This window comes from Dryobates pubescens, chromosome Z (assembly GCF_014839835.1).
Source record: "Dryobates pubescens isolate bDryPub1 chromosome Z, bDryPub1.pri, whole genome shotgun sequence".
NCBI lineage: Eukaryota > Metazoa > Chordata > Aves > Piciformes > Picidae > Dryobates > Dryobates pubescens.
Window position 1 is genome coordinate 98,135,732 of NC_071657.1, and position 72,089 is coordinate 98,207,820.

Sequence of the window (72,089 nt, forward strand, 5' to 3'; positions counted from 1 at the left end):
GTCTCTGAAAAAATGTATTAACTGTGCTAAATCATCACCTCTATGTGGCATATAACATTAGACCAGGCAAATTACATTGATGTTGACTGCTGCAGCATCAGCACCAAGTGGACAACGCTTGCCTGATGATCTGTATGTGCAAATATGCACACATTTCTGAACTGGTCACCCTTCATTCCTTTTGTCATCAGCAGAGGAAAACAAGTACTTGGAGGGTATGGTGACTCCCCAGGGCTGACATCAGCGACAGGGCATTTTTCTTTTCACTTGCTGTAAAAGCAGTCAAGCATGACTGGTGTGTTAAGTGTCTAAAGTATGGCAAGGTGTGAATCCCATTCTGCATGTCCCTATTATCCTATATAATTATGCTTGGAATGCTGGGCTATTTCCATAGTCTACAGTTCTCTTAAATACTTTTGCAGTTTGGTATCAAGAGTGTTGCTATTGGTCCACACAGAGACAGTCTTTTCATAGCTAAGCTTACAGCAAAAATGTGATTCACTTGATATTCATTCCTGCTTGAGTCAGATCACTGTATATTGTGTGTACTCTGAGTGGGACCTGACTCTAGATATAGGTGAAGCAGGGGGTTACAGGCAGCAGTGCTGTATGCATCTCTGCACCATTGTCATGAGCCTTGATTTGTGCAAACCACAGAGAATGTAGAGGAGGGGGCAGGGTTCTTCAGATGGGTGTGGTAGTTTTAGGCTGTGCCTAGAAAATTTTCCACAGATCTTGATAATAAAATAGGAAGAGGAATTACTATCCATGTAACATTAACATGTGTAAGCGTACATAAGAACTCAGCCTACTTAAGCAGATGTCAATATTCACAGCACTACCTCTACCCAAATAAATCTCCAGTGGTTTCTCATCATGTCTGGCAATATTTCTTGCGCTGCCAATGTTTTTAGGTGTTAGTAATGTCATTCCGTAAAGTAGCTTTGGGGCTGTGGAAAGGAGGACTTGTGCTCAGATACATGCCATAACCAGTTTCTGGGTGATATTTTTGATGTGCCTGAGCTTTTTACTAGAGAATTTCAGAGAATGGTTTTTAAAAATGCCTGAATAAGAGGCTTGTGAAGATGAACACTACAGAGAAAGAAATAAAGAAGGGATGGATCAGAGGAAAATAGCCAAAAAAGAAATAGAGAAGATTTGGAAGAGGGTTGGGGAGAGGAATAAAATTAATTTTCAAACAGTACCATGATAAAAAACCTTTCAGACATTAAAGAGTTTGACTTCAGTGGACTGACACATGCTTGTGGGAGCAGCAGAGACAAGATCTTGTCAGACACCAGAAACATCATCAGAGCAGATGCCCAGGTACAAGCCCTATTGACATGAAGCTGTGTCCACCTGCCTTATTCAGTGAGTGTGGACATCTGGGGACTGATGCCTCATGTTGGGGTGTCAGGGAGCAGTGACTCTACACTATCTTCAGAATGCTTCTGTGAAAGCCCTTCTGGGTCTTTTTTGCCCTTTCTGTGAGTGTATTGCAGTATTGATGCCCTGTGCCACAAATACAGCTCAATGATGCAACTAGGAGGAGGCTTGTAGAAAAGCCCTGTTGAGGGGGAGGTTTTCAGAAGCAATAGTTATTTAACCAGATTTTCAAAATGTTTCAGCATACATACTGCTTTTTTGTCATTTGAAATTTGAAAGGTCTCAGCTGAACATGCTGAGCCTGACTCTGAAAAGGAGTCACTGGGGTCCTCTGTTCACAGATCATAGAATCACAAAATCACTATGGATAGAAAAGTTCTTTATGACCATCAAGTCCAACCATTATCTAACTCTACCAGGGCCACTACTGGACCACATCTTTGAACACCATATTTAGATGGCTTTTAAATACATCCAGGAATGAAGATTCAACCATTTTCCTGGGCAGCCTGTTCCAGTCTTTGTTAACCTTTTTGGTACAGAAATTTTTCCTAATGTGTAACCTAAACCTCCCTGCTGTAAGTTGATACCATTTCCTCTGGTCCTGTTGTCTCCCTCTCTGGAGATATTAAAAATCTGCCTGGATGCATTCCTGTGTGATCCACTCTGGGTGATCCTGCTCTGACAGCGGGGTTAGACTAGTTGCTCTTTCGAGGTCCCTTCCAGCCCCTAATGTTCTGTGTGATTCTGTGTGTGATCAATTGCCACTTGTGAGAAGAGACCAGCAACCCACCTCTCCACAACCTCTTTTCAGTTAGTTGTAGAGAGGAAGAAGGTGTTCTTTGCCCTGCCTCCTTCTCTCAGACTAAATGACCCCATTTCCTTCAGCAGCGCCTCATAAATCTTATTCTCAAGACCCTTCATGAGCTTAATTTCCCTTCTCTGGACATGCTTCAGCACCTCAATGTCTTTCTTACATTGCAGTGCCCCAAACTGAACATAGCACTCAAGGTGCAGCCTCACCAGTGCTGATTACAGGGGCATGATAACCTCTCTAGTCCAGCTGGCCAGGCTATTCCTGAGGTAGCCCAGGATGCTCTTGACCCAGGCACACTACTGGCTCATGTTCTGCCAACTGTTAATCAACATCCCCAGGTCATTTTCTGCTGAGCAGCTTTCCAACCACTCTGACCCAAGCCTGTAGTGTTGCATGGGGTTGTTTCAGGACCTGGCACCTGGCCGTGTTGAAACCCATATGAATGACCTCAACCCACTAATCCAGCCTGTCCAGGTCCCTCTGAAGAGCCTTCCTACTTTGCATCAGACCAGCACTACACTCCCATGGGGTTGTCTGCAAACATACTGAATGTGCTCTCAATCTCCTCATCCAGATCCTTGATAAAGATACTAAACAGGAGTGGCCCTAGCACTGAGCTCTGGGAAACACCACTTGTGACTGTCAACTCAGCTCCATTCATCACTGCTCTCTGGGCCTGGCCATCCATCAGGTGTTTGATCTAGCAGACTGTATGCCTGACCAGGCCTAGAGCAGATGGCTTTATCATGAGGATTCTGTGGGTAACAGTATCAAAGGCTTTACTAAAGTCCAGGTAAACAACTTCTCTGTTTCACCTTTGCAAGCCACTGCTTCTGGGCTGACATCTCACTGTCTGTGTTCTTAGCAGTTTTCACCTCCTCCTCAGTAGATCTGCCTATGACTAAAAAAGAGACTTTCTTGAATTTTGCCCTTTTTCTTCATGCACAGGTAGGAAGGGAGAACTTGAGAACTTTGTGTTCATTTAATTACTTGCTCTTGGGCTTGTTCTTTTTTTTTTTTTTAGAGAAGAATTTTATTGGATCATGCAAGTATCTGCAAGGTCATGCAAATGTCTGCTGTCATCTGGTTTTGTATTTGAATTTTTTTTTCCTATGAGTAGGACTCCACCTAAATTTTATTTATGCAGTGGTTAATAATGGCTACTGAATTCACCAAGGTCTTGTTTAAAATGGCAAAGCTCATCCTTCCAAGTTGTATGGATGTACATAGAATACATAGAATACATAGAATAAACCAGGTTGGAAGAGACCTTCAAGATCATCGCGTCCAACCCATCAACCAATCCAACACCGCCCAAACAACTAACCCATGGCACCAAGCACCCCATCAAGTCTTCTCCTAAAAACCTCCAGTGATGGCGACTCCACCACCTCCCCAGGCAGCCCATTCCAATGTGCAATCACTCTTTCTGTATAGAACTTTTTTCTAACATCCAGCCTGAACCTCCCCTGGTGCAGCCTGAGACTGTGTCCCCTTGTTCTGGTACTGGCTGCCTGGGAGAAGAGACCAACCTCTGCCTCACTACAACCCCTCTTCAGGTAGTTGTAGAGAGTAATAAGGTCACCCCTGAGTCTCCTCTTCTCCAGGCTAAGCAACCCCAGCTCCCTCAGCCTCTCCTCGTAGGGCTTATGTTCCAAACCCCTCACCAACTTTGTTGCTCTTCTCTGGACTCGTTCCAGCAAGTCAACCTCCTTCCTAAACTGAGGGGCCCAGAACTGGACACAGGACTCAAGGTGCGGCCTAACCAGTGCAGTGTACAGGGGCAGAATGACCTCCCTGCTCCTGCTGGCCACACTGTTCCTGATGCAGGCCAGGATGCCATTGGCCCTCTTGGCTGCCTGGGCACACTGCAGGCTCATGTTCAGTCTACCGTCGACCAGCACCCCCAGGTCCCTCTCAGCCTGACTGCTCTCCAGCCACTCTGACCCCAGCCTGTAGCTCTGCATGGGGTTGTTGTGGCCAATGTGCAGAACCCGGCACTTGGATGTGTTCAGTCTCATGCTGTTGGACTCTACCCAACTGCCCAGCCTGTCGAGGTCCCTCTGCAGAGCCTCTCTACCCTCCAGCAGATCAGCTCCTGCCCCCAGCTTGGTGTCGTCAGCAAATTTACTGATGATGGACTCGATGTCCTCGTCCAGATCATCAATAAAGATGTTAAAGAGCATGGGGCCCAGTACTGATCCCTGGGGCACACCACTGGTGACTGGCTGCCAGCTGGATGTGGCACCATTCACCACCACTCTCTGGGCTCGGCCCTCCAGCCAGTTCCTAACCCATCGCAGTGTGCTCCCATCCAAGCCATGGGCTGACAGCTTGGCCAGGAGTTTGCTATGGGGAACGGTGTCAAAGGCCTTGCTGAGGTCCAGGTAGACTACATCCACAGCCTGCCCACATCCACCAGGCAGTCACCTGATCATAGAAGGAGATCAGGTTGGTCAGGCAGGACCTGCCCTTTCTAAACCCATGCTGGCTGGGCCTGATCCCTTGGCCATCCTCTAAGTGCTGTGTGACTGCACTCAAGATGCCCTGTTCCATAATCTTTCCTGGCACTGAGGTCAGGCTGACAGGTCTATAATTCACTGGCTCATCCAACCGGCCCTTCTTGTGGATGGGCACCACATTGGCCAGCTTCCAGTCATCTGGGATTTCTCCAGTGAGCCAGACTCATATGAGAATGTGATACAGCAGAACCAGGCTCAGTGTCCTGACCTTTGGATGCTTTGGTAAAGCCCAAAGCCCATGGCTTTTTATTTTTTTGGCAGCTTTGTGGTTTGGTGGGTGTGAAGGCCCATGATGATGGCTGAGGAAACTGCAGCAATGTGGTGGGTGAGTGCAGTCTGTCAAAAACACTGCTGGAGAGCCAATTCAGAAGGCAACATTTAGAGGGGCTTTCTGTATAAATTAATCTGTGATAGTTAACCTTTCCATTTTCTTGGCACCTTCTTCAATCTCACATGCCTTTTGCAGCACCTCAGGAATTACTTTCTGTACTTATGCTTTTTTCTTTGGTATCATAGCACATTTCACTGATAACCCCATGCAGAGCTACAGGCTGGGGTCAGAGTGGCTGGAGAACAGCCAGGCAGAGAGGGACCTGGGGGTGCTGGTCGACGGTAGAATGAACATGAGCCTGCAGTGTGCCCAGGCAGCCAAGAGGGCCAATGGCATCCTGGCCTGCATCAGGAACAGTGTGTCCAGCAGGAGCAGGGAGGTCATTCTGCCCCTGTACACTGCACTGGTTAGGCCACACCTCGAGTCCTGTGTCCAGTTCTGGGCCCCTCAGTTTAGGAAGGAGGTTGACTTGCTGGAACGAGTCCAGAGAAGAGCAACAAAGTTGGTGAGGGGTTTGGAACATAAGCCCTATGAGGAGAGGCTGAGGGAGCTGGGGTTGCTTAGCCTGGAGAAGAGGAGACTCAGGGGTGACCTTATTGCACTCTACAACTACCTGAGGGGAGGTTGTAGACAGATGGATGTTGGTCTCTTCTCCCAGGCAGCCAGTACCAGAACAAGAGGACACAGTCTCAGGCTGCACCAGGGGAGGTTCAGGCTGGATGTTAGGAAAAAGTTCTATACAGAAAGAGTGATTGCCCATTGGAATGGGCTGCCTGGGGAGGTGGTGGAGTCGCCATCATTGGAGGTTTTCAGGAGGAGACTTGATGGGGTGCTTGGTGCCGTGGGTTAGTTGTTTGGGTGGTGTTGGATTGGTTGATGGGTTGGACGCGATGATCTTGAAGGTCTCTTCCAACCTGGTTTATTCTATGTACTCTATGTATTCTATGTATTCTGCTCCCAGATGTTTTTCTGACCTCAATAACTGAGAATATTAGGCAGCTGCATGACCTAACAGACACTAGTTCACATTAATCTGTATATAGTTATTCCTTGTTATGTGCTGGTTAGTGGCCTTATACATATGTGCAATAAAATGTATAATTTTATATGTTTTACTGTTTAATATTCTGGGTGGTGGTGTTTTCAAACACCACTGTAACTTATTTACAAAGTATATTCACAGGTTCTATTATTTGGTTGTTGGTATTACGTTCCACATAAAAAGACAGTTAAGTGATTTAAGCACAGATCTAAGAATTTACAATACAGTGATTCAAATTGGAAATAAAGGTTCTGCAATCTGCAGTTTCCCACAAATGGGATTCTGTGGCAGATTGTCTGGGTACTCATGACTAGCTCCTCTGTCTGGTATCTTCCTGGATGATGTGGCTAAGATTGGAGTTGCCCTTGGCTCAGAGAGGGCCGGGGGCCTCTCTTGTGCCAAATTCATGGTCTAGAGTGTGGCCTTTGCTCGGAGTAGGCAAGCGGGGGGCCTCTGTCTCTTCCGTGCTCCATCACCAGGATGTAGCATTTCTGTGGCTCTTCTGGGAATCAGTTCTCTTGGAGCTTTCCCCTTTCTCCCTTGGTCCAGGTGCGAGGTGTAGTTGTTGCCTGTTAGTGCAGGCTCTTCAGCTTCTACTCCAGTAGCATTTGGCTCTTCCTGCTTGCTGGGTGAGAACAAGGCAAGTTGCCTGACTTCTCAGATGGTTTAAATACTGTCCCAAGACAATTAATGCCCTTTGGTAACAGAAACCTGACAACTGGACCTATGGGATGGGGCATATCCAAACATAGCCAGGGGCACGGACAGTTCACAGCTGTATTACAGAGTTAATCACACGCAGTACATGTATATCTGGACCCCAGGAAGTGTCCAGGTTAGCACTTTTGCAGGTGCTTAGTCCACTGTCTGGGCTAGGGCATGTTTTGGGGATTGACCCTTCAGGATGATACATAGTACCTGAATTTGCAAAGACATTCTCTTTGGTTCTGACACTGCTCCTTTACAACTCCTAGATGCTGGTTGAAGAATGCTGAAGAAGACCTGAGTATCTGAGTGAGAGGTGGCATCATGATTCCTTCAGGAGAGACCTCAAGATAATGTTGAATTTCCTAATTGATTTTTAGATTAGTTTTTTACTTTCCTCATCTACTGTGCATGCAATCTTACATTTCCTGGACATAACTTGGTGGCAGCTCAGCCTACAGATCATAATGTGAAGCTTTAGTACTCCTTCCCTTAATGTGACACAAGCAGATTTGGTGTTACGGGAATGTTGAGACAAGTCCAGAGAGTTCAGGATCAGAAGCTGGAAAATGAGTGTCATTGGAGCGTATGTCTCATTTCTGGGCACTGATAGCAGCATGATCATCTTGTTTCTTTATCCCCCACAAAATGACACTTTTCCCCATGCTAAAATACTGCAGATGAAACATATTTTTTTGTCCTTTTTTACTTTCCTTTTTTTTTTTTTCCTCTTGGATAATGTTACAGCTATAAGAAGAACTAAGGGAGGTGCCCAATCCCTTCACAGATACCTAGATTTGCTTGCTAACAACTGCCCACTAATGTGCTAAAAATGCTTTTGGATGTAAATGGCAAATGACACAGAAACTTCCTAAAATAAGCTTTGGCCTCAGTGATGCAACTTTTCACTCCAAGTTCCTGAACATTTCTGCATATAAAATATGGACTGTACCAATTTTCTTTAGAGATTTATGGCTGCTGATAGATATTTCAATAACAATTTATTATTTCTATTAATTCTATTCACTTGTAAAGCATCAGTGATACCTGTGACAGTCAAATAACACATACATGTAAGTACAGGGCTGTTTTTAATCCTGCCAGGTACAATATGGTTTTATTTTAATGAAAGAGTAAAGACTTTACAGCAACTCACCTGGGTGGCATGAATTTGAGTGTTTCAAAAGGTAAAAAGAAGTCAGTCCAAGATCAAATGAGAAGCTAATACTGGGGGTTATGATCTTGTCCTCAGCTGTCAGCAGCACTCCCACAAACTGTGTTGGTGTGGGCTGGTGCCATAGGGGTCCCTCGTCATAACTGAAACTGCTTGCTGAGCTGTGTATCTTCTGGGTCTGTGTGTCTCCAAAAGGCCAGGTCAACCAGACTGGGCAGCTGCTGAGGGGTTTTCCTAGAAATGAGCTCACTTTCAGTGGAAGGTGGCAGAGCTGGAGGAGAGGAAGAGGGACTTGTTTAAAATACTGTAGACTTTCAGAAGTACATTGAGTTGTTAAATAGTCTTACTTAACTTTTTCTTTCACTCTTAAATGGAAGATTAAGTATGGATGCATAGCCTCAACAGATATGAAAACCAGAGTATCTTGGCCAAATTTGGAGTCTTCTAATTTTTCTATTGACTCTAAAATATTTAATGCAGTAAACCATAGTGTATGTGTGCCTCATGTCTCATCTGTGCTTTACCTTCCAGCCTAAAGAATTTCCATTTGATAACAAAAACCACATGTGAAAGCAGCTTTTTTTACATCCCCATAGCCTAAAAATGAGCTCTCTATGTATAGCAGTCCTTTCAAATTTTTCTGGAAATGCATTACTTATGTCTTGACATTTCTTATACCAAAGCTTTGAGTCTGAGACATTTTTTCACCATTTTTTCTTTTAGAATTGGAAACACTGAGCAAACCTGAAAGCAAAAGATACTACAGTGCTGTGTTATATTAGAAATTGTTGAAAAGAGTTGTGGGTGGTTTTTGTTGTTGGTGGTGGTGTTTTTCTTCCCTTCTTGCATCGGAATTGGATGTGAAATTCTTTATAAGAATTTAGCCTTTTTATTTAAATAGAAAAAATTATTCAGGGCAAAATTCTGCTATGCTGCACTTGCAAGTCTGAAATTAATGACATTGTTCTGGAATTGCTCCCTTTGTATGACTGTTTGGCAGCCATGTGAGTATAATGTTTACACTCTGTGCATTCTAGGCAATGTTTCCTAAAAGTTACCTAAAAATATTGATAATAACAGCATTTCTGAGAATAATATAGGGACTGTAAAAGAGACACTTTTGCTTAGGAATCCATGCAAAATATGTATGTATATGTTCATGTGAAACTTGTAGCACACTGCACTGTTATCTATTCATGCATAATCTTCTGAACTGCAGTTTGTTCAGAAGCCTAAATAAGCACTTTCTCTTAAAAAATAATTCTGAAATGAGTGCTTTCAACAAAGCCCTTATAGCTTAGAGGTCACTTCAGAACAATTCTTGAAGCTGAAGGACTTTTCAGATGAGCTGTGTTTGGAGACATCCAGGTGTGTTTACAGACTAATGGTACACACAGACAATTCAGTAGTCAGTATCACTAAGGTTGGAAGAGACCTCAAAGATCATCAAGTCCAACCTGTCACCACAGACCTCATGACTAGAGTAGGGAGGACACTACTGCCCACTGCAGGCTTGAACTCATGATCTTCCCATTGAGGGTCTTATGCGCTACCAACTGAGCCACTTAAAGGTAATTTGACTTCTAGTTGCTTCAACAGACATAGAAATGGACACTGCTGGAAATAAAAGTGTTCAGTCCTGGGTGACTGAACTGGGCAGTGTTGTAGAATTTCACTAGCATGCCCTCAAAAGCTCTGATAAATGTACAGCTGCTCGATGTTTTTCTCAGTCTAATCTGTCTTCTTATTACAGTCCTTTATAAAGTCCTTTACCTTGTGCATTTCAGTTGTATTTACTGATACTGTGGTTTTGGCCTCTATGGTAGTAATCATTTTAAGCTCTTGGAGTGTTTTTTTATGAATACTGAGTTATGACAATATATTCTGAGAAAAAATAACATTTAAAAATCTAACAAAAAACATGTGACTCTCTAATCCTAAATAAAATTAACTTAAAAAGTCCTGCAAATTAGGCAGCAGACTATCCTTACAACATTTCAGTTTGAATTTCTGAGATGTGATATAAAAACCACAAGGCCGGCACAAATATATGGTGAGGTAGGCACAAATGTATGTAAGAAAAGTATAAATTTAGGGTGAAAGTGGAGCAATGGAAGTGTGGTGTTGGGCAGAAGTCCTGGAAGATTGAGAGATGATTTAATTGAAGAATAAATGCTAGCTGGTGTTAGAGGAGATAGCTACCTGAGCAAGGGCACAAGTTTATGTGAAATAGGTGACAAAATTGGGGTGCAGAGAGTAGTTATTTCAGCCTGTGATAGAGATTTCCTATCTCATCCATGTGTGACAGTATGAGGGGTGAGTGTGGAGGATGTGTGACTTGTGAGATGTGTGGGGAGATGGTGCTTATCAGGAAGACATGATCACAGTGGAGCTGAGCTCCAGCCAGAACTACATGTTAAGCTGAAGAAGTTTTGGAGCTGCACAATTGCAGTCCTGTGAGTTTCAAGGGCCTGAGGGACAGACAGGATTAGCATGTTTGCTGCAATGCCTTATGCAGACCTCATCACCATGATGGGTTGGTAGGGCAGCAGTGAGAGAGGTGTTTTCAGCTATCACTTAATAAAGTAGAATAGTCTTCTAACTACAGGTAGAGGGAAAGGAAGTAGGGAAAAGCGAGAGGACAGGAGATGTAGCAGGATAGTTACCATACAAGTAGGGAGGACAAGGCCAATGAATAAAAAAAAAAGTTGCTAGGGACTGATGTTGAAAAGCAGATACAACTGTGCAAAAAACTGTGGGACAAGCATTTCACTCTTGGGTTCACCTGTATTAACCTCCTCTTTTTCACTCCTGGGTTTGCTTCTATTAATCTCCTCTTTTAGTTGTGTTGAACATAAGCACCATGCTAGTGTCCAGGTACTGCTCCAAATATGTGCTGGTTTCTTTTAAAAGCTCATTGCAGTGAACAAAGATGAATACATAGAATACATAGAATACATAGAATAGAATACATAGAATAAACCAGGTTGGAAGAGACCTTCAAGATCATCGCGTCCAACCCATCAACCAATCCAACACCGCCCAAGCAACTAACCCACAGCACCAAGTACCCCGTCAAGTCTTCTCCTAAAAACCTCCAGTGATGGCGACTCCACCACCTCCCCAGGCAGCCCATTCCAATGGGCAATCACTCTTTCTGTATAGAACTTTTTTCTAACATCCAGCCTGAATCTCCCCTGGTGCAGCCTGAGACTGTGTCCTCTTGTTCTGGTACTGGCTGCCTGGGAGAAGAGACCAACATCCGCCTGTCTACAACCTCCCTTCAGGTAGTTGTAGAGAGTAATAAGGTCACCCCACAGTCTCCTCTTCTCCAGGCTAAGCAACCCCAGCTCCCTCAGCCTCTCCTCGTAGGGCTTATGTTCCAAACCCCTCACCAACTTTGTTGCTCTTCTCTGGACTCGTTCCAGCAAGTCAACCTCCTTCCTAAACTGAGGGGCCCAGAACTGGACACAGGACTCGAGGTGCGGCCTAACCAGTGCAGTGTACAGGGGCAGAATGACCTCCCTGCTCCTGCTGGCCATACTGTTCCTGATGCAGGCCAGGATGCCATTGGCCCTCTTAGCTGCCTGGGCACACTGCAGGCTCATGTTTAGTCTACCGTCGACCAGCACCCCCAGGTCCCTCTCAGCCTGACTGCTCTCCAGCCACTCTGACCCCAGCCTGTAGCTCTGCATGGGATTGCTGTGGCCAATGTGCAGAACCCGGCACTTGGATGTGTTAAATCTCATGCCGTTGGACTCTGCCCATCTGCCCAGCCTGTCGAGGTCCCTCTGCAGAGCCTCTCTACCCTCCAGCAGATCAACTCCTGCGCCCAGCTTGGTGTCGTCAGCAAATTTACTGATGATGGACTCGATGCCCTCGTCCAGATCATCAATAAAGATGTTAAAGAGCAAGGGGCCCAGTACTGATCCCTGGGGCACAGCACTGGTGACTGGCTGCCAGCTGGATGTGGCACCATTCACCACCACTCTCTGGGCTCGGCCCTCCAGCCAGTTCCTAACCCATCGCAGTGTGCTCCCATCCAAGCCATGGGCTGACAGCTTGGCCAGGAGTTTGCTATGGGGAACGGTGTCAAAGGCCTTGCTGAGGTCCAGGTAGACTACATCCACAGGCCTCCCCACATCCACCAGGCGGGTCACCTGATCATAGAAGGAGATCAGGTTGGTCAGGCAGGACCTGCCCTTCCTAAACCCATGCTGGCTGGGCCTGATCCCTTGGCCATCCTCTAAGTGTTGCGTGATTGCACTCAGGATGACCTGCTCCATAATCTTTCCTGGCACTGAGGTCAGGCTGACAGGCCTGTAATTCCCTGGCTCATCCAACCGGCCCTTCTTGTGGATGGGTACCACGTTGGCCAGCTTCCAGTCAGCTGGGATCTCTCCAGTGAGCCAGGACTGATGAAAAATAATGGAGAGTGGCTTGGCCAGCTCATCTGCCAGCTCTCTCAGCACCCTAGGATGGATCCCATCTGGTCCCATGGACTTGTGGGGGTCCAAGCTGCTGAGGAGAGCTCCTATCACTTGCTCATGGAACACAGGGAAACCATGCAGCTCCCTGGCTCCCTCTGCCAGTTCTGCAGGCCAGCTGTCTGGTAGACGTTCTTTCCAGCTAGTAAAAACTGAGGTAAAGAAGGTGTTAAGTACCTCTGCCTTTTCCTCATCCTGTGTTACAACATTTCCTTCCATGTCAACCAAGGAGTGGAGGTTGTCCCTGCCCTTCCTCTTGCTATTAATATATTTATAGAAGGACTTTTTGTTGTCCTTCACATCAGAGGCCAGTTTAAGTTCCAAATATGCTTTTGCCTCCCTAATTTTCCTCCTACATGCCCTAGCAACCTCTTTAAACATTCCATGGGTTGCCTCACCTTTCTTCCAAAGATTATACACCCTCTTTTTTTCCCTTAGTTCTATTAAAAGTTCATTACACAGCCAGGCTGGCTGTCTGCCCCGGCGGCTCCTCTTCCGGCACACTGGCACAGCCTGCTCCTGAGCCTTCATCAGCTCTTTCTTGAAGCAGGTCCAGCCCTCCTGGACCCCTTTATTTTTAAGGGCTTTCTCCCAAGGAACCCTCTGAATTATTTCCTTGAGCAACCTGCAGTCCGCCCTCCGGCAGTCCAGAGTGGAGGTCTTCTTGCTGCCCCTCTTAGTTTGACCAAATACCGAAAATTCTATTATTTCATGGTCACTGGCCCCTAAACAGCCTCCGACCACCACATCACCCACCAGCCCTTCCCTGTTGGTGAAGAGGAGGTCAAGCAAAGCCTTGCCCCTGGTAGGCTCACGCAGCACCTGGGATAAGAAGCTGTCCTCCATGCAGTCTAAGAACCTCCTAGACTGCCTCCTCTCTGCTGTGTTGAGATCCCAGCAGATGTCAGGCAGGTTGAAGTCGCCCATAAGGACAAGGTCAGGAGATCTTGAGACAGCCTTAAGCTGTCTATAGAATGCTTCGTCGACATCATCCTCCTGGTTGGGTGGTCTATAACAGACTCCAACCAGGATGTCTGCCCTACCGGTCTTCCCTCTAATTCTTGCCCACAAGCATTCAACCTGATTGTCCCTAATCTCTAGCTCAATGGCATCTAGTGCCTCCCTGATGTACATGGCCACCCCTCCACCCCTTCTTCCTTGTCTATCTCTCCTGAAAAGCCTGTAGCCATCAATTGCAGCACTCCAGTCATGTGAGCTATCCCACCACGTCTCCGTGATGGCAACTACGTCATAACTTTCCTGCTGCAACAAGGCTTCCAGCTCCTCTTGTTTGTTTCCCATGCTTCGTGCATTAGTGTACATGCACCTCAGCTGGGCTGCTGGTTTGGCCTCTGACCCTAGCTTACTGCCCCCAGACTCTTGCCTGAGGGGACTAGTTTCAGCCCCTCCCCCCTTCGAAACTAGTTTAAAGCCCTGTTGATGAGAGCTGCCAGTTCCCTCCCCAGAATCTTTTTACCTTTGGGGGACAGGCCATTCTCATATACTGTGACCTTTCCCCTTCTCTGGGACAGATGTACTCCATCTGTTGCCAGGTAGCCTGGTGCAGTAGAAATTTTACCAAGATCAAAAAACCCAAAATTCTTTTGTCTGCACCAGCCTCTAAGCCACTTGTTGATTATGGCTGCTGTCCTGTTCCTTGTGGTATTCCCTCCTGCAACTAAGGGTATTGAGGAAAAAATTATTTGGGCACCTGTCCCCTCAACCAGATCTCCCAGGGCCCTGAAATCATTTTTGATAGCCCTGGGAGTTCTGACTACAACATCATCATTCCCTATCTGCATAAGTAGCAAAGGATAATAGTCAGAAGGCTGTACCAGCCTGGGTAGCCTTCTGGTAACATCATTAATTTGGGCTCCAGGGAGACAACAGAGTTCCCTATGAGATGGGTCTGGCCGACAAATGGGGCCCTCCATTCCCCTCAGAAGTGAATCACCAATAACCATTACCCTCCTCTTTTTCTTGAGGGAGCAGGTCCTGATGCCAGGGGAGGGTTGTTTAACCTTAGGCTGTTTTGCCTTAGGCCGTTTATCCTTAGGTTGTTTACCCTTAGGCTCTTTAGCCTCAGGGAGAACCCCAGATGGTGTGTCCTCTGGCAACAGGACCACCTCACCCTCGATCTCCAGTGCCCCATACCTGTTTTTCAAGAGCAGCGGGGAAGGTGTGGGAAGGCAAGGAGGTTTAACCTTGTGTCTTTTGAGAGGAACCTGTGTCCATTCCCCTCTGCTTTTTGGGTAACCAGCCTCTGCTGTGGGAGCCTGCAGAGCCTGCTTACTCTTGTTCATATCTTTCCTCCTCTGCTTTATCTCTTTCCTCTTCATGTTCATCTCTTCCCTACATTCCCTTACACTTTTAAGACTAGCAACCTCATCCTTTAGTCTGGCCACCAGATTTAGTAGGTAGTCAATCTGCTCACACCTTATGCAAGAGTTACCCCTACTACTCTGCATCTCAAGAGCCAGGCTCCAGCACTCTCTACAGCCAGATACCTGGACAGCTACCTGCTTGTGTTCTTCCTCAGTCTGGGTCGACACTGACTTTTTTAGGGAGTTTTTGCTACGAGTTACTACCATGATTGTCCCTTACCACAGCACCCACTAGGAAAGAGAAAAAAAAAAAAAAAAAAAAAAAAGTAGCGCAACCGCGACAATACAGCTGCCCGACGAAAAGACCCTCGCGTGCAAATGTCTTGGGTTGTACTTACTGAAAACAGGTATGGTGGGCTTTTTTTTTGGGGGTGTGTGTGTGTGTGTGTGTTTGTTTGTTTGTTTTTGGTTGGGTTTTTTTGTTTTGTTTTGTTTTGTTTTTTATGTGAAGACCAGGTCTGATACATTAATCTCTCCAAAATGATAATAGGGAACATCTGCGATGCTGAGAAGCTATGGAGTGTGCAGTCCCAATGGACATAGCCCAAAGATGTGTGGAGTGTGAAAAAATAGGGCTGTTGACACTCAGCAAGTCCTCAGGAAAATAAGTGGTTTTGAACTGGTCTGCAACAAAGCTAAAAGCCCAGAACTTGGAGAGGATGGATGCACTCTGTACGTTGACAAACTGTATTGTGCATTTTTGGGCAGTCCAGCTTTTCTGCCTATAGGCTTGCAACAGCCACTGCTTGTACCCTTCTCCACTGGTTACTTAATGAAACAAAAAAGCTGAGATCTTCTCCATGTGACATGAAGAGTGGATAAGTCTGTTTTATATGGTGGGAAGTGTCTACTGGATGTCTTTGAATTTCCCTCTCCTCAGCTACTCTCTGCAAAGAACAACAAATGAAACTTCTAATCTGCTTTCAGTTCTTGGCAAGCAGGAAAATAGACAAAGTTAAGGATAGATTCCAGGGACATGGAGAAAAACAAAATAAAAATATTGGAAAAAGAGGTGAGAGCCAGTGTCAAGCACAGCTAACAGAGTGTTAGATACAGGATAAAACAAGTATCTCAGCTCCACTACATTCCTGCTGATTCTGGGGCATTCAGTGCATTGGCCTCAGAGGGGGAGTGTTTAGCTAGAAGCTGGAAACATGTATTGAAAGGCAGGAGTAAGGGGAAAAACAAAATTGTTGTAGTTCAGATGAAACCCCCACATGGCCAAATTCCACAGGTTTTCTTGTTTCCCAGATTTCCTTGTTTAATTGGAGATGAAAAAAGCCATTGCAGGGAACAGAGAGAAACAGAGAGAACAGAGAGAAAGTTCATGGCAATTATAGAAATATGACATCAAAGAAGAAAGCTGATGTGCACTTAGTGAACAGTGAGTCATAAGAGGAAGTTGTTTTTAAGGACATTTAAATGGAGGTTTCTGATTAGAATCACTGTGGCAGTCCTAAAGCTGTACTGCTAATGCAGGTAGATGGAAATGTGTGTGAAGTACAATATGATACACACCTACCACGTTTCACTGTGGTGTGTAAGAGAACTCCATTATAGCTGCTTAAAAAAACCCTCAGCTTGTGTGCCTTTTGACCCTGTGTATTTTAAATTTCTGATATTTAATGCAATGTTTTTCCCCTGAGATATGAATTTTATCGTGCATTTATCTTTACTCACCCATATTTACTTATTTCCTTCATTTATTTGTTTGCATCCTTATCCAGCTGGCTTCTTTTACTTGAACTTGGACTGTGATTCATACCCAGTGGGGTGAAAATGTTATGTAAAGGACATTTAAATTTAAAAACATTTACTCTCTACAGTGGCTGTCATGATATGTAGGCTAAACACAAGGCAGATCTCAGGTATCTGTCAACATCCTCTGATCTCTATCTGTGAAGTGGGAGCAATAACACTTATCGTTCCAAGCTGACTATGAAAATTACCCAGTATTTGTAAATATGAACATTGAATCCCTGCATAAATTCTCATGGAAGTTCTCTGGTATCTGGCTGGGTAGGTCTGTAGGTCCCAACTTGTTGGAAATGTTTTCTGCACAGAGAGGTGGTGGTTGGTTGTTTTTTTTCTGGTGTTGTGTGTGTGTTTCAGTAGCTATATAGAATAGAATAGAATAGAATAGAATAGAATAGAATAGAATAGAATAGAACACAATAGAATAGAATAAACCAGGTTGGAAGAGACCTTCAAGATCATCGTGTCCAACCTATCATCCGACACCACCTAATCAACTAAACCATGCAACCAAGCATCCTGTCAAGCCCCAGCGACTGCGACCCCACCACCTCCTCAGGCAGCCCATTCCAGTGGGCAATCACTCTCTCTGTGTAAAACTTCCTCCTAATCTTCAGCCTAAACCTCCCCTGACGCAGCCTGAGACTGTGTCCTCTTGTTCTGGTACTGGTTGCCTGGGAGAAGAGACCAACCTCTGCCTGACTACACCCCCCTTCAGGCAGTTGTAGAGAGCAATAAGGTCAGCCATGAGTCTCCTCCTCTCCAGGCCAAGCAACCCCAGCTCCCTCAGTCTCTCCTCATAGGGCTTGTATATAACTTTTAAAAGTAAAGAGTATTTTCTGAGTTTCTAGATATTTAATAATATCTGCCCTCCCCTTCCTCTCAAGATTATTTTATTGTTTACAACTCCTCACACTGTCATCTTGAATCCAAGTGACCATCATGTGGAGTTAAGGTGTGTTTGTCTTTATGGAGCGAGCCCAATAACCTTTGAATCCAGTACTAAGAATGATTACTTGTTTCCTTTCCAAAATGCTTTTTCAATAGAGATGGAAACCATCTGCGTTTTGATGACTTCTATTTTATATAACGAAGAAAGAAAACAAACAAAGAAAATATGAATAAAAGGAAAAGAGAATAGGAAGATTACATTGAAACTCAGAAGGACAATATATTATTCTTCTTTCAACTGCTTAATATTTTCCATGGAATATTTTGATGATGGGGAAAATAATTTTCTCATTACCAGCAACTCCCATTTCTTTGTGAATAAGCTAGCTATAGCAGCAGGTATCTTTGCCTTCTAGCTATGAATTCCATAAAGCAACTTAATTTAACCTCATCTGGTTATTAGTCTAACATTAAAATAATTCTCCACTTCCACAGTCTCACCCCTTGGCTAAATGCTGGTGCTCTTCATCACTAGTCTATGCTGAAAAAAAGAAAAGAAAAATGTCCTGATTTTGGAAAGCAATGTAAGGGCTGTTGGCTGTGTGACGCTGCAAGAATAGGAGTCCTGAAACTTACAGGTGTGCATCACAATAGAATGGAGCATGGTCACCAGAGACCTCAGACCTGGCCTATGAGAAGTAGAACACTCAGATTTGTCTCTCATCTGCTTAAACAGTTTTGTGGCTGGGCCTTCTCTTGTTCCAATATCCTAGGTGCCTGTGGAGGCAGTGGAGTGCAGAAGCTGCTTGTAGTGAAAGGTGCTTATGGCCAAGATTGTGCCCCAAATATTACCAGAACATGCTTCTGTGTGTGTGACTCAAACCCCCTTTCCCCCCCTCCCTTCTGGAGTCAGTGGGGGGGATCTTGGCACCACTGAGTCCAGGTAAACAATCTGCCTGGGCTTGTTTCCACCTGTGTGGTAAACAAGGGCCAGGCAACATGTTTGTGTTTGCCCCGTTCACGGCGTATGCTTATGCCACATTTGGCAAAACATAATTTCATTGGTTAATTATTATGTTAACAATGGATGCTCAATGGACCAGTATTTGTTGGGCCAAATGTTAAATAGGGGTTGTTCGGTAAACAAGTGCCCCATGCTCATATTCTTGCCTATGCCTGTGTGCATGTCTGTGTCGCTACGGTCTGCCTTGCCCGGGACTCGAACCAGCGCTCCAGAAGGCCTCGCTGCGTATTGCCACTGTTGCCTGGCTGCGGGCAGTGCCGCGCTGCATGCCAAGCCTGTGGACTGTGTCAACCGTGGTGTGCACCAGCGGTCCTGAACCGCTACAGCCCCCAAAGTGTGAAACCTTTGCCAGGCAACACGCTTTGTGGACCAAGCAGCAAAAGCCTCTGATGTTTCCACTGGGAGGCTCACGAACCTTTGTGATCTGGCAGAAGCAGCAACCATGTGGCACAGTGCCGTGCTCAGCGCCATTTTCTATTTCCTTATTATGGCATATCTGTGCCACATGTTCTGGATTATAAACATATTATCAAGGAGAGATTCCACAAAGTTTTCAGTTTGTGAGTAAGCCAAGCATTTTCTTTACAGAATTTGGGTTAAGGCAGCGCCAAGCCGCTCCAGGTTGCAGGTCTGCCGGTCACCGGCAAACCCCTCCCCCACCGCCTTTTGAATCAGTTTCGATTCTAAATTCCATAAATCAGTTGGATTCGTTTGAAGTGCCCACGCATAGACATTCTGTAGAGGTAGTTCCACCAAACGAATGCTGATACCTGTAAATAGCGACTGTAAACAACCTGTTGCATAGTTTGTATATAAATAACATACATATATATATATTCATTGATATCGCTGCCGCTCATTCGTGAGGGCACATTTACAACACTGCTCCTACTGTGAGCAGCCTGCTTTCTCCACTGCAGCACTGCTCTGTCTTTTGAAGCTGGGTGGGAAGCAAGTGACAGCAATAAGAAGCTTCTCCTTTATGCTCTTTGATCTCCTGCTCCAGCTGAAATTCATCCTGTCTAGGGAGGTCTGTGTCAAGCTGTATGCTCCACAAATATGCTTAGCATGGTGTTGGGCAGGCTTTGGCCCAGCGGTGGAGGGCTCTGCGTTGCAGCTGAAGCTTGACACTCAGGATTTTAACCTTTTTGCTATACAGCAATCTCAACAGATGAAACTTTGAATTTTAATTTTAGTTTGTTTCTAAACTGGAAAAAAAAAATACGATTTTAATCAGTCAGTTCATTGCTTGGATCACTTCACTAGACTCCAATAGGATTCATAATTAATGATTTAGACCAGGCTCCTTTTTTTTTCCTTTTTTTTTCAGTTTATTTTTTTTGCTTTGAACTTGGCATTTCCCCCCTGTTCCAGACAATATCATTTACCTTATGGTATATTAATCTTTTGAAGTGGACCCATGTTGTTTATGAAGTTTCTTAGATTTTTAAACTGGGCATGTTTGTAGAGACACTAATCTTCAGCAAAGATAAAAACAATCATAATTTCACCCCCTGCATCTTGGTATCTCTGTGGAGTCACAGTACATGTCCATCATAAAATACTTGTAGGGATAATGCATTATAATTTCCTTATGCAGTAAACACTGCACTGATTAGGCCGCACCTCGAGTACTGTGTCCAGTTCTGGGCCCCTCAGTTTCAGAAGGAGGTTGACTTGCTGGAATGAGTCCAGAGAAAGACAACAAAGTTGGTGAGGGGTTTGGAACACAAGCCCTAAGAGGAGAGGCTGAGGGAGCTGGGGGTGCTTAGCCTGGAGAAGAGGAGACTCAGGGGTGACCTTATTGCTCTCTACAACTACCTGAAGGGAGGTTGTAGACAGGCGGATGTTGGTCTCTTCTGCCAGGCAGCCAGTACCAGAACAAGAGGACACAGTCTCAGGCTGCACCAGGCAAGGTTCAGGTTGGATGTTAGGAAGAAGTTCTATACAGAGAGAGTGATTGCCCATTGGAATGGGCTGCCTGGGGAGCTGGTGGAGTCGTCATCATTGAAGGTGTTCAGGAGGAGACTTGATGGGGTGCTTGGTGCCATGGGTTAGTTGTTTAGGTGTTGTTGGATTGGTTGATGGGTTGGACGCGATGATCTTGAAGGTCTCTTCCAACCTGGTTTATTCTATGTATTCTATGTATCTACCAGAATGTAAATCTACATTAAATAAAGCAAACTGTTTGACTGTATTCTAGTAAATACAAGACTCTTGATTCTATGTATTCTAAACCAGTAAATCATGGTATGTCTACCTGACAAATCACGGTAGGTTTGCATATTCCTGTTTGCAGCTGTGGTTTGGTTACTTGCACACTAGTTTTACTGTAAAAAGCACCACTTTCTGGAAATGAAAGTGAAGGCTAATGTTTTGAATGTGAAATACTATAAAAGTGTTTGTATTAAGGGCAACATTTTGCTGCAGGCATAATTTATCAAATTTCTGAGTACTGTTTTTCATGCTGCATATCTTTCCATAAAATTTATTTTTTCTGTCATGGGCTAACTCTATGCTGTCTTAAGAAATGCTTATTTCCCTCTTCTTGGACAAAAAAGTCTGTTTATAAGTGACTTATGTGGCATGCACCTAGTCAAGGAGAGATGTTTGCTGTGACTGGTTATTGTGGCAATAGCCACCTGCATGTTGTGCCCTGGGGAGGTGATCCTGTCTTCCATGTGAGCAGAGTTAAGCAATTTTTGGTGATTAAGTCCATGACTACATCTATATTAGGTTTTGGCATGGATATGTGCTATAGAGTTGCTTACTGACCTACACTCTGGTATCCTAAGTCAGTGACTTGTCTTGCTACCTTTGCCTGCAGGATATAAAGGAAATGAAGGAAAAGCAAAAGAAAAGAGAATGCTGTCCTGCCTCCAGCCCACTTTGGCAAACACCTTCTGCAGACAGCTCATCTCTGTTACTCATCTCAGGAAAACAGGCAGAGCTGTCTACATGTGGCTTTCTTTGCCACTTGGCCATGCTGCTGGCTCATACTCAGCTGCTTATCAATCAGAACCCCCAGGTCCCTTTCTGCTGGACAGCTTTCCAGCAACGCTTCTGTAAGCCTGCAGCACTGCATGGGATTGTTGTGACCCAAGTGCAGGACCCAACACTTGGCCTTGTTGAAGCATGTACAATTGACCTTGGCCTACTGATCCAATCCAAGACTTTCTATATAGACTCCCTGCCCTCAAGCAGGTCTACACTCCCACTTGACTTGCTGTCATCTGCAAATTTATTAATGGTGCACCATAATTCCTAATCAAGATTGTTGATACAGATTTTAAACAGCAGTGGTTCTGTGTCTGTGCTCTGAGGAATGCTGCTTGTGACCAGCCACCATCTGGGTTTAACTCCATTGACCACCACTCTTTGGGCCCATCTGTCCGGCCAGTGTTTTATCCAGCAGAGTGTATGCCCATCCAAGCCATGACCATCACATTTTTTTTTTTCATGAGAATTCCATGGGGAAGAGTGTCAAAGCCTGATACATCTGAGCAGTGCTGAGCTACACTTCAATAAGTGAACAGAACAGACCAGTTAGGATGCATATCTGTCCCACCGTTTCTGTTGGAGGTTAAAGAAGCCCATTTGTTACTTCTTTTCTTTCTTTTTTCTTCCCTCTGCATAGCTGCAGGACTTTTCCTGAAGCTCTGCTAGGATTTAAAATATCTTGATTAAAATTACTTTAATTATTTTTATGTTATAAGCACAGAGTAATCATCATAGAATTATAGAACCATCTATGTTGGAATGAATCTTAAAGATCATCTAGTTCCAACTGCTCCACCATGAACAGGAATGCTTCCCACTGGATGTGGCCTTGAGTGCTTCCAGGGTTGGAGCCTGCACAACTGGGCAACCTGCTTCAGTGTCTCACCACCCTCATGGTGAAGAATTTCTCCCTGTGTAAGATTCTTCCAGTTGGAAGCCAGTATCTCTCATCCTATCACTTCGTAAAATGTCTCTCTCCATCTATCCTGCTACCCTTCATATAATGGAAGCCTGCTCTAAGCTCTTCCCAGATCCTTCTCCAGGCTGAACAGCACCAACTCTCTCAGCCAGTCTTCATAAAAGAGGTGCTCCAGCCCTCTTACCAACTTTGCTACCTTCTTCTGGATCCATTTGAATAGTTTCATGTCTTTTCTTGTTTTGGGGGCTCCAGAGCTGGATGTGGCAGTCCAGATGAAGTCTTGTGAGGGTGCAGCAGAGGGGGAGAATTTTTTCCATCAACCTGCTAGCCATGGTTCTATTGATGGTAGCACTCAGTGGCAACCAGTTTCTTCCAAAGGGTAAAGTAGTTTGCAACTGATTCATATTTGCCAGCTAGTTGCCTGAGGTCCCATTTCTCAATCCCTTTTTGCCCTTTTGTGAGCGCTGGCTGCAGTTTTCTTGAACTGGATGCAGACCAGCCAAACAGCTGGGTACAAACTGAGAGGTCAGATCACAGGTGCATCCAGACCAGTGCCTTGTCTCCAGCAGTGTGACAGGACACCAATCACAAGTGCAAACCCTGCTGCCCTCCTCTATTCTCTTACACATCCCTTAGGTGCTGTTTTATGGATATTAGAGGATACACGCCTCTTTGTGTGTCTCTTAGACCTTGAAGTATCTGTTTCTAGAGTTATTATCCATGGAATTGTGTAATCTGTACTTGAACATTACACCATGTGCTTCCACTGTCTTCCTCAATATCAATTTCAGAAGTTCATTGCACATGCAGTAGAGTGCTTTTATCTGATTTAAACTAATCTCTTACCAATTTCAATGAACCTAGTCCCAGTACTGGGGGATTTCATTCCCAGTTGTTCATCTCCTTTTTGATTTTGCAGGCTTCCAGTTCCTTCCTTCCTTCCTTCCTTCCTTCCTTCCTTCCTTCCTTCCTTCCTTCCTTCCTTCCTTCCTTCCTTCCTTCCTTTCTTCCTTCCTTCCTTCCTTCCTTCCTTCCTTCCTTCCTTCCTTCCTTCCTTCCTTCCTTCCTTCCTTCCTTCCTTCCTTCCTTCCTTCCTTCCTTCCTTCCTTCCTTCCTTCCTTCCTTCCTTCCTTCCTTCCTTCCTTCCTTCCTTCCTTCCTTTTCCCCCCAAATTAAGAGTCTTTTTAATAGCCAGTATTTTAATATCTCTTTACAAGATACCAATCTCGATTGCTTCCTTCTAAGACCTTGTGTTCTGAAGATCACAGTTTGACACAGGAATTAAGATGTGCACACACCAAGTAAAATGAAGATGTTTCCCTTGGCTTCTACTGCTTCTGTTGGGTATTGAAATATAATTGCAGAGATCTTTTTCCAAGTTCACTATTGTGTAGGCATGGTTAAGATCCTTCTTTTCCCTAGGTACTTTGAAACTCATTTAATACCATTTGCTTACCCAATTTTACAAGATTCATTTGGAGCCCCACTTCATCAGCACATTTCATTACCTGCAAGAGCTTAATATCATCTGTAGGCATGGAGAATTCCCTATTCACTCCTTTACCAAGCTTACTGATAATGCTCTTGGTGCAAATCTGCATCTGGAAGCACTGCTGCTGATTTTTCTCCGTGATAGAAATTAAATATTAAACCCACCAAAGCCTTGTCTTTCACTGGACTGACCTTCTAAAGGAAAGGAAGTCCTCTTCCAGATAAATTAGCACCTATTCAATGTATATTCTTCACTGATCACTACGATAATCTGAAAACAAGGTTTGTTCATGAAAAGTTCTCTGTTGAGACTGTTTTGGTGTTAAATAGAGAACCAAATAGAGAAACAAAATTTTTGGAAAAGGAATGCATAAAAAAAAAAAATTGGAATAGAATAGAATTAACCAGGTTGGAAAAGACCTTTGAGTCCAGCTTATCACTCAACAGCATCTAATCAACTAAACCATGGCACCAAGTGCCTCATCCAGTCTCTTCTTAAAGACCTCCAGCGATGGTAACTCCACCATCTCCCTGGGTAGCCCATTCCAATGGCCAGTTACTATTTCTGTGAAGAATTTCTTCCAAACATCCAGCCTAAATCTCCCCTGGAACAGCTGGAGACTGTGTCCTCCTGTTCTGATGCTAGTTGCCTGGGAGATGTTTTTCCATAGCAATACAGACAGAAAAGAGTTGTACATTACATATTTTCTGATTTGTGCAAAATCATTTGCCTAATGACTCTTCTTAACTTTGCATGGAGCACTCTTGTAACAACTTTTTGTAAGAGGCCACATTATGAAAAGTTTGTGGTTACAAATAAAAGGTGCCTTTGGTCCTCACCATTTGTGAAAGGAAAATTTCCTAAGTTATAATAAAAGATAAATTAAGGGAATATTATCCAATAATGGCATTAACAGTTGGACAGGTTTTTTAATTGGTCTCACTTGTAACACTCATACCAAGATAACCTCTAAGCAGAAAAGAGACTGAATCTTTCCTGACTCTGGGTCCCACCCTCCCAACAGTGCCCTGCTCACAAAACTGATTTACATTGCGGTCAAATACAGAAATCCTTCTGTCTTAGTGCCTTAACAACACAGCAAATCTCTGTATGTGGTTGGGCATCTTGTCTAAAAAGCATTCTTTTTTTTTTTAATTTCCACAGCCCACCAGACAACTTAGAGAAGAGCTGGCAAGGGACTTTACCCACAGAAATAATTTCCATACAATTAAGAATCCATGTGAAAGCATTTCCCCCTCTGTTTCTCTTCCCTTTTCCCCTATATATTTTTGCTGTCATTGTGCTGTTAATGCTACAAATGAAATAAGAGGAATTCAAGGTAGTTTTATATCAGTACTATTATTTTTCAAGCTGTTTTGTTTTCCACAGTAAGCCACAATGATTTTTTTTTAGCTAGGGCTGAGGTAGTGTAACTGGGTATTCAAATTTATGTTTAACTAGGCAGCTTAAGCAGGGACAGTATATTGCATTAGATTTCTCCAATAGTGTACAAATGTGACACTGCTTGGTGGCTTTTCCAAGGACCACCCTAGAGCAAGCCATATCACGCAAGTTGGAGCAGCAGTAGTATGACCACAACTTTTGTGTATCTATCCCATGACAGACTGTTAGTTCATAAATAAATCCTCATTATTAACTAATCTCTGAAATCTTAATGGCCTTGCTTCCACTGTCTTGGCACTTCCTCCCAGACAAGCAGAGATGAAGAAGATTCTTTCTATTGCAGGCATAGATTACGGCACTCAGACCCTGAGCAGACACTGGGCTCCCCAGCAATTCCTGAAAGCCAATTGTGCCTGCCAATGTGTGCTATGACAGTCTCACCTGCATTCATTCCAGCTGTTACATTTTGGCTGCCTTGGCTCTTTGCTAGGGCAGAAAGCTCAATAAAAAAGCACTGAGCTGCTCCAGCAAGAAGTCCTTTCAGATAACAGAGCTATAGTAGGAGGCAGAGTTATGCTCCCAGCTGCCATGGTTTGAGTTCTGCATCTTCCACTCAACAGCATAGTATCTCTGAGCAGCAGCAGTGTGGATAGCTCAGACTGGTGACATTTGCAAGTCCATCCAACAAACTGTACATCTGCAATAAGCAATAAGCAAACTTCCTCTTGATGTTTGTAAACTCAAAGCAAAGAAAAGGTCAGCCAGGTTTCAGCCTGGTCATGCAGATCTGATTTACTGCTCAAAGCACTAATAAAGAAAATTGGTAGAAACAGAGTAATTGTCTAATTTCCTTGGGTCTCTGCTTGATATAGCAGAGGGACAAATTAGCAACACAGTACAAGGTCTAGTCCTGTGCTCTTGAACTGGAGGATTAATAGATAATGTGATTAGTGGAGATGAGTAAAGACAAACATGTCCCAAAAATATTCTCCTAAAGGCTCTATGAGCTAAATTTAAATTATTTAACAAGGATAGTCTGTCTACAGCAGTCAGATTAAGCCACACAATTTTTTTTTAGGCTTAATCACTGAACTGTGGAACCTGTGTTTCCATTGAAATTTAATTCCCTTTTGACGTAGAAGTCTGCAACAAAGTCCTCTGTATTTCATAAGCTCTGTGCAGGAAATCAGCAAGTAATCAGCATGTTGAATAGCCTGGGTAAAACACCCGCCACCAGTCCTTGAGCAACAAGCTTCAAGGTCTCTTGATGGCACTACAAACATGGAGAAACTTATTATTTCTTCCAGTGCCGGCAGCCACTGCTCAAGCTCCTGGCTTCATCAGCAGGATGGGGAACATGGTTTTAACAAAGATTTCCTCAAGATTTTCCTCAAGAACTCCCCTGTGAAATCAAGCTGATATGCATGATCACAACCATTCATGCTACAACAGTGTTACTCACACTAGGTCAGATTTTGTCCCCAGACACAGATAATCAGATGTTCCAAAAACATAAGGTGTCTTTGTGCAAGATGAGAGCTTGAACCTAGCCCATCTGTTTGCATATGGATTCAGAGATACCAAAACTAACACTATAAGGGCTCAGGGAGTTAAAATGTGCTTTTGAGAGCCTTATTTTCAATGGCAAGAAGGAAGCTGAGGCCTCAGCACACACCTGCAAGCCAGCCTAAACTGTGCCACAGGAGTTCACATAAAAAGATTCAAAGCATGCCTCAGATGTCTGGGAAGCAGGGGAGGGGCCATCCCATCCTACCATCATTAACCCTGCTTACCCTAAACCAGAAAGTTTCTGATCAGGAAAGGACAGCTGCTTCCTTACTAACTGGAAACATTCCCAATCCCACAGTCTGAAACCAGGCCCAAGGGCTGGTCCTGGTTATTTCTGCTTCTTTAGTTCCCTACTGCAAGACCAATTGCTTTTCTGGGTTGGATAACCTAGCACCAAGAGCAGAGTTTTAATCCTGTGGTTTCACCTAGAGCTAGATCCCATCATGTGCAACAGGCATCATGGATGCACACTACCATGAGGACTGGCTGGTTGGACGCTTCATTGCATTGCTGCTATCAAATGGCTGTGTGGTATTTAAGTTATTATATGTCCTGAGGCCTCTTTATTTTAAGAGGCTTCTTTCATCTGGATAACAATTACTTCTTTTCTTCCTTTTCTGAATTTGTGCAATAAATCCCTTGCTACGAGTTGCCTGCACACCTCTGTGTACACAGTCTCCAACCCTGCACTTGCCTAATCCTCTAAACAACCTCTGAAGTTTGATAAGAGAGGATTACTGGCCCATTTTAATACTGAGGAAAAACCACAGCAGACAGATGGGGCCCATGACCACAAGGTAACTTTGAAACAAACTTGCTCCTGATACCAGAATCTGAACTGAATTTACCTTGGGATTATTTTTCTCTACCCATGGTATATATAAATGGCAAGTGAGCAGCTCTCAGCGCTAATTCCCTGTGTCCTGACTTTTGCTAAGTGGGAAAGCTGATTTATCCCAGATGTGAACTTATTCAGCACAGGACCAGAGTGGATTAGCACATCAGACTTACTGTCAGCAAAAGAGAGGCAAGGCAAAGAAGCTAGATTTTGTCTGAAAATAAAAATATTAATATACCATATTGAATATACCATATTGCTGTTTCTACAGTGGAAGACATTACTTTGTAAGAAAATGTGACTTCAACAGGAAGATTTTCAGTGTTAACATTTACAGGAAAAGTGCCAATGATTGCTGTATTCCCATAAAAGTTATTTTTGAACCAGTACCATACAGGAACTTTACTTTTCAAGTCTTCACAACTCTTGTCTGCTCTAGAGATGCAGTGTAGGACGGATCTGGGAGACATGTCAGTGCAGAAGAGGCGCAAAGAGAATGGTCTTGGCAGGCTTCCCCTGAAAGGCAGCCTCATCTTGCACCCCTTATTCTGTCAGAAGGAATATGTGATTGAGAAGGAAAGGAAGAGAGGCAAATGTTAAACACAAGTTCAGTGAGTAAGGGTTTTTACAAAAGAGCAAAATAAACACCTGTGCATTTTCAGGATATACAGGGTTGGAGCACTACAAATTAAGATCCAGAGGCTAGAATAAAAGCATCAGCTTGCCTTTTAAAATAATAATGATGATAATAATGATAATGATGATGATGATGATAATGATGATGATGATGATGATGATGATGATGATAATAATAATAATAATAATAATAATAATAATAATAATAATAATAATAATAGTAATAAAAAACAACCAGGTTGGAAGAGACCTTCAAGTTCATCGTGTCCAACAAATATAAAGATAAGTGGTTCTTGGTAATACCCCTCAGTGAAAGAACAAGAGCCACTGAAGATTATCACTTCCCAAGCTTGCACAGACCTTCAGGAGAGAAAGAAAAATTCAGCCCTCATTCTGCAGCTCTGACTGCTTTTTCTTTCACAGATAGAAACTTTTGTCTGTGGAAACTCCTTGGGTTTTGATATTAAGATTTTCCAAAAGAGGTTAAAGTCTACCTTGTCAATTAAGGTCTCCTAGTAAAAATCATCTGGATGGGACAAAACCTGCATGATGACATTCCAAATTAATTATAGCCCTGTAACAGTTTCCTCAGAGGAAAAAAAAAAAAAATGGAAAAATGTTAACTTTGAGACAAAAATTTCCTTCTATTTCAATAAATACAGGATTCTGTCACAACAACAAAGAAAAGCTTTGTATAAATAAATCTACTTCTCCCATGATTTTCAAAGCAAGATTTTTAAGAATCATTGTCAGGTCCTGCACCTGGGTTGTGGCAACCCCAGGGCTGGAGAATGATGCATAGAATGCAGGCTTGAAAAGGATTTGGGAGTGCTATTTGATAAGCTTAGCATGAGCCATCAATGTATATATTAGTTTGCATTAGCAATCTTCATAATTCTTTTTTAGCAAAACCATATTTTCCTTTAATCAGAAAATATTTACTTATATTGCTGAGAGTTACACTTGATGTTTTCATTTTTTAATGGAACTGTTTTTATTTTCAAGAATAGTTTTTTTTCTCTTATGAAAGCCTGTGTTTTGTGTTGGAAATTTTCAGGAGAGGCTTTGGCAGAAGATTTTGTTGTTGACTGTTGAGGTCATGCTCTGGTTTGAAGCAGTTGTTTCCCTCTAGCATGCCATAGCTGAGTACATCTGCTACTGAGACAGATTTGTTGTCACCTGGAAGCCTCATGGTTCGCAGTGTTGGACACCCATTGCAACTCTTCCTTTCCTGACCACCACATGCTTATGCTGAGACATGATGTGCTGAAAGAATTCCATCTATGCAAGTGCAACTCCCTTCTGTACTTAAATGCCATACTTTAATGAAGAGTTCTTCAAGTGGCTGCTTACAACCTTTTATTTTTTTTTTTGTAATTGAAATTAAATGAGAGAAAATGAAAAACAAACAAAGCAAGCCCTCACAATCACCTTGACAGCTCTGCCTACTCTGTAACCTACTGCGGCTACCTATGCGGCCTAAGAAGTCATCAGTGAAGAAGGTGGCAATGGATTTGACTTGAGTGTGCTTCTGTTTCAGAAAGGACTGAGTGGGAAGGCAAGGAGCAAACCAAACCAAAACAGACAAACAAACAGAAGGGACTTAGATTTGTTCTTGTCAATCAAAGGTGCCTTGATTTACCTATCTTAATCATTATTAGGAAAAATTGAGTTTGTTGCTATCACTAATATTGTGCCAGGTGTGATGCCACAGAGCATTGATCACTATCACCCCATTCCATATACTGTGGGAAGGTTACTGCATGATAATACCAAGAATCACAGAGAAATGCCATGTTCCACTGGTGGCACAGACTCCTGGGGTGGTTGTGGTCACCTTTTTTCCTGCCTGGAGCATTGCCAGACTCATATGGTCAAATGTTTATGTGTTAAGGTAAAGCTTTGCTGCTTTGAGCAGAGGCCATTGGCAGATGAAAGTAATTTCAAGTTCCTTTTCTCTTCTGCCTTTCCATAGTCTTTCACGCTGCATGTCTTTTTCTTTTACCAGCTCTGGTGACGGGATGTAGAAGGCAGAATAGAAATGATCTTGGACAAAGATCTGCTGCTTTTTCAGGATCAGTGTGCTGCTGCTAATGTGAAAGCCTCCAAAGATGTAGGTCTTCTAGTTAACATTCTCTTTAAACTGGATTGTCTTTTTGGCTATCTAGATGAATAGACATTAAGGTCATTCTTGTATAGTCAAAAAGCATAGGGAGTATTTTGCTTGTTGTGGCACAGAAGAGACAAGATTTAGATATATATCATTAATGTGTCCAGAAAGCAATTATTGACTTTTTGAAAATTCAAGTTCCTTTTCCTTCAGATTTGTGCCAAGCTATCCACAAATTGGGTTATAAAACCTGCAGTTCTGGAGCCTGCCACCGAAGAGAGACCTAGGGACCGTCGCCAAATTCCTGCTCCATCCTCGTGAGTAAAAGCGGCTTTCCCTGAGGTACCAGGCTTGCCTCAGGTTTTATAAGTGGGGTAAAGCTGTTTTGTGGCTTTTTCATTTTCTGAATTCTCTAAATTGTACTAAAGTTGCCTATTAGCATCCTGGTAGAATTCACGACTGAATAGAACCTGTAAATAATTTAGTAAGTTTTATATGTAATTTTGGGGAAAAAATAAAAATAATATTTTTGTAATTCCTGCCTTGCTAATTTAACCCCAATCAAATCAAAACACAGGATAACCTTAACTTTGGCAAATGAATTTGTGGAGTTTCTCAAAGTATCAATTTAATTTTTAATTATTATTATTTTTTTAAAAGTGTCTGACCTATCAAACTATATTCAGAACTTTGGTAGTAAGGAGTAGGAAGAATTTCCTGCCATTGTATTTTAAGAATCTTCACATTCTTAAAATTGCTGTTTGCAGCAACCTCCTTCACAGCTCATTCTAAGAATATTTGGTACATGTCAACATCAAATTAATTTCCCTTTTAGTAAAGATTTAAAATGGATATATGAATGGCTCATAACAATGTGTGGTGGGTTGAAGTTTCCCCCCAGTTTTTGGTATTTTGTCTAGGTTTCCCATACTCTCCTCAAAATAACATTTTTTTTTATTGTTTTGCAAACCAGCTTCATCCATCCTAGCAACTGTCTTATCTCCTTCCTTGAATATGCCCACTATTTCTTTTCTCTTCAAATGGAAACACAGATGACCAAATCGTCCAGATACTCTCTGCTGTTCTCTCTGACTGTGAGTCCCTGAGCAAACAAGATTTCTTATCAGTGGTTTGTAGGGAAGTGGAGGACAAGAGAGGCAAGGAAAGAACTTCTCAATTTCTAATTTCCCAGATGACTGGAAGCTGGCCAACGTGGTACCCATCCACAAGAAGGGCCGGTTGGATGAGCCATCACTTCATCCTGCAAAGGTTTTGGTAGTTAACATCTCGGTTTGTGAGCAACTTAGGCTAATTGACCTGGTTATGCCTAAGGTTCACAGCTTGTTTGCCTGTTGGTTAGCTCCGTTGTGAACTCGAGGCGGTCTGTCTTGGTGCCCGAGGCAGCAGTGCTGTTTGTTTCGTGTGTATAAGAAGTTTCCAGTTTGTTCCTCCATATTTCAAGTTCTGATTTTTCTAGACTGTCATTCTACTGTTTATTAGCATCCTATCATGTGTAATTAACCTATCACTGACCAGGCAAACAAACCTGAATCAAATTGGCTTGGAAAAAACAATTGTTGATATTTAATAAATCATGTTAATATTTTGTCATATTTCTGTCTTATCAGTTTGATATAAAACTGCATCACTCATGAAGTTCAAATAGTCCCAGAGCAAGGTCCTGCTCCAAAGCCGTCACAACAGGACTTGGCCTCAGGCACTAGTGGACACGGTTCCTGGCTTCCTTTACTGCATGGGTCAGTGAGATGAGGTTGGAGACCGGCCCTGCTGCCGTCACAAATGGGTGCTGTCCAGAAGAAGAAACACAAATGAACCATTACTGTCCACACTCAGGGACCCACAGGCTCAAGCAGTGCTCCTCTGGCTCCCAGCTGTAAGCACAAAGAGGGATGAGGGGACCATCTGCCCCTGTGTCTCCATGTCCAGTCCCTTGCCATCTCAGGCAGGCACGACCATGGTCCCATCAATCTGTTTCTCAAGGGGTTCTCAGCTGGCTGGGGTTTTGGCCCTGCCTGACCTTGGAGAATGCTGCTGCTGTGGCAGGAAGCTCAACCCCCTTCCTTAGTTCCTCTTTCCTGAAGAGGTGGGCTACTTTAGCTGTCACAAAGGCTGAGGGGCATCAGCCATTGCTCAGGCAACCCCAAGACCTCTAGGAAATGTTTATCCCAGCAGCATCCAGGCCCAGGGCTGTTCTGATGGGCACTGAGGTGCAGGCTTTGAGCAGCAAGGCAAGAGCAGGGAGACACACGATGGAGTGCTGATGGACTCAGCTCTGGCTTGCAGGGGGAGCAGGGTCTGCCTGGCATCATTGCAACTGAGGGTCCCTAGGTGCCTTCAGGTGTAGCTGATGAGGAAACCCTTCCACAGCGCAGCTGCTGCACTTGCAGCTGCTTTGCATTTTACCTGCAGCAGGTCCTTGGCAGACCATCGCCTGTCCACATCCACCTCCAGGCAGCACTGGAGGAAGTCACGAAGGACAGCAGAAAGCTCATCCGGGTTCTGCAGCTTTGGCGTCCCGTTGGCAGCAATCAGGTCGCCCACCTCGATAAAAAGGAAGCACAAGACTTCATCTGCTTCTTTCACTGTGCACCAGTGGCATTTGCAGAAGCAGGCCTCAGTGGCCCTAGTTCAGGTTGGTGTGACTGAGACTTTATCTCCTGGCAGACAAGAGGTGGCACTAGTCAGAAGGACAACGGCATCTACTGGCGTGCCACTTACCTTGCTGTCGTTTTCAGAGGCGTAGGGAGGTTCTCCTTTGGCCATTTCCACTGTCGTGATGCCAAGGGACCAGATGTCCACCTTGGGGCCGTAGGGCTCTTCCTTCAGTATTTCTGGAGCCATCCAGCGGGGGGTTCCAGCGTAGGAGGTCCTCTTGTTCTGCTCCGGGGTGAGCAGAGCGCAGACGCCAAAATCAGCTGAGAAGAAACCCGAGTCTTGTTAAAGGCAGCTGAATGGGGACAGCAAGCCAAGGAAACACCCACTGCATCCTGGACTGAGAACATCTGCTTGGCTCTACCTGCAGAAGTGGCCATGCACTGGTTATCAGTGCTGTCAGCCAAAGCACTGCTGAGCTGGACACTTTACAAAGCCCTCAAGGTCCATGCAGTGGCCTTTATTCTCCCGAACCTTTCTCTTGTCACTCCCTCTCTGTGGCAGCAGTTGCCAAAGCCACAGCCACTCTCCACACCTTTTCCCTTCCTGTCCTTCTCTGCATGCTGGCACTGCACTCTCAGCTTGCAGCAGTGCTCTGGGCACTGCCACAGCCATCACTTCTGGGTACCTGGCAGCCAGTCAGAAGCAGCCCCACACCACAGGCTAGGAAGACTGTCCCTGACCAAGGATACTCACCCAGTTTGACAGACCCGTCCGTTCCAAGCAGGATGTTACACCCTTTGATGTCCCTGTGGATGACTCCGTCGGAATGAAGGCAGTCCAAGCCTTGCAGACACTGAGGGATAAGAAAGGAACGGGAGGGTAAAAATTCATGACCTGAGTTCCTCCCAGAAGCAAGCAAAGGGTTCTACAAGATTTCGTTTCTAGATGGCTTGTGAGCAATGCTGGAATCTTGTGCTGTCCAGAGGCACAACTTGCTGCTGCCAAAGGAAGAGAAATGTCCCTCATTGCAGACTGTCCCCTGAAAGCACAGGCAGGATGGCTGCTGCTGCACTGGGTGTGCTGCCTCCTTCCCCATGGCAAATGCTCTCTGGCCAAAACACAAAAGCCCCTTCCTTCGGTGGGAAGTGGATCACTTTCAGGTGGGAGGCTGCATGACCAAGATTTGGTGGGTAGGCTCCACAGCAGATCTGAAAGAGCCTGTGAGTTGTTTGCCAGAAACTAGCACCCCAGTGTGGGTGCAAGGCTGCCCATATCCTTCCATGGGGAAGGCTCTGCTTTGCTTTGCAGTTATGTCACATTCTGCCACCAGCAGGGCTGCTTTTCCAGGCAAGGAATGCAGCACTGGCATGCTGCAGGGAGAGGCTGAAAGCAGCAAAAGTGAGAAGAGCAAAACTAAACTAACAAAGAGAGCAGACAGTAAGAGCAGAGAAGAACAACAGAGCTGAAGAAGTGAAGGGCTACTGGCAGGCACTTCACTGAAGAGGTCCTCTCCTCTCTGTACAGCAGAAGCTGCAGAGAAACAACAGCCTCTGAAGATGCCATCTCTCCCATTCTTAACCAGCTGTGCAGAAGAGACATCCTCTCCCAATGCCTGGAAGCACACATGGCATCCCTTACCTCCCTGCAGACAGTTGCTGTCTGGCCTTCATCCATACGTGTCACCTGAAGCACATCAGCCAGGGAGCCCCCATCGAGGTATTCCAGGACCAGCCACAGCTCAGCACCCACCAGATAGCTGAAAAGAAAGCAGTGTCAGAGTAGAGCAATACTAAAGAGGTCACTTCTCTGCCAGTGAGTCCCTTTGGCTTGCACCATGCAGAGGAGCCTCCACCTGGGAAGAACAGGACCACTCACCTGTCCAGGTAGTTGACGATGTTTGGGTTCTTATGGTCCCGCTGAACCAGGATTTCCTGCATCACATAGTCCTCGTCCCCTTGGTTGACAGAAATGTGCTTGATGGCCACCTGAAATTGTATTGAAATCCATGAGCTTCAGCAGGCTGTTGCATGAGATTGGGGTGAACACACAGGGAGCGTTTGTGCAGGGCCACAGCCAAGCTGTGCCCAGCTGTCTTCCTCTGCGACTCAGGAGCTCAGTCCTTTATGTGACAACCCTCTGTTTCTCTGCTGCCTTGGGTGCTACTTCCAGGACACAGGGCCATGGACATTGGGCCTTGTGAAACCTGCAGAAACGTTGAGCTGCTGTAGCAAAGCAACCACCTTGCTCCGAAAGAGCTTTCGCTGAGCAGCTGAAGGGAGCAGATGGTGGATTCTGCCAGCTGGCACGAGTCAGTGCTGCAGAGGAAGGGGCTAGGGGTGACCTGAAAGCCCCATCCCCAGTTTGCAGCCCCGTGGAAGGCAATGAAGAGCTGCAGAAGCTGTTGGGACTCCTGGCACTCACCTCTCGTCCTGTGGCCATTTCAACAGCACGAAAAACAGCTCCATAGCTCCTACAAAAACAACAGCAGCAAAGAAAGGGGAAGGGGTTTAGTGCCTGTGAGTGAAAGCCAGCCCAGACAGGAGAGCTCTGCTGCCTGCAGTGGTTCTAAAGCACTTGTGCTCATCCACTGCTCAGCCAGGAAGAAAAAGGCTGCTGCAGTAATCTGGCTCTCCCAGCTCATCCTCTCTGACTGCCTTTGTGAGTATTTTCCTCTTACAAATGCCTTGTAGAAGTAGCTGTGATTGGACTTACCCCTGGCCCAGCTTCTCTGCCTCTGCATATTTATTCTCAGGATGTCCCATGCTCACAATGCTCCCTGAAAGACACAAAATGAAAGAGGCCTCCTTCAAGATGCAGCAGAGCAGGTCACAGCCTTGTGCTCAAGCAGAAACAATCTCTGCATTTGCCTCTTATTTGCAGAAGAAAGCTCAGGCAAGCCACAGCCCAGGCACAGCTGCCCTCAGAGGCAGCAGCAGCCCCCAGAGTGCTCTCTGCTTGCCTCCAAGCCCACTCTCAGCTGGTGTAGGGAGCTGTGAGTGACTCCTGACACTCAGCTGAGGATGAACATTGGGCAGGTGTCATCCTGAGGCATGCACACAGTGCACTGCTGTCTCAGCCAGGAGTACAGAATACATACTGAGTTTGTCCAGGGGGTCCTCGTCTGTCTGCTGCTGCCCGCAGCTGTTGTTGTCAGATGCCCATAAGGAGGCCTGTGACAGGAGATGGTTTAGGGTCAGAAAGGAGGCTCTGAATGTCACTCTGAATGAGACCAAGCACCAGCTGACCAAAGCTGGGACTTACCAGTTTTGCATATTCAGATGGAGGGACCATAACTGGAAGAGGCTCATAGTCTTCCTCCCAGTTTTCTCCATCTTCAGCCCCAACTTCCTTCTCTCTCTCAAAATAATCTTCATATTCCTGACTGTCATGCTCCTCTCTGCCATATTCCTCACCTTCATAGCCATCTGCTTTGTCTTCCTCCCCTTCAGCAGAGGGCAATTCGTCTAGCAGGTGACCTGGTGCTGATGAGGTGGTCTGTGGACAGGCAGGAGGACAGGTGACAGTCATCATTTGGGCACTTGGGAAGTGTGGTCACTACACACCACTTTAGTCTGCTTAGCCCTGAGAAACCAGTCCAGATGTGGCTATAATCCCACAGGCCTTAGCTCTATGTTACTCCTGACATATAGGTGCTGGTGGGACTGCAGCCCTTGGAGTCTTCACCCGAGGGCTGTCTGATCAGAAACATGCAGCTGAATGACACCAAATCCTGTGCTGACCAAAGCTGACACTTACCAACTTTGCACCTTCAGGCTGGTGTACCCTCAGAGGCTGAGGTGCATAGTCGTATGTCCTCTCTTCAGAACTAGCAGGAACTCTGAGGTTCTCTGCTCCTGGTCCTGAGTCCTGTGGAGAAACAGGAGCATGAGTGGCCATCACCATTCATTTGGTGTTTCTCAGTGTGGCTACAAAAGTCTAAATCACCCCAGCCCTCAGTCTCACTTCACAGCATGCAGTGCTGGGATACATCACTGGCAGTCACGCCTAGCAGCTGGTTAACTGCTCTGGCCTTGTGCCTTCCCCAGCGGTAGCAGCTGGAGTGGAGCACACTGTCAGAGAACCACACTCACACACATAGGCTTGTAGCTTGGGTGAGACTCAGTTCCATCACCCAGCTCTGAAAGGGTAGTGGAGAAAGGGGCTGCTGCTCTGGCCAGAGCAGGAAATGACAGGTCAGACATTCCAAACACACCTCATGGCATGCTTCACCGTCCTTAACCACTCCAGAAGGATGGGCTCTTCCAAATCCACGGCTGATGTGCTCTGCAACAAGCAAGGGAAGAGTCACCAGAGGTGTCATGAACCTGCTGCTGTGGGGAACCCCAGGGAACAAGCACACCCAAAGGGATGGCATCTTTCTTTTCACAGCATCCCTCCAGCAGCAACAGAGATCTCACAGAGCAGACATGGCAACAGAGCAATGTTCTGTCAGGGTGTTCTTTTGGCACAGTGCCTTGTGCTTAGTTTCTGCCCTGGTTTAGCAGCCAACCAAAGAAATAGAAACTTGCTCAAGAAAATGCTTTCTGCCCTGTACAGAGGCCCACAAAGCAGCTTTTTCCCTCTTTCTTTGTTTTCTCTCAAGCTGCTGACAATGTTTCCCCACAAAAGCCTCCCCAAAAGCCCCTTACCCACAGCAGTTCTCTAGCCAGGAGCTCTACCAAGCCAATGATGTCTCAGTGGTGTTCTTGTTAAGGACCGACTGGGCCACTGAGGAGCCCCATGAGAACACATCTACACAGCAGGCAGATTTGCTGCTCTCTCTAGTAAGAGCTTCTACTTACTTGCTAGAAGCTCTGTCATCAGCCAGGGCCTGTCCAGCAAACTGTTGAAAGCATTGGCGAACTCCAACAGGCAGCCAAGGCCAGCAAGGAGCCGCTCTGCCATCTTTGCCGCGCCACACAACTGCCCAGGCTGCAGCCAGGCAAGGGTCTGGAGGAGCCTCCTGGGACGAGCAGGCGTGGGAGACTGCTCTGTGTACCAGGAAGACCGCTCTGAACACCGAGGCCTCAGCCGCTGCTATGTTACGGCAGAGCCCTGCTAGGTGCGTTTGTGACATCAGCAGAGCCACTGAGTCTCTCCTCTGCAGCTAGCCACAGTCTTGACACCTGTCCTCTGTCTCAGAGGGTCACCATGAATCCTCATGCTCCATAGCCTCCTGCTGAATGGATTGATGGATTCCTGGAGTGGTTTGGGTTGGAAGGGACCTTAAAGATCCCTTAGGAACAGTGTGGCCAGTAGGAGCCTGGAGGTCATTCTGCCCCTGTACTCAGCACTGGTTAGGCCACACCTTGTGTACTGTGTCCAGTTCTGGGCCCCTCAGAGTGCCCAGGAGAGCTAGAATAAATTGTGATGAGGCCACAAGCTACTGCAGGGTGCATGCCAAGATGATGTTACCTGCCTGACTGGGAAACATAGAGAGCAGGCATGAAGCAAGGCCATAAGAGGACCAGCAGAAGCAGGGTCTGGGAAGTGTTGGATACCCATGTCCACTGGTTACTAGAGGAAGCCAGTGCAGAATATGTCATTATAGCTCTAGTGGCCAAAGTAAAGAAACCTGGTGAGAGATATAAAATAGGAGGGCAGGTTCTGTTGTCTTGGGCTTGGTGCAGGGATAACATGGTTACATTACCCATTTAGTCTTGGAGAATGGTTAGAGCTGGCCTGCACCTACCACTGTTTGTGTTTCAAACATCTCCAAACCAAACCCAAGCACAAGTGCACAAGAGCATCTGTGTGAATGATTGTCCTTCTGGGTAAAATCTGAAGCCCTATTTTGAAGAAAAATTTTGGTAAGTATATTCATACATGCCCTCAGAAAGACCATAAGATCAGCAGGCTGTTGGGAATAGTTCCAAAAAGTGAATGCAGAGATTGTGTTTTATGTCAGGACTGACAGCTGAAATTGATCAACAGATCCTGGGTTCTTTATGGTTTTCCCTCGTTTCAAAAATAGCCAATTTTGTGGCAGAAAGGGCTGGAACAGCTTACTGAAACCTGTTCTGCCTGTCAGCAGAGTTGCTATGTTAGTCTCTGATTGTTATACACCAGCAAATATAAAAGTGGCCACTCCCACATAAAATGTACTCTATTAGTATATTGCCAACCAGAATAATATAGTATTTAAGTGCAAGAACTAAATATGAGAGACAAGGATTTCTATGGTCCAGTTCTGCCCTTCCTCATTTGCTGTCTGATTTGGTTGTGCTCATGTTGGTGCAGTAAGAACAGGTCTTTAGTGTAGAATCCACTAGAAACGATGCAGGCTGGTTTTACACTTATGATCTTTGGTTGAGCTTTGTCTTTAGATATGGGATCTTGCAAAAAATGAGGCTGTGTCTGCACAAGTTTTTTTTTATAAGTAGGGAGTCTTTGTAATACTGTAAGTCTTAAAATAGCTCAGCAACGTGATATGCTCGCACATTCTTTTCTAAAGCTAATGTATCTGTGGTGGGATCACACATTACTTAAATATAATTTACTAGCAAAGCAAGGAATTTTTCCATGGAAGTAATTCCTCCCCATACCATCTCCAAAAATGGAGCTCTGAAAAATTTCCATGGGGAAAAAAAAAGGTGGTTTTACAAAAACATCATCCTACCTCACAGGATTTTTCCTTCCCCATTAAAAACATTAAACTGGGAATTACTAGCTCCATTTCCTCTGGGTAGCCATATCTGTTAGCTTTGGGCAGGTCTCCATAGCTGATACCTAGCCACAAGCCACTCAACTCATCTTGCCAAATAGTGCAAGCTGTCACTCTTTATTTCCACACTATGGCGATTTGAATTATCTTCATGGCATTAAGAATGTCTTCATCAAATTTCTGAAGGAAAGTGACTGCACATTTCTCCCCATTTGTGGGGATAAATGTTGTTTTCCAGAAAGCTGTCTGTAAACCGGTTGACTGCACAGCTGTAACACATCCATCTGTTCTTTTAGAGGACTATGATTTTTGTAACCAGTACGTCAATTTTCATTTTAACATGCATCTGGAAGATATTCTTCAAGGTTGGGTTTCTCTGTTACATTTCTGAAGAACTCCATGTCGATCCCTGCTTGTAAAACAATATTTGGGTCTGGATAGATTGGATTTAAGATTCTTTAGATAAGCAGAGATTTTATTTTGTCACGCTATTCCTGCTGCATGAAAATCATAACTCTACGAGCACATGTGGATGATTTTGGACTACAGGGATGTTTCAGTTACGACATACGAACGTGTTCAATGATCTATGCTTTCACAGAAATTGAATAACTGACTCAAAATTCAATTGCTGCCATGAGTGAACAATTGAAACAGGGACAATAAGGGACAAACAAGGTCTTCTGGCTACTAGTAGCTACCTTTGCCTGAGGCTACATTGTGCACTGAGGTTGCGTGACAAAAGGTCTGTTACATCTGATAATGTCATCTGGCAATACCTGTCCTCAGAATCTGCTTAGCTGCACTTGAAATTCATAGTTTTTCAAACTTGTCAGGAAAAACTGTTTAAATAGGTGTATTAAAGAAATAATAATGGGTGTATTAAAGAAATAAATGCAGAATACTGTCTTTGGACATAAGACAGTGGCGCAGTGTTAGGGCAATCTTAGTTCCTAGGTGACAGGCTGCAGGGCATAACAACATATGCTCCTTCATATGCCCTGTGAAGAATCAGCTGTGTATAGAATTATACTGGTTTTATACCAACATCTGAGAATACTTTGAAGCCTTCTGTTACGCTTCAGAGTCAGAAGCTGCCAGGATTTTATAAGATCAAGTGAAGTATCAGTGTCTTTCTTCCCTAATAGTTGCATACTATTGGCATCATATATGAGGAATAAATTTTCTGTGCAGTTTACTATGGCTTTTGCCGGACAAAGTTCTAAGCAGTTAAAAATCCTCCATGAAAGAGCAATTTATCTGGTAAGGAGTGCATGGTAAGTATGCCAGTATAAACCTCTTTCTTGCATTCACTACAAGGTAGGCAAATAATTAGGTTTACTATGTATGAAAGCAAAAATATAAGGCTGAAATGGAAATTTTATTTACTTGAAGGGATGAGGAGGTTAAAAGACACTCAAGGAAAACGTACGGTGTAACGCTGAGAAACACTCCACTGCTGAGAGTCAGAGCAGGTTTTGGGAAGGAGTACAGAGAATTCAGAAACTGGAAAGGACATAATTTATTTTTATCTCAGGGTCTTGTGGGCAGAATTCCAAATGAGGTTTCCTTCTCCTTGGAATTTTATGTGACTTTTAAAGAGAAACTGGAGACTGAGATGCACAGAAGCTTGGATTTGTCTGTGATCCAGCTACAGCTGGGCCAAATGAATGGCTTTTTTTAGAAGTCTATTTGAAAGTGAACAGCAGTCTTCTGAGAAGTAATTAGCATCCTGAGTACCACAAACACAGTATAGAGGATGGTGTCAGTCTTTGTTTATATTTGATGCAGTCAAAAGAAACATGCCTTACTGACTATTCCTGAGCACTCTGCATATGAAATAAAATATAAACTGGAATATTAATAGGATTAGGACCTGGATTATTCATCCTTATTGTTTATTTTGTGTGTCAGCAGAAATAACAAAGAAACAAAAATTACTTCTGTGCTTTTCACTTCCTAAAGTGCAGGAGTTTGCCAGGTTACTTCCCCTGTGAGAACGAATCTGAGGGTATAAATCTGAACTGTGTCTTTGGTGTGACCCATTCTTACTGATTTTGTATACAAGAAATTTTATTTACTGGAATTATTTGCTGTGAAGTGTATTTGCTGGAAAACTGACAATACAGTTATTTTTCAAAGCCCTTATTATTAGGATAAATGCTAATAAAGCCACTCTCTGACACTATTTAGTGTTGCAAGGTCCTGTCATTACCACAATATCATATCAATATGATATCAACTAAATGTTAATATCATAGCAATACCATCTTAGTTTTTGTGTATTGAGGTCTTTATGTTTGCTGCTTGGATCTGTTTTGCTTTGATTTCCTACAGCATATTCTACTAGGAGTGAAATTGAAATATATCTATAAAGTCTTAATGAAAAATTGTTTTGTAAATTCCTACTTTGTTCTTGAAAAATACAGGAAATGACAGATGCATTTCTAGCAGTTCTGAGCTTGTATAAAGTTCCTTAAGGAGATGAATGAGTTCATTTATGAGATTAGCAAGCTGATGGAACAGGGGAAGTCTTAGAACAAATCCTGGCATCCCTTTAACTCTTTAAACAAAACCCAAAGACTGCAGTTTCCCATTCCTTTTCTCCTTCTTTCTCCTGCATTCCCTAAAGATGCTCACAGCAGTCTGTCTTTTTTCATGTAAAAGTGAAGGCTGCCTTCCTCATCCCTTAAATGTATCTAAGTGATATAAAGATATTTCCCAGCATGTGCTAGCATCCCAGGAACATGCATAACAGCAACTGGATGGGCACAGAGCCGCAAGACCTGCAGGGTGATGGTGGTGAAGGCAATGGAGAATCTACTTCTAGCTCCATCCTTTCTTCCTGGCATATAGCTGGCTTAGGGGAAGACTACACCCATCAGCATGGTGGCTTGTCCAGACCAAGACAGGGCACCTGCATCATGGTGGTCTTTGGTGGTGGTGTTCGCACCCTGCCCACGAAGCAGAATTTGCCACGCTGTGTTTTCATCACAGCAAATACTACCCTAGTGAGTCTTTCAAAGTCCTTTAGCAGCTGGATGATGCAGATAGCAGAGCTATTTCAGCAGCCACTGGAGGATGCGAAGAAATGGTCGGATGGTTTCTGCATCTTACAAGCCTCCTAGCCCTGGGAAGGGTGTGAGCTTTGGCTTCTGTCTCCTCTATCACCATGATTTATTGCAAAGGTTTGAAACTGGTGTCATAACAAATGTTCAGGCGTGAGAAAACATTTTGATGTCAGACCTGAAAGGATGGATAATGCCCTTTCCCCAAGACTGTCTCTTTCCCACAGGTGCCTTTAGATATCTGTATGATGCTGAAGCTGATAAGGTAATTAAGCTGCTAAAGACAGGTAGCATTTGAGGATAAATCTGGCAGCTTCTCTGTGAAGTGGCTTTGTTTGAAAGCTGTGTCTTGGTGGGGTGAGCTGTGGAAATCACACTGCAGAGCCAACAAACCCACCTCTTTGGCACAAAGAGGAGTGTCAGACTGATTCACAGGATGACAAGTAAGTTGTGACCCAAGCATAACTTTGTTAAGCAAAGCTGTTAAAGTGCAAGCTTATTTTATAGGGAAAAGAGTTGCCCAGATTCATGTTATATAGTAGTGTAGATCTATCAGCCCCAGAGGTCGGGTGTCTCAGCAGCCACACAGGCAGCTGGGTGGCTAAGGAGCCCAGTGAATTTGCCGGCAGCTGTCCACCAAGATTTATTTGCAGTCTCTAGCAGTCTCTAGTCTCTAGTCTCAAACATCTAGACTTACATAAATGGGTATTTTCCACCAAGAGACTGTTCTCTCATAGGTTATTAATCCATTGTTATTTAATGTAATTTAAGCATTGCTACTAATAATGAAAAGTAAAACCCCAGATCTGAGTCAGTGCTCCTTCAGGAGCAAGCAAGTTGCTTAGTGTACTTTAAAGGTTCTCCACTCTTAATTGGTGCTTCGTTTTCTGAGAAAATACTCACATAACCTTGTAGAAGGTGATAATATCTCTGGGCACTTCTAGTTGTTGCTGGTTAAAATTCAGTCCTGTTATAGAAGCCCGGATTTTGTGGTGGTATCTTTTAAGGTGTCTAGCAGCCAGATGGGAGCAGAGTGTGTCGAACTGGGATATAACTGCCTAATGTGACTAGTTAATCAGTGGTGAAACTGTCTCAAAGTTTGGTTAGATGTTGTCTTCTGATTGATGATAAGAATTTACGTTTTGATACATAAACATGCTTAAATCTCAGCAAGTCGTATTCACGGGACTGTGGCAGATTCCTCTATTGTGCAATGGCTGGCAACTACGTTTCGGGGGGCATATTAGTTTGGGCATAAGTTCTGATTTTAAATGCAGTTTGTGACTGAAATTAAATATGTAGTCTTATTTTGCCGCATTTACATAGAATACATAGAATACATAGAATAAACCAGGTTGGAAGAGACCTTCAAGATCATCATGTCCAACCCATCAACCAATCCAACACCACCTAAACAACTAACCCATGGCACCAAGCACCCCATCAAGTCTCCTCCTGAACACCTCCAATGATGGTGACTCCACCACCTCCCCAGGCAGCCCATTCCAATGGGCAATCACTCTCTCTGTATAGAACTTCTTCCTAACATCCAACCTAAACCTCCCCTGGTGCAGCCTGAGACTGTGTCCTCTTGTTCTGGTACTGGCTGCCTGGGAGAAGAGACCAACCTCTGCATCACTACAACCCCTCTTCAGGTAGTTGTAGAGAGCAATAAGATCACCCCTGAGTCTCCTCTTCTCCAGGCTAAGCAACCCCAGCTCCCTCAGCCTCTCCTCACAGGGCTGTGTTCCAAACCCCTCACCAACTTTGTTGCTCTTCTCTGGACTCGTTCCAGCAAGTCAACCTCCTTCCTAAACTGAGGGGCCCAGAACTGGACACAGGACTCAAGGTGCGGCCTAACCAGTGCAGTGTACAGGGGCAGAATGACCTCCCTGCTCCTGCTGGCCACACTGTTCCTGATGCAGGCCAGGATGCCATTGGCCCTCTTGGCTGCCTGGGCACACTGCAGGCTCATGTTCAGTCTACCGTCGACCAGCACCCCCAGGTCCCTCTCAGCCTGACTGCTCTCCAGCCACTCTGACCCCAGCCTGTAGCTCTGGTTGCTGTGGCCAGCGTGCAGAACCCGGCACTTTGAAACTGGGAAAAATATCATTAGTTTAGGACTTTTTTAACATTTAAAGTACTATTCAGTGTTATGTTCAGAAACATATCTAAATTATTTTTAAAGCATTTTTAATATTTGTCTTTCTCTCAAAGCTTCTTCAGCTGCAACTAATCAATGAATCATGTTTCTATCTGCAAATAGTTGTACCCAAATCTGCATTCTTGCAGAATAATTATTCAACAATTGTCCTGTGCTGTAAGAGGTAATCCCACTTCTTTAACTCTTTGAAAGAACTCTGAACTGCTGTGTAAATGCAGAACATGTGGGACTTTATTCTGTGTAGTTTTGTACAAGAAACTATTTGCCTGCTAGTCAAAGATGTTTCTCTCAGAGCTATATGATTTGATTATACTACAGTTACATTCCCTTGGATTTTATTGGCTCAGAGTGTAATTAAATAGAAATGAGTGGATACATAAAGCATATTAATGGAATGAGGATTTCCAAACAAGGTTTCAAAGAACATAAATGTCCAAAGACATTGCCTGGCAGAGTTGTGTGGAACACCCATGAATCACAGCCAGAGCAGGGTGGAAAAATTAGCTTCCATCAGAGAGGGGCAGGGAATTAAAAATAAAAAAAAGTACTATTGAAACTTGACTTCTTGTATACATTGGGGAGACTCCTAGGATCACAGGTGCTTCTGGATACTGGAAAGATGAGAGGCAGAGACTGATCTTTGTTTGGCTCCTTAGAAGACTGAGGAAAAAGCTGACTCTTGGTGGTTTAAACTTATAACAAAATGGTGCTTGCTGCTTTGACCAGAGGTCCTTAACAAAATTTTATTTGTGGAAATGACTGAACTAAGAACAGAATTAGAGGAGGAGAGGTTTTTCAAGATTTTAGCATGATTCAAATAGTTTCAGAAGAGTGGAACCTTCTGAAGAGGCAAACTTGGATTAAGTGCACCGCGTGGAAATCTTGTCCTGTTTTGAAGCCTCTGTCCAAAGGGCCAGCTTTGGTGAGTGATTCCATGGCAGAAACTCTGAGCCTGTTGCTATGGCAGCAGTTTTGGGAATATCAAGGTTGTTATTTCTGGGGTGGGTGTGATGGAGCTGCTTTACAAAGCTCTTTTAATGGGATCTTTTTTAGCCCACATCATTTTGCACATCTGATCTGTCAGAGTGCCCTGTAGATGTGAGGGGAAGGAATGGGAAGGTAATGAGAGCATGAAAGCTGGCTCTTCTCTGCTGGAAAAATGCAGGAGGAGCATTGGTCTGGGGACCAGGAGATGGGATGCACAGAAGCCTCAGGAGAGGGCACATGTCAGAGGGGAACAAAGAGCAAGGGAGACACCAGGACATGGCAAGCCTCTCTGAGGAGAAGAGGGTTTGCTGCCAATGGAAAAGCTGGACTGTGCTCCTTTTTTACTTGTTTTCAGGCAAATCAGCTTTTGTGACCTCTCAAGCTGAAAGAGAGACATAGGAAGGAAGAGCTTTTACATGATAAGAGCAGAAATCTATGCTGCACATTCCCCTGCGGTTCAAAACAGGAAATGTTTGCTAACAGCATCCCTTTCTCTGTCCACATTACTGCTCTGGCCTTCCCAATACTTTGGAGGTGTGTTCTTGCTTGACCTCCTCCTTCCAGGGTGTTACGAGGATAAAACAGACTTGTTATACTATAGGGTTTTTCTGACTGCAAATGTATTTGCACACAGACTGAAGAGTGGCAAAAAGGGAAAGGCATTATTGTAAACAAAAATCCTTCCTGACTTTAATTTTTCCTCATTTGACTCCTCAGTCACTTCTCCTTTTTCTCAGTGGGTCAGTATCACAACAACACTTGAGCGTGGTTTGGCCAACCCAGCTTCAAATCTTACCTTTCTAAAACATCATATGGTTTGGTCTATCAATGTCTGTGTAATTACAGAGACCTGTAACTAGTGGAGTTTCCTGGGGATCAGTGCTGGGTCCAGGCCTGATCAACATCTTTATCAGTGACACTGATGATGGGACAGACAGAGTATCTTCTCAGCAAGTTTGCTGATGGTACAAAAATGGGAGGCTTGGCTGATAGATCTGAAGGCTGTGAGGCTATTCAGCAAAACCTGGACAGACTGGAGAGCTGGGTAAAGAGAAACCTAATGAGGTTCAACAAGGATAAGTGCATAGTCCTGCACCTGGGAGGGAATAATAAACTGCACCAGTATATGTTAGGAGGTGATCTGCTAGAGAGCAGCCTCACAGGGAAGGGCCCATGGAGAAGGTACATGAAGAAGAGTGTGTCTAGCAGATCCATGGAGTTTCTCCTCCCCATCTACTCTGTCCTGATGAGGCCCCACCTGGAATATTGCATCCATTTCTGGGCACCCTAATTCAAGAAGGACAGGGATATCCTTGAAAGAGCCAAATGGAGAGCTACAAGGATGATTAAGGGACTGGAGCACTGCCTTATGAGGAAAGGCTGAGAGACCTGGGGCTTTTTAGTCTGGATAGAACACTGAGAATAAACATCATATGAGGGTTGGGTGTCAAGAAGGAAGGGACAGTCTCTTATCACTTGCATCCTGTCATAGGCAATGAATGCAAAGTCAACCTCAAGACCTCAAGATGGGGAAGAACTTCTTTACTGTTAAGGTCACATTATTCTTTATATCTGCAGTACCTAGCATTACTAAATAAGGGCTAAAAGGATTACTCTTGCTGAGTACAGCCTACAGACAAATGGGTGGAGGCAGGGTCCTAGAAGGGCATGCAGAATTACTGAGTCTCTCTGTTGATTGTTGCTGATGATGTTCAGCAGCAAACAAAAGACAAAGTGTGAAATAATATTTCAAATAAAAAATAAAGTAGATGTAATAAAAACTAATCAAGACAAAACAAGAAGAATGCCAGTAATTACCACAGAAGTGATATGATCGAGCTTTTGCTTAACAAAATACCAGCTGTTTTGTAAATATTGCATTCAATTTCAGATAACTGGAAGGGCAACCATTCTGGGGAGGGTTTGAGGTAAGAGACCCTGGAGATGATGATAAAAAAACCCCTTCAGTCTGTACTTCTGTGACGACTTCTGTTACATCAGATTTCCTTAGATCCTGTCTAGACATATCTGGAACCTTTGGAGGTAAGAAGTATTACTTGCACCTCCGTTCCTAGGACAGCAGCTCAGGCTTCAGCTCAGCAAAGTACATGCCTGAATTGGAGTCTGTATTTCTAATCTGTGAAGCACATGAGTGATGGCTGGGAAGCGCCTCAGCCCTGGAATTGCCTTGCCTTAATCCTGTTATCAGCACCATGAGTCTTGATTGCACAAATGGGAAAATCCCATGTCTCTGTTTGGATTGTGGTTAGAGGAAATCAAGCAAAGGAATCTTTCTCTACATAAGATACAAAGAGCCATGAAGAGGCCTCTGCTGCTGCTTGTGCCCTATGCCAGTGCAACCTGCCAGTCCACAGCTTCAGTGTAACATGGTTGGACTATCAAAATGTGAATGACTATTGTTTATCTCACCAACATATTTTTAAGCTTCAGACATAGTGTTTGACACTGACTGTGTTTTAATCTGCTTTATATCGCCTCTCAAAGGCTGGTGATGGAGGCTCTTGCCAAGTAAAAAGAAATACTAACTACTTTGGTCTTCTCCACTGAGAAATTGGATTTTGGCTTTGATTCTGTTTCTTTTTTAGGTCACTCTTGGTTTTGTGTTATTTGTAGTTTGCATTGTATGTTGATTTTTGGCAAGACAGCTGCTTTGGACTGGCACTTGGACTGTCATGTGTGAGCTGAGAGGTTCTCTATTTTGGTTTCTTTCAGAGCTTTTTGGGGTGGGAGGACCTCAGCAGGCAGCAAGGACTGGCAGAGTCATCTTCTCACGTGCCTGCTCGAAAGGGTGACATCAGCCACGGGAAATTTAAACAAGGCAGAGCAAAGCTCTTTGGCAAGAGAGCCTTCTGGCTGGATTGCAGTGGCACGTGCTGGGTCAGCTGACAGAGTGCAGAAGCCTCTGTGGTATCTTGAACAGAATATAGTAGTCAGGTGGAACATATATGCTTAATAACAAACAACAAAACCCCCCCAAAGTTAATTTCACCTGCCTGAAGAGATCCAGCCACGGTAATAACTTGGCCAAAGGCTACTAGAAAAATGGCAGGTACCCAGACAGAGACGACGCACAAGCATGCAGGTGTCCAGGCTGCTAACTGCAGAGAGTGCTGGAGCCTGGCACTTGGAATGGAGGGTAAAGGAGACAACACCTGTGGGAGGTGTGACCAGGTAAAGTATCTTCTCAATCTGGTGGCTGAGCTAAAGGAAGAAGTATTAAGACACAGGACAAAAAGGAATGTGAAAGGGAGTTAGATATGTGGGAGCAGGCTTTACAGCTTCCCCCAGTTGAGGGATGCGACCCCAGAAACAGGGGGCAATGGGAGCAGGTCCCTGTTAGGAGAAACATGGGGAATCTATCCTGGCCCTCTTCACCTCCCCTGTTACCCTTGCACAATAAATATGAGGTCCTGCAGGTTGAGGGCAATGAGGATGAGAAGACAGAAGAACCATCTGAGGGGATGCCTAAAGCAAAGCAGTCCCCACCAACCATCAGGACTAGTACTGTAAAGACAAAGAGGAGGGTAATTGTTGTTGGTGACTCTCTCTGAGGGCAACAGAGGGTCCTATATGTTGTCCTGACCCATCCCACAGGGAAATCTTCTGCCTACCTGGGGACCAGGTAAGGGACATCACCAGGAGACTACTAAAGCTAATCCAGCCCTCTGACTATTACCCATTGCTGGTAATCCATGCTGGCAGCGATGAGATTGATAAGAAGGGCACCAGGACAATCAAAAAGGAATTCAAGGCCCTTGGACAACTGATTGATGGGGCAGGAGCTCAAGTGGTGTTCTGCTGAATTCCCTCAGTGGCAGGGGTATACACTGGAAGGAACAGGAGAACCCAGGTCACCAACAAATGGCTCAAGGGATGGTGCCAGCAGCGGGATTTTGGGTTCTTTGATCAAGGGACAACTTTTATCACACCTGACCTGCTGGACCTGCTGAATCTATATAGAAAGGGCAAGAGGGCTCTAGCACAAGAATCACAGAATCAACAAGGTTGAAAGAGACCTCAAAGATCATCAAGTCCAACCTGTCACCAAAGACCTCATGACTAAACCGTGGCAAAAAGTGTCACGTCCAATCCCCTCTTGAACACCTCCAGGGACGGTGACTCCACCACCTCCCTGGGCAGCACATTCCAATGGTGGACAACTCTCAGTGAAGAACTTTCTCCTCACCTTGAGCCTAAACCTCCCCTAGCACAGCTTGAAACTGTGTCCTTTTGTTCCAGTGCTGGTTGCCTGGGAGAAGAGACCAACCCCCACCTGGCTACAACCTCCCTTCAGGTAGTTGTAGACAGCAATGAGGTCTCCCCTGAGCCTCATCTTCTCCAGGCTAAACAATCCCAGCTCCCTCAGCCTCTCCTCATGGGGCTTGTGCTCAAGGCCTCTCCCCAGCCTTGTTGCCCTTCTCTGGACACATGAAGTGTCTCAATGCCCTTCTTAAACTGAGGGGCCCAGAACTGGACTCAATACTCAAGGTGTGGCCTAACCAGTGCTGAGTCCAGGGGCACAATGACTTCCCTGCTCCTGCTGGCCACACTATTCTTGATGCATGCCTGGATGCCATTGGCCTTCTTGGCCACCTGGGCACACTGCTGGCTCTTGTTCAGCCTACTGTCAATCAGCACCCCCAGGTCCCTTTCTGTTTGGCAGCTCTCCAGCCACTCTGACCCAGCCTGTAGCTCTGCATGGGGTTGTTGTTCCCAAAGTGCAGCACCCAGGACTTGGATTTGTTAAATGTCTTGTTGGACTCTGCCCATCTGACTGAGGTTGAACTTAAGCAGACAGGTGTCAGGCAACTGGCTGCAGAGAGTGCTGGAGACTGGCACTTCAAGTGGAGGGAAGTGGAGATAACACCTGCATCAGGTGTGAGCAGCTCAATTATCTGCTTAATCTAGTAGCTGAATTGAAGGAAGAAGTTGCTAGATTTAGGACTGTAAGAAATGTGAAAAGAAGATGGCTTTGAGGAACCAGGCTCTGCAGGCTCCTGTAGCAAAGGGAGGTGACCCAAGATGCTGTAGGAAATGGAGACAGGTCCCTGTTAGGAGACACAAAGGAAAACCCTCTCGGCTCCTCTCATCTTCCCAGCTGCAATTGCAAAACAAATATGGAAGTGGAGGGTGAGGTAAATGAGAAGACAGAAAGGACACCATCTGAGGTATTGCCTAAGGCCAAACAGCCTGCCCCCCACATCAGGACTTGTTCCCTTAAAAAAAAGAAGAGGGTAATTGTTATTGGTGATTCCCTCCTGAGTGGAATAGAGGGCACTGTATGTTGGCCAGATCCCTCCTGCAGGGAATTCTGCTGCCTCCCCAGGGCCTGGGTCAGAGATGTTACCAGAAGGCTACCTTGTCTGGTACAGTCTTCTGATTACTATCCCTTAATAGTTGTGCAGGTAGGGAACAATGATGTTGAAACCAGAGGTCCAAAGGCAATCAAAAAGGACTTCAAGGCTCTGGGAAAACTGGTTGAGGGGTCAGGGGTGCAAGTAATTTTTTCATCAATACCCTTACTTGCAGGAAGCAATACTGAAAGGAGTGGGAAAGCAGCTGTAATTAACAAGTGGCTCAGAGCCTGGTGCCACCATCAGAATTTTGGGGGTTTGATCTTGGGGAACTTTCTGTGGCACCAGGTCAGCTAGCAAGAGCTGGAGTACATCCGTCCCAGAGGGGAGAAAAATCCCAGCACATGAGAACAACCTATCCTACAGAGGGAAAAGGGTTCTAGGAAGGGAGTTGGCAGGTCTCATTGACAGGGCTTTAAACTAGATTTGAAGGGGAAAGGGGCTGAAACCAGTCCCCCCAGACAAGAGTCTGAGGGTGGTAAGCTGGAGTCAGGGGTGAAACCAGCAGCCCAGCTAAAGTGCTGTACACTCATGCATGCAGTATGGGTAATAAACAAGAGGAGCTGGAAGCCTTGTTACAGCATGAGAGTTATGATGTAGTTGCCATCACAGAAACATGGTGGGACAACTGACATGACTGGAGCACTGTAATTGATGGATACAGGCTCTTCAGGAGAGACAGGTGAGGAGGAAGGGGTGTAGGGCTGGCCCTGTACATCAGGGAGGCTGTAGACACCATGGAACTAGAGATTTAGGATGACCAAGTTGACTGCCTGTGGGTGAAAATTAGAGGGAAGGTCAACAAGTCTGACATCCTGGTTGGAGTGGTTGGACCACCAAACCAGGAGGAAGAGGTTGATGAATTATTTTATTGGAAGCTAGAGGCTGTCTCAAGATCACCAGACCTTGTTCTTATGGGTGACTTTAACCTGCCAGATATCTGCTGGGAACTCAACACAGCAGAGAGGAGGCAGTCTAGAAGGTTCTTAGAGTGTATGGAACATGGCTTCTTATCCCAGCTGCTGTGTGAGCCTACCAGAGGTAAGGCTTTCCTTGACCTTCTTTTTACTATTTGAGAAAGGCTGGTGGGAGATGTGGTGGTTGGAAGCTGTCTGGGTCCAGTGGCCATGAGATAATTGAGTTTTCAATATGCAGTCAAGCTAAGAGGGGCAGCACAAAACCTCCACTCTGGATGTCTGGAGGGCAAATTTCAGGTTACTCAAGGAACTAACTGATAAGGTACCTTGGGAAACAGCCCTTAAAAACAAAGGGGTCCAGGAGGGCTGGACCTACTTCAAGAAAGAACTCTAGAAGGCACAGGAACAGGCTGTGCCAGTGTGCCGGAAGATGAACGGCAGGGGCAGATGGCCAGCCTGGATGGGCATTGAACTTCTGGGTGAATTAAGGGGAAAAAAGAGGGTGTATCATCTTTGGAAGGAAAGAGAGGTTACCCATGAAATTTTAAGGGTGTTGCTAGGTCATGTAGGAAAAAAATTAGAGAGGCAAAAACCCATTTAGAGCTTAGACTGGCCTCTGCTGTGAAGGACAACAAAATATCCTTTTACAAATATATTAATGGCAAGAAGAGGGGCAAGGACAACCTCCACTCCTTAGTGGATATGGAAGGGAATATTGTAACTAAAGATGAGGAAAAGGCAGAGGTACTTAACACCTTCTTTTCCTCAACATTTAATAGCAAGTTACGTTGTCTTCCAGACAACTGGTCTCCTGAGCTGGCAGATGGAGGCAGGGAGCAGTATAGTTCCCCTGTGATCCATGAGGAAGCAGTTAGAGACCTGCTGAGCTACTTGGATCCCCACAAGTCCATGGGACCAGATGGGATCCATCTTAGGGTGCTAAAAGAGCTGGCAGATGTGCTGGCCAAGCCACTCTCCATCATTTTTCAACAGTCCTGGCTCACTGGAGAGGTCCCAGATGACTGGAAGCTGGACAGTGTGATGCCCATCCACAAGAAGGGCTGGAAGGAAGAACCAGGGAGTTCCAGGCCTGTCAGCCTGACCTCAGTGCCAGGCAAGATTATGGAAAAGGTCATCCTGAGTGCAATCACACAGCACTTACAGGATGGCCAAGGGATCAGGCCCAGCCAGCATGGGTTTAGGAAGGGCAGGTCCTGCCTCACCAACCTGATCTCCTTCTATGATCAGGTGACCTGCCTGGTGGGAAGGCTATGGATGTAGTCTATCTGGACTTCAGCAAGGCCTTTGGTACCATCCCCCACAAGAGTGGTGGTGAATGGTGCCACATCCAGCTGGCAGCCAGTCACTACTGGTGTCCCCCAGGCATCAGTGTTGGGCCCATTTCTATTCAATATTTTGGTGGTTTTAGGCTATGCCTTTTCAATTCAGTTACAGATTTTGAGCAGAAAACTAGAGAAATATAAATAATCAGTATGGGGTGTAAAAGGAAAACAAAATATTATTCTAAACAAATTGATTGGGTAAATATCTGGAAAAAGAGGAGCTGTACCATAACAGTTCTCCCCTTTTCTCTTCTGATCTCGGCTGTTTTGTTTCTCTCAGGAGAGATAATCTCCTTGCTTTGTGTCATGGGTTGAAGCCGACCCCTTCCCCACCACGGGCAAAAATGAAACTCAGACAAACGGATTGCAAAGGTGGTGGAAAGTTTAAATGGAAAGCAGTGAATGTTTACAGAGAACCAGAAGCACAGTGACAAAAGAGATCCCAAAGCACACCCAGAAACACCCATCCCCACCTGAGGGTGCACCCAAAACCCCCAGGACTCTTTCTTCCCCCCCCCCTTCCTCCACTGCTAGGCTGACCTCAGCTGGCCAGATCTGAGATTGCCCTTCCCCCTGGCCTTGGGTCTAGCTAGGCCCAAAAGGCCAGGAGACATCTCCCCCCAGTTAAAAGGTGGCGGCGAGGGAAGAAAAGAGGAAGCGCCAGGACCCCTGCTGAGATCTTATAGGGGAGCAGGGTATTATGGGATTAAATACCTGGCTTCCTGTTGCCACCCACTGGGCTGGACTACTTTGGGACCCAGGGAGCATCCCTCTTAGGAACTCATCAGGGGGCACCTAGCCCAGACTGCTACACTTTGGCTGACCTTGGCTAAGTCTAACCCACTGCTTCTCTCTCTGTGCTCCTTTTTTCCCTTGGGACAGGGGCTAGGGGAGCAGTGGAATGGCTTCCGTGGTCTCTTGACTAGGGGGGATTTCGTGTTGTTTGCTAACTGTAAATATCTGTATCATACTGTAAATACTGTATATGTTGTCCATGTTCATTGCATTCCATTGTAAGGTGTAGAGTTTGCTTGTAAATACAGCTTCATTTGCTTCTGACTGAGTTGGTCTGGCAAAGGTAATGTTAGGGTGGCGAACTTCAACCCATGACATTACAAAAATAATTGGCACCTATCCAAGATGGGGCAATTGCTTGATTGATTCATTCCTGCTCAGATTAAGGAAGCAAAATGAAGCTGTTTTGGGTTTTGTGGCATGTGATATATTTGAGACTCAGGGGTGACCTTATTACTCTCTACAACTACCTGAAGGGAGGTTGTAGACAGACGGATGTTGGTCTCTTCTCCCAGGCAGCCAGTACCAGAACAAGAGGACACAGTCTCAGGCTGCACCAGGGGAGGTTCGGGCTGGATGTTAGGAAAAAGTCCTATACAGAAAGAGTGATTGCACATTGGAATGGGCTGCCTGGGGAGGTGGTGGAGTCGCCATCACTGGAGGTTTTCAGGAGGAGACTTGATGGGGTGCTTGGTGCCATGGGTTAGTTGTTTAGGTGGTGTTGGATTGGTTGATGGGTTGGACGCGATGATCTTGAAGGTCTCTTCCAACCTGGTTTATTCTATGTATTCTATGTATTCTATGTATGTATTCTGCTCTGATGGTGATTTTATATAGATGGTGTGTGGCAATGATGTTTGGTAAGTTGGGGAGATATTTGGCATATAAACTCTTCCTTTGATTTGAATACAAGCTGAAAATGCTGTATGACCACTGCTTAGGATTTCTTTGGCTTAAAAAATAAGGTAATATGACTAACATTTCCCACAGAAATGTATGAATTCAGCACCCCTGCAGCTGAGAGCTATGTGAGCAGCTGGGATCCAAAAATTATTTATTTGCTAGCTGTAATTCTGTTATCAGTAATAATTAATGTGTTCCTGTTAATGGCACTGGTCTGAGAGAGATGTGCAGCGAATAGGTGTTCTATTTTTAGGTGCAGCAGAGAGAGATGACGTAGGGCGAGTTCTAATTGAAATGCAGAAGTTTCTACTGCTGATGAAGATACAGGCATAGGATGAATAGGGCAAACAGCTGGAAAGAGGCAGGCAGGAGTTAATGGCAAAGCAGCTCTGAATGAGATCTGTGGAAGTTGTGGCGTTCAGCCAGTCGGGGGGAGAGACACAGCCCACAACGGCAGCACCATTACCTAAGATGGTGGCCACACTGGCAGTGCCAGCAGCTAAGATGGTGGCTGTGGCTTCACCAGCAGCCGTTAATGAGGCAAAAAGACTTCCGCCTGCGGCAGCAGGAGCAGGAGCAAGTTCTGCGGCAGCTGCTGGGTCCCAAAGTCCACCCAACCATGCTGTTTCCTTGAAAACCCCATCTGCTTCTGCAAAGTCTGCTGTAAATTCAAATGCAGCTCCAGTTAAACAAATAGCAGCTTTGGATAAAAGGGGCAGATGCTAAGGCAGATAGAGAAGCAGAGGATCAGCAAGAACAGCAAGATCCCTCTGCTGGTCAAGGACATTCTGTTTAAAAGGATCCTTCTGAGCATGGAGAGAAACTTTGCCTTAAAGATATAGCTGAATTACTGAGGCCATCAGTGGACAGTGGAGATGCAGGACAGAATACAGGGTCTGGTAAGTAAGGAGCTAATGGAGGTGCTTCTGAACTTAAAGAGGTCCTTAGGAGAGTATCATTAGGATTACAGGGACAGCAGCCTCAAGAAGATGAAATTGATGAAGATGATGGAGATGAAGATGACATTCAGAGAGCAAACACCCCCAGGCTAGAAATTAGGCATGTGACAAAGGATTACATTGGAGGAACATGGCTAGGAAGATGTTATGATACAGACACACCAGCTTTAGTAGTGGGGGACAAGTCAGCGTTTCAGCTTGGAACCCTCTTGAAAGATAGTGGAATAAACTGGCATCTAGGCAGGTGTCTTGGTAAGATTTCTCTGTGGACATGCCTTCTACTGGCAGCTCTTATGAGGTACCCATCCAGACATGACCTTCCATGGAACCCTAAGCCTTGGAACACCATGGATAAGGGAATTAAGTGCTTGAGAGAGTTTGCTGAGAAAGAGGTGATGTGTGGAGACCATGGTACTCTGAATTCCTGTGGGAACAGGTCTTGCCAAAAACCTCATCAAACATGGTCCTCCTAATTATGCTACTCTTCTGGCCAGCAGAACTGTTGCAAGAAATTATGGGGGAACGCCTCCTACTGCCGGCCATTTCACTGACCAAATGAGACAATTGGAGGATAGCCTTACATGAGTTTCTTTGGTTTCAGCCATTGAAACTCTGGTGAGATAAAGAATTTCATGAAAGAGATGAAGGAGGAATTTAAAACCTTCATGTCCAAATTGGCACAGGGAGATAATTTCAATTATTCTTCTTCCAGATGGATACAAGTTTCAGCTGTTAGAAACAGATGTCCTCCAAGGAGGCCATTCCAAAACAGGTCAAACCAAAACAGTCAACAGAGGCAATCACATGGGAGTATTTGGATAACTCTGTGTGATCAGTTTGGTGAGAACACGAACAGATGGAATGGTCAACCAATTTCTGATCTTTTCAGGAGATTAAGGGAACTGCAGAGTGGCAGAGCCCAAGGTAGCAATACCAGAAGGGTAGCTGTTACTTCCTCAGTTTCCCAGAACAACTGTAATAGCTCCAACAGTGATTCCAACACTAGATGCTGTGCTAACTGCACATGTGGATGTATTCCCTATACTTAGGGGTGCCCGCGCCAGGGGGAGGAGAGGGACAATGGAGACAATAGAATCTATTGGGATGTGTGCATCCAGTGGCCTGGCACTTCAAAATTTCAGAGTACAGGGCCTTGGTTGACACAGGAGCTCAGTGCACTATAATGCCATCAAATTACCAGGGATCAGAGCCTATAACTATTCTGGGAGTCACTGGTGGATCTCGAGAGTTGACTAAGATACAAGTTGATATAAGTTTAACTGGTAAACAGTGGAAGAAGCATACTGTTGTGACTGGACCTGATGCACTTCGTATTTTGGGAACTGATTTTCTGAGAGAAGGGCGTTTCAAAGACCCTAAGGATTACAAATGGGCTTTTGGAATAGCAACTGTAGAAATTGATGGACAAAAATTGAAGCTGTCTGCTAGACCTGAGCTTTCTGATGAATCTGCAATTGTGGAACAACATGAGATAGAGGACATTAAATTGCCGGTTGCTTCTCAGACTGTGCATCACAGACAATACAGAACCAACCGTGACTCTTTGGTGCCCATTCAGAATCTGATTCATCAGTTGGAGAGTCAGAAAGTCATCAGCAAAACTCATTCATCTTTCAACAGTCCAGTGTGGCCTGTGCGAAAGCCGAATGGAGACTGGCGTCTGACAGTCACCTTTCAATCCCTGAATGAAGTAACTCCGCCTATGAGTGCAGCAGTACCAGACATGATGGAACTCCCGTGTGAGCTGGAATCCAAAGAGGCCAAATGGTATGCTACCATAGACATTGCTAATGCCTTCTTCTCTATTCCCATAGCAGAGGAATGCAGGCCTCAGTTTGCTTTCACCTGGAGAGGAATCCAGTACACTTTCCACAGTTTGCCTGAAGGCTGGGTTCACAGCTCAAGCATCTGTCATGCAGTGATCCATGATGCTCTGGAGGAAGGTGGTGCTCCAGAACACATCCAGTTCATCGATGATATCATCGTCTGGGGTAAAACTGCTGAGGAAGTCTTCGAGAAAGGTAACAAAGTCATTGACATTCTTCTGAATGCAGGTTTCACCATTAAGCGAGACAAGGTGAAAGGACCTGCCACAGAGATCCAATTTCTGGGAGTGTGGTGGCAGGATGGACACCAACACATTCCAGTGGATGTGGTAAATAGATTCTCTACCATGGCAAATCCCATGAACAAACAAGAAACTCTACGTTTCCTGGGGATCGTGGGATTTTGGAGACTGCACATTCCTGGATACAGTCAGATTGTGAAACCTCTGTATGATGTGACTCAAAAGAGGAACAGTTTCCAGTGGGGACCTGAACAACAAGCAGCCTTTGACCAGATAAAACAAGTAGTCCAAGCGATGAATCTGGGACATATCTGAACTGGTCCAGACATGAAGAACACTTTGTACACAGCTGCAAGTGACAATGGTCCAACCTGGTGCGTGTGGCAAAGGGCTCCAGGTGAGACACATGGACGTTCTCTTGGTTTCTGGAGTCGAGGTTACAGAGGCTCAGAGGCAAATTATACTCCAACAGAGAAGGAGATTCTAGCTGCCTATGAAGGAGTAAAAGCTGCTTCTGAAGTAATTTGAACTGACTCACAGCTTCTTCTAGCTCCTAGATTGCCTGTTTTGAATTGGATGTTCAAAGGTAAAGGTTCTACACCACATCATGACACAGAGGCAAAGGATGGAGAAGGAAAACCCAGTCAGTTTGCAGAGGTAAAAGCTGTCCAGCTAGCTCTTGATGTAGCTGAACATGAGAGATGGACAAAGCTTTATCTCTACACTGACTTGTCTCACCCCTGTGTTCTGTGGGGTCTGCTCAAGGGCTGGAAAAAGAATGGCTGGCAGAGAAATGTAAAAGCCTATTTGGGCAGCTGACCTGTGGCAGCTGACATTGCTGCTCGAATCAAGAGAATTCCAGTGAAGGTGAGACACATCGATACTCACATTTCTAAGAGCAAAGCTACTGAGGAACAACAACACAACCATCAGACAGATCTAATTGCAAGATTTTCTCAAGTAGGCATGAACTCTGATCTTGATCTTGACTGGAAACACTGAGGTGGATGTTCTTAGCTTGGTGGGCTCACAATTCATCAGGACATCAAGTCAGAGATGCAACATATATAGAATACATAGAATAAACCAGGTTGGAAGAGACCTTCAAGATCATCGCGTCCAACCCATCAACCAATCCAACACCACCTAAACAACTAACCCATGGCACCAAGCACCCCATCAAGTCTTCTCCTGAAAACCTCCAATGATGGCGACTCCACCACCTCCCCAGGCAGCCCATTCCAATGTGCAATCACTCTCTCTGGATAGAACTTTTTCCTAACATCCAACCTAAAAAATTAAAAGGCCTTGATCACAAGGACTTGGGTCCCCCGGGAGCGCTGCTGGGGAGTGGGGCTTCTGTATGCCACATGTCCCACGCCCCACCCATACCAACGGGCTCGTGACAGATCCATAGACATTTCCATGGATGCTATCACACAAGTCATCCCAGACTGTGGCATTTGTGCTGCTATTAAGCAGACAAAGAGAATCAAGCCATTGTGGTATGGTACAGATGGTCCAAGTACAAGTATGGTGAGGCCTGGCAGATTGACTACATCACTCTACCACGTTCTCCTTCTGGTAAGCAAAACGTGTTGACTATGGTAGAGGCAAACATTGGATGGTTGGAAACTTATCCCATTCCACATGGAACTGCATGCAACACCAATCTTGGTCTGGAGACAAAAATCCTGTGGAGACATGGAACTCCAGAAAGAAATGAGTCAAACAACAGAACTCATTTCAAAAACAATCTTGTGAAAAACGGGGCCAAAGAGCACAGCATCTAGTGGGTATTCCACATTCCCTACAGCTGCAGGGAAGATTGATCGCTACAACAGTTTGCTGAAGACCACTCTCAAAGCCATGGGAGAAGGATCTTTGAAAAACTGGGAAAAACATTTAGCACAAGCAACCTGGCTGGTGAATAGTAGAGGTTCAGTAAATCGAGCTGGACCTGCACATTCAGATTTATTGATGATCTGGACGAGGGGATTGAGTCCACCATCAGTAAATTTGCAGATGACACCAAGTTGGGGGAAGGTGTTGATCTGTTAGAGGGTAGAAGGGCTCTGCAGAGGGACCTTTACAGGCTGGACAGATGGGCAGGGTCCAACATGATGGCATGTAACAAGTCCAAGTGCCGGATGCTGCATTTTGGTCACAACAACCCCATGCAGCACTACAGGCTGGGGTCAGAGTGGCTGGAGGGTGGCCAGGCAGGAAGGGACGTGGGGATACTGGTTGACAGCCGCCTAAACATGAGCCAGCAGTGTGCCCAGGTGACCAAGAAGGCAAACGGCATCCTGGGCTGCATTAGAAATAGTGTGGCCAGCAGGAGCAGGGAAGTCATTGTGCCCATGTACTGAGCTCTGGTTAGGCCACACCTTGAGTCCTGCATCCAGTTCTGGGCTCCTCAATTTAAGAAGGACATTGAGACACTTGAATGTGTCCAGAGAAGGGCAACAAGGCTGGTGAGAGGTCTTGAACACAAGCCCTATGAGGAGAGGCTGAGGGCACTGGGGTTGCTTAGCCTGGAGAAGAGGAGGCTCAGGGAGACCTTATTACTCTCTACAACTACCTGAAGGGAGGTTGTTGAAAGGTGGGGATTGGTCTCTTCTCCCAGGCAACCAGCACCAGAACAAGAGGACACAGTCTCAGACTGCACCAGGGGAAGTTTAGGCTCGAGGTGAGGAGAAGGTTCTTCACGGAGAGAGTTGTTAGCCATTGGAATGGGCTGCCTGGGGAGGTGGTGGAATCATCATCCCTGGAGGTGCTCAAAAAAGGATTGGACATGGCACTTAAAGCCATGGTTTAGTTAGTCATGAGGTGTTAGATAATAGGTTGGACATCATGATCCCTGAGGTCTTTTCCAACCTTATCTATTCTATTCTATTCTATTCTATTCTATTCTATTCTATTCTATTCTATTCTATTCTATTCTATTCTAATTGATTAGTGTACAGTCTTCTGATATGTTCTTACATCCTCCTCTTTCTCTCTGCACTCCAGACCATACTGTGAATATAAAGCCATATGAGTTGACTCAGTCAAAATGCATCTTCCCAGCTTTTGGAAAGCAGAAGATGAACTAAGGAGCTTTTCTGAGAGTTTATAATATAGAAAGCAATTTTGTACAGTGTGGTTAGTGTGCCACTTTCCCATGTGATTTCACAGAGTACCTGAAATCAAAACAAAGGACATTTCTGGACGTTTGAAATAGGATCATACCGATTGTAATATGTCAGTGTTGGTTTGCTTGAAGAGGGAAATACTTGAGCAGTGATTAGTTCTGTTTTATGTTTAGCTCTTACTGAAGCTTGCAGTCAGTCAGGTAGATCTGGGTAAGCACCAGGAACAAGTTCCAACAGATAACACAGAAATCAGTGACCAGAGTCAGTGTTTCCACACCACTGCTGTTTTCTTTACTTCATGGCAAGAGAAACAAGGCTGAGTGGCAGCTTTTGTTAAACTGTTTCCTGGCAGTGCGTAGGATAAGCTTATTTGGAAACAAACATATTTTTCTAATCCCTGATTAAGAAAACTGGACATCTATCTCTACAGATGACATGATTGTTCCAGCAGCCTTTCCTACACACATGGCAGCCAGACCTGTTACTGTATATAACGATTTAAGTCTATTGTGGTGCTGGTGGTCTGTTTCTGTTTTTCTTTCCTTTTTATTCTTCCTGAGTTTTTTCTCACCATGTTCCAGCATACATCTTGCCTGCCTACACTGATAAATGGAGAGAATGGGATAGATATATCTCTCTATCTATATACACATCTATATCATATATAAAACATAATGTATACAATGTATAAATATCCTGCATATATAAAACCTATAAAAAGACACAGTTTATTCATATATTATATATATAAAATAAATATATGTGTGTGTGTGTGTATATATATATATATATTTTTTTTTTTTTTAAATTTGTTTTATTCAGGTACTTCCTTTCTGACTCCCAGAGCTGGTGAGAGAGGATGTAGTTTTTGCAACTGTAAGTACCAGACTGTCTGGGGAAAAAAAATTCTTCCTCAGTTCCTTCCACTGAAACATTAATTTTCACAAACGTGACATCAGAATTTGGGTTGTATACTTTTTACTCACAGTTGTAAGCCATCATTATCTGGGTGAAATAGTTTTTCTTTTCCTGCTGGGAACCAGGCTAATATACCAAAAGCAATAAAAAGCAAGCCATAGAAAGTAGAGAAATCTGATGAAGAGGTTATTAATTTATGAATATGAAATGTGAACTATGTAAATAGTAATGTTATTAATTATTAAAAATATTAATAACTGAGGAATCGCTATTTTATATACAGATTGTAGTACATGATTGTGAAATATATCCCATAAGTGGTTTAGCATTTGCAATGTGGACCCAATTAGAATATTTACAGAATTAATTCAAGGAATGAGGGCTGCAATTCTGCTGCTTGTCCACCAGGCGGTGACTAGACAGGATGCTGGTGGCTGCTTAACTATATACAGAGAGTATTACGATGTGTCAGAGGCTTGAACTGGAAATGTTATACTGCTAGGTACAGGTGCTTTGAACCGAATGTCAGTGAGGGGAAAGCGTGTGGAAGGTACACTGTGTCCTTTGTAGCAAGGTTAGTTGCTAGGCTGCAGGAGAGTGGCTTGTGGGCAACCTTGTCCCTCCTGTGGCAGCGGAGAAGGGGGGGAATGTAGGCTAGCTGGCAGGCAGGCTCCCTTTGCAGGACTCAGGTGTGTCCCTCCGGGTGGCGGGGAGCGGTGCCATGGGGTCGGCCCAGCAGGGCCAGTGGAGCTGGTCCCTAGACGGGGTCCACCCTGCGGCAACAGGCTTCGAGGCTGGCGTGGATGGCCCTGGGAAAGAGGCGTGGCTGTGAGGAGTGAGAGACCTGGGGGTACTGATTGACAGCCGCCTCAACATGAGCCAGCAGTGTGCCCAGGTGGCCAAGAGGGCCAATGGCATCCTGGCCTGTATTAGGAATAGTGTGGCCAGCAGGAGCAGGGAGGTCATTGTGCCCCTGTACTCTGCATTGGTTAGGCCACACCTTGAGGACTGTGTCCAGTTCTGGGCCCCTCAGTTTAAGAAGGACATCGAGACACTTGAATGTGTCCAGAGAAGGGCAACAAGGCTGGGGAGAGGCCTTGAGCACAGCCCTGTGAGGAGAGGCTGAGGGAGCTGGGATTGTTTAGCCTGGAGAAGAGAAGGCTCAGGGGTGACCTCATTGCCCTCTACAACTACCTGAAAGGTGGTTGTGGCCAGGTGGGGGTTGGTCTCTTCTCCCAGGCAACCAGCACCAGAACAAGGGGACACAGTCTCAAACTGCACCAGGGGAGGTTTAGTCTCGAGGAGAGGAGAAAGTTCTTCACTGAGCGAGTCGTTCGTCATTGGAATGTGCTGCCCAGGGAGGTGGTGGAGTCACCGTCCCTGGAGGTGTTCAAGAGGAGATTGGATGTGGCACTTGGTGCCAGGGTCTAGTCATGAGGTCTGTCGAGACAGGTTGGACTCGATGATCCTTGGGGTCTCTTCCAACCTTAGTTATACTGTGAGACTGTGATACTGTGAGTGGCAGCTTCCCCTTTGCTTGGCTCAAAGGAGAGAGTGGGACCCTCTTGGAGTTGTCCCAGCTTTGGAGCACAGGCATGGACAGTGCTCTAGGTTTCCGTGGGGTTCACAGGGCATGGAGCAGTGAAGTGGCAGGTTCTCTTCTCTCCCGCAATGGCAGGGTCACACAGGCATGCAGCTAGGCACTGCTCCTGCTTTATGCAAGCAGGTACGTACGGTTATGGCTTGTCAGTCTGCTGCTTAAGGCTGAGGCAGACATTTGGACTACCAGACTTGGCTAGTCACTCAGGTGATGCAGAGAATTAGAAATTAAAGAAGGATCTTGATTAGGGGTTGCTGAGTGGGTAATACATATGTGTGACATTCATTGCTTGCGAAAACAGGATGAGAGAATATGAGATGCAAGGCCTCATTGCATGACTGCTTGGGAAAATGAGGAGACAAGACTATCACCACAATTAGGGAAGGACAGGAAACAAGGTTACAGCTATAGGGGAGAAATTGCAAAATCAGCACGTACAGAAGAAGGGTGAAAAGTTCATTACTGAGGAAGACCACTGACTTCATCCTAAAGTCCACCAAAAGACCACCAGAGAATGCTGCACAAGTGCAGAGGGACTTCAAGCTCATTATAATATGAAGCAAGACTAGGTGAGGTTAGGAAATGAATATGTATGAGCGGCTTGTGAAACTCACTGCATATGTAACGGTTCAGGGAATAAATAGGGTAAATAATGTTGCTGAAGTTGTGCATGTTTTGGAGGAGCTATCCCCCACGTGCCTCAGCGCTGAATAAATACATACCTACTTTACAGCTTTTGAGTTGTGGAGTTTTTGGCACATATCATGGGGGTCCAGTCCTCTTGTAGACAGAACGGGCTCTTCTTCTGATCCGTGTGGCTGGCAATACAACGCTGTAGCTTCTCGGCTTTCAGAGAGGATCACTCCTCTGGAGACTCTCAGGGTTGAGGCTGGACAGGCCTGCCTGGATGCTGGCTTCTCTTCATCTTGCAGAGGCCGCTAGTTTGCTTGCATGTGGGAGAGAGAAGCTAGCAATGGCTTAAGAGCAAAGGCTATAGCACATAGGCAGAGAGCTTGGTAGCTCAAGCAAAGAGAAAGAAGGCAACTTGTTAACAAGTTGGGGTAATATTTGTAAGTTTCTTGGGGCTGGATTTGACCAATGGGCATGCTCAAAACAACCAGCTTTAGCCTATAGAAAGCGTGAAGCTAGACTTATGCCCATAGTTGGTATTAGCACCATCATCCCATGTGATGGGTGCATGCAGTTGTTTGTGCCGCCTGGCTGATGCCTTGGCCTTTGTTTCCCTCAGGAAAGGAGGGAGATGTGTCCACACATGCTGGGACAAGTTTCAGTATCTGGGGGCATAATTCTGGGAATATGGTACCTTCACCACAAGAAAATTCTTCACTTTGCAATAGCCTGCTCTCACAACTTTTAATGCATAAACCTTTAACAAATAAAGGTTTTGTTAAATGTGCGTTAGGATAGAATAGAATAAACCAGGTTGGAAGAGACCTTCAGGATCATTGCTTCCAACCTATCATCTAACCCACCTAATCAACTAAACCATGCAACCAAGCACCCCATCAAGCCTTCTCCTGAACACCTCCAATGTTGGTGACTCTACCACCTCCCTGGGCACCCCATTACAGTGGCCAATAACTCTTTCTATGAAGAACTTCCTCCTAACCTCCAGCCTAGACCTCCCCTGGCACAGCTTGAGACTGTGTCCTCTTGTTCTGGTACTGGCTGCCTGGGAGAAGAGACCAACATCCGTCTGTCTACAACCTCTCTTCAGGTAGTTGTAGAGAGCAATAAGGTCACCCCTGAGTTTCCTCTTCTCCAGGCTAAGCAACCCCAGCTCCCTCAGTCCCTCCTCACAGAGCTTGTGCTCCAAGCCTCTCCCCAGCTTTGTTGCTCTTCTCTGGACTCGTTCCAGCAAGTCAAACTCCTTCCTAAACTGAGGGGCCCAGAACTGGACACAATACTCAAGGTGTGGCCTAACCAGTGTGGTGTACAGGGGCAGAATGACCTCCCTGCTCCTGCTGGCCACACTGTTCCTGATATAAGCCAGGATACCATTGGCCCTCTTGGCTGCCTGGGCACACTGCAGGCTCATGTTCAGCCTACCATCAACCAGTACCCCCAGGTCCCTCTCTGCCTGACTGCTCTCCAGCCACTCTGACCCCAGCCTGTAGCTCTGCATGGGGTTGTTGTGGCTGATGTGCAGAACCTGGCACTTGGATGTGTTCAATCTCATGCCCTTGGACTCTGCCCATCTGCCCAGCCTGTTGAGGTCCCTCTGCAGAGCCTCTCTGCCCTCCAGCAGATCAACTCCTGCCCCCAGCTTGGTGTCATCAGCAAATTTACTGATGATGGACTCAATGCCCTCGTCCAGATCATCAATAAAGATGTTAAAGAGCATGGGGTCCAGCACTGATCCTTGGTGCACACCACTAGTGACTGGCTGCCAGCTGGATGTGGCACCATTCACCACCACTCTCTGGGCTCAGCCCTCCAGCCAGTTGCTAACCCATTGCAGTGTGCTCCCATCCAAGCCATGGGCTGACAGTTTGGCCAGGAGTTTGCTATTGGGAACGGTGTCAAAGGCCTTGCTGAGGTCCAGGTAGACTACATCCACAGCCTGCCCCACATCCACCAGGCAGTCACCTGATCATAGAAGGAGATCAGGTTGGTCAGGCAGGACCTGCCCTTCCTAAACCCATGCTGGCTGGGCCTGATCCCTTGGCCATCCTGTAAGTGCTGTGTGATTGCACTCAAGATGCCCTGTTCCATAATCTTTCATGGCACTGAGGTCAGGCTGACAGGCCTGGAATTCCCTGGCTCATCCAACCGGCCCTTCTTGTGGATGGGCACTATGCTGTCCAGCTTCCAGTCGTCTGGGACCTCTCCAGTGAGCCAGGACTGATGAAAAATGATGGAGAGCAGCTTGGCCAGCTCGTGTGCCAGCTCTCTCAGCATCTTAGGATGGATCCCATCTGGCCCCATGGACTTGTGGGGATCAGTGCAGCTGAGGAGCTCTCTAACTATCTCTTCTTGGAACACAGAGGAACTATGCTGCTCCCTGGCTCCTTCTGCCAGCTCTGCAGGCCAGCTGTCTGGAAGACATTCTGTCCTATTATTAAAAATTTAGGCAAAGAAGCTGTTAAGTGACTCTGCCTTCTCCTCATCCTTTGATACAACGTTTCCCTGCATGTCAACCAAGGAGTGGAGGTTGTCCCTGCCCTTCCTCTTGCTATTCATGTATTTATAGAAGGACTTTTTGTTGTCCTTCACAGCAGAGGCCAGGTAAACAACATGAGTTGCTCACCCCTCATCTATTAATGTTGTCACCGGTTCATAGAAGGCCACCAGGTTTGTCAGGCAGGATTTGCCCTTGGTGAATCCATGCTGACTGTTCCCAGTCACCTCTTCACTATTCTTCTGAGTCAGTAGTGCCTCCAGGAGGATCTGCTCCATGATCTTTCCAGGCACAGAGGTGAGACTGACTGGCCTGTAGTTCCCTGGTTCCTCCTTCTTACCCTTTTTGAAGATGACAGTAATGCTTCCCCTTTTCCAGTCTGTGGGGACTGCCCCAGACTGCCATGACTTTCGGAATATAATAGAGAGGGGTTTAGCAACCTCCTCTGCCAGATCTCTCAGTACCCGTGGGTGTATCCCGTCGGGTCCCATGGACTTGAACACTTTCAGGTTCTTCAGGTGATCAGGAACCTGATCTTCACTTATGATGGGCAGCTCTTCCTCCCTGTCCCTGCCATTGTCTTCCATGACTCCAGGAGTGTGGCTAGAGGCCCTTGCAGTGAAGACTGAGGTAAAGAAGTTATTGAGTACCTCAACCTTTTCCACATCACTTGTGACCATTTCACCAGTTTCCTGGCAAACAAACCTTACTGGCTAGTGCAAATATGTATGTGAGAGACAGTCAGTGTGGCTTTTGTCTGCTTTGTTACTGAGAAGTTTTATTAGTTTTGATGTGTATTTGACATACTGAGAGCCTTGGTTGAGGTAGCTCATCTGAAGGTACTTGTGGACTCTGATGCCATCAGCAACCCAGAGCCTTTGCTGTTTCCCTGTGTAATAGAGGACACTGCCTTTCTCTTCCTGAAGGAAACCTTCACAGCATTCTTGTGGTGACCATGCCCTTTCCTTTGCTGTCAAGGAGCTAAAACATGTGTAAACTGTGCATTCCACATCTCAGCAGACACCTGTGCCAAGTAATGTGTCTTCCCTGTCCTCATTTTCACCCATTAATCTCCCCCCGCTGTGTTTGACAAACTCTTTGCTGTATTTCTAACTCCCCTAAACACATGCAGATGTTGCAAGTGTAATGCACAGGTGGTGTTTTCACAGACTGGTCTCTCTCTGCACAAAAGCTCTTTCCCCAGGAAGGGTGGGCAGGAACTGCTGTAGTAGTGGCAGTGTGTCCTGGCCATGGCTGAGGTTCCGAGGCAGCACAAGGTGAGACACACGCCTCTAGAGGTCACTGACACACCAAGGCTGGTGGCGAGAGGGGTGAGACTGCTCTGGGAATGGTGTGTGCAGCACGCTGTGCATAAATAGCTATAGAATTGCTTCAGCTAGAAAAGGCGTTTAAAATTGTTGAGTCCAATCATCACCTAATGCTACCAAGCCTGGTGATACACCATGTGCCTTAGCACCACGTCTGTGCATCTTTTAAACACCCCCACGGATGGGGACTCAACCATCTCTCTGGGGAGCCTATTCCAGTGTTTGATAATGCTTTCAGTAAAGAAATCTTTCCTAATATCCAATCTGAACCTCTGGTGCAACTTGTGGCCATGTCCTCTCATCCCCTCATTTGTTACAGGGGAGAAGGGACCAATACCCACCTTGCTACCACCTCCCTTCAGGTAGCTCTAGAGAGTGAGAAGGTTTCCTCTTTGGTTTAAACAACCACAGTTCCCTCAGCCACTGCTCACAAGAGTTGTTCTCCAGACCCTTCACCACCTTCGCTGTCCTTTGAATTTGCTCCAGCAGCTCAAAGTCTTTCTTGCAGTGAGAGCCCCAGAATTGAATACAGTACTCAAGATGTGATCTCACCAGTGTTGAGTACAGGGGAACAATCACTTCCTTAGTCTTGCTTGTCACACTGTGGATGCAGGAAAGTATGTTAGAATACAATAGAATAGAATAGAATAGAATAGAATTAGAATAGAATGGGATGGAATGGGATGGAATGGAATAGAATAGAATAGAATAGAATAGAATAGAATAGAATAGAATAGAATAGACCAGGTTGGAAGAGACCTGTGAGATCATCACAGTATCACAGTATAACTAAGGTTGGAAGAGACCCCAAGGATCATCAAGTCCAACCTGTCCCAACAGACCTCACGACTAGACCATGGCACCAAGTGCCACGTCCAATCTCCCCTTGAACACCTCCAGGGACGGTGACTCCACCACCTCCCTGGGCAGCACATCCCAATGACGAATGACTCGCTCAGTGAAGAACTTTCTCCTCACCTCAAGTCTAAACCTCCCCTGGCACAGCTTGAGACTGTGTCCCCTTGTTCTGGTGCTGGTTGCCTGGGAGAAGAGACCAACCCCTTCCTGGCTACAACCACCTTTCAGGTAGTTGTAGAGGGCAATGAGGTCACCTCTGATCCTTCTCTTCTCCAGGCTAAACAACCCCAGCTCCCTCAGCCTCTCCTCACAGGGCTGTGCTCAAGGCCTCTCCCCAGCCTTGTTGCCCTTCTCTGGACACGGTCAAGTGTCTCAATGTCCTTCTTAAACTGAGGGGCCCAGAACTGGACACAGGACTCAAGGTGCGGCCTAACCAATGCAGAGTACAGGGGCACAATGACCTCCCTGCTCCTGCTGGCCACACTATTCCTAATACAGGCCAGGATGCCATTGGCCCTCTTGGCCACCTGGGCACACTGCTGGCTCATGTTGAGGCTGGTGTCAATCAGCACCCCCAGGTCCCTCTCTGTTTGGCATCTCTCCAGCCACTCTGACTCCAGCCTGTAGCCCTGCATGGGGTTGCTGTGGCCAAAGTGCAGCACCTGTCACTTGGACTTGTTAAATGCCATCCCATTGGACTCTGCCCATCTGTCCAGTCGGTCAAGGTCCCTCTGCAGAGCCTTTCTACCCTCTAACTGACTAACATCTGTTCCCAACTTGGTGTCATCTGCAAACTTGCGGATGACTGACTCAATCCCCTCATCCAGATCATCAATGAAGATGTTAAAGAGGATGGGGCCCAGCACTGATCCCTGGGGGACACCACTGGTGACTGGCCACCAGCTGGATGTGGCACCATTCACCACCACTCTCTGGGCTCGGCCCTCCAGCCAGTTCCTAACCCAGCACAGAGTGTTGCTGTCCAAACCACGAGCTGACAGCTTAGCCAGCAGTTTGCTGTGGGGGATGGTGTCAAAGGCCTTGCTGAAGTCCAGGTAGAGCACATCCACAGGCCTCCCCACACCCACCAGGTGGGTCACCTGATCATAGAAGGAGATCAGGTTGGAGAGGCAGGACCTGCCCTTCCTAAATCCATGTTGGCTGCACCTGAGCCCTTGGCCATCCTTCAGGTGCACAGTTATTGCTGCCAGGATAATCTGCTCCATCACTTTCCCTGGCACTGAGGTCAGGCTGACTGGCCTGGAGTTTCCAGGTTCCTCCATCCGTCCCTTCTTGTGGATGGGCACCACATTGGCCAGTTTCCAGTCATCTGGGACCTCTCCAGTGAGCCAGGACTGGAGGAAAATGATGGAGAGCGGCTTGGCCAGCTCATCTGCCAGCTCTCTCATCACCCTACATACATATAGTCCAACCTGTCATCTGACACTATCTAATCAACTAAACCATAACACCAAGCACCCCAGCAAGTCTCTTCTAAAACACCTCCAGTGATGGTGCCTCCTTGGGCAGCCCATTCCAATGGCCAATAACTCTTTCTATGAAGAACTTCCTCCTAACCTCCAGCCTAGACCTCCCCTGGCACAGCTTCAGACTGTGTCCTCTTGTTCTGGTGCTGGTAGCCTGGGAGAAGAGACCAACCCCCACCTGGCTACAACCTCCCTTCATGTAGTTGTAGAGAGCCAGAAGGTCTCCTCTGAGCCTCCTCTTCTCCAGGCTAAGCAACCCCAGCTCCCTCAGCCTCTCCTCATAGGGCTTGTGCTCCAAACCCCTCATCAGCCTCATTGCCCTTCTCTGGAGACATTCCAGCAACTCAACATCTTTCCTAAACTGAGGGGCCCAGAACTGGACATAGGACTCAAGGTGTGGCCTAACCAGTGCTGAATACAGGGGCAGAATGACCTCCCTGCTCCTGCTGGCCACACTGTTCCTTGTATGTTCCTGCCAGGCTGCCATTGGCCTTCTTGGTCACCTGGGCACACTGCAGGCTCATGTTCAGCCTACTACCAACCAGTACCCCCAGGTCCCTCTCTGCCTGGCTGCTCTCCAGCCACTCTGACCCCAGCCTGTAGCACTGCATGGGGTTGTTGTGGCCAATGTGTAGAACCTGGCACTTGGATGTGTTGAATCTCATGCCCTTGGACTCTGCCCATCTGTCCAGCCTGACAAGGTCCCTCTGCAGAGCTCTCCAACCCTCTAACAGATCAACTCCTGCCCCCAGCTTGGTGTTGTCTGCAAACTTACTGATGATAAAGATCGATAAAAATATCAAAGAGCATGGGGCCCAGCACTGATCCCTGGGGGATACCACTGGTGACTGGCTGCCAGCTGGATGTGGCACCATTCACCACCATTCTGTGGGCTTGGCCCTCCAGCCAGTTCCTGACCTATTCTATTCTATTCTATTCTATTCTATTCTATTCTATTCTATTCTATTCTATTCTATTCCATTGTTTGCCTTCTTGGCCACTTGAGCAACCAGGGCAGATTTTGTGCTTGAGAACTGCTGCAAAGACATGAATGAAATGCAGGGTGATGGCTTGCCCACAGGAAATGTCTGAGGCCTGCAGAGAAACAGTACCAACTGTGCTGGTATCTTATTCTGCAGAAAAGCATAATGCTATCAGATGGAGACATAATGTATCTGACAGCATGAAACTGCCAAGGAAAGTGTTGCATCCATAAGGTCAGGACCTGGATCTGATGTCCTGAGGAGCAGAGA

At 45.6% G+C, this 72,089-nt stretch overlaps 1 protein-coding gene across 1 annotated transcript; it reads right to left on the bottom strand.

The window, feature by feature from the left end:
• Positions 1 to 32,206: 32,206 nt before the first annotated feature.
• Positions 32,207 to 38,007, bottom strand: LOC128899356 (serine/threonine-protein kinase PAK 1-like). Its single transcript, XM_054177833.1, is given in 14 exon segments — positions 32,207 to 32,293; positions 32,911 to 33,048; positions 33,226 to 33,422; positions 33,856 to 33,955; positions 34,741 to 34,858; positions 34,978 to 35,087; positions 35,524 to 35,572; positions 35,815 to 35,878; positions 36,200 to 36,233; positions 36,235 to 36,252; positions 36,364 to 36,597; positions 36,859 to 36,969; positions 37,316 to 37,386; positions 37,905 to 38,007. Coding segments are annotated over 14 exon segments (1,434 nt in total).
• Positions 38,008 to 72,089: the final 34,082 nt, after the last annotated feature.